This window comes from Tyto alba, unplaced genomic scaffold (genome assembly GCF_018691265.1).
Source record: "Tyto alba isolate M040663 unplaced genomic scaffold, T.alba_DEE_v4.0 Super-Scaffold_20, whole genome shotgun sequence".
Classification (NCBI taxonomy): domain Eukaryota; kingdom Metazoa; phylum Chordata; class Aves; order Strigiformes; family Tytonidae; genus Tyto; species Tyto alba.
Window position 1 is genome coordinate 3942811 of NW_024881283.1, and position 69225 is coordinate 4012035.

Sequence of the window (69225 nt, forward strand, 5' to 3'; positions counted from 1 at the left end):
GAATGTATCAGAGCTGATCCTGCTCACTCCATCCCCATTATGCTCCTGTTTTCCCTTTCAGCCTCATTCTTCCCACCCTGGAGGTGCTGGGCACCTTACTGAAACAGGACATATCTGGGTAAGGGATCCCTTCCCTCCCTCTCCTGAAGTGTGACCTTCACATGATAAACCAAGGTGTTGAGTTGCAGCATCATCATCCAAGAGCAAACTGGTTTCTGTCCTAGAGCCGGGGGGACAGAGGAGCCCCATTTCCCGGTAGCCCCAGGGACATCTTTGCCCCAGATGATGCTGGAAGAGCAGGGAGGTGCACTGGGCAAGGGCCGTGCTGGCTGTGGGAAGGGTGTTGGAAAGGGTTCTGTGCCCAGACCTGGCAGCCCCAACCCCTCCCATCACCCCCTTCCCTGCTGCTGCTGCCGCCCAGCCAGGCTCTGCTCTGCTCTTCCCCCCACCCCCAGACCCACTGTGTTGATACTCACACCAGGCCCTGGAAAAACAGGGCTGGAGGAGCAGGTGAGAGATGTGGGAGGGTTTTGACTAACAAAAATCTCTGAAATCCTAGTGCTTACCTCACAGACTTCCCCCTCCACACACATGCTTCCCCAGGCATGGCTGCACATCTGGGATCGGGCAGCCAGGAGCAGGGTGCACCCCGGGGTGTGGGGGAGAGACGCAGCAGCTCGGTGCCCCCCACCTCTGCTCCCGAGACTGCCTCTTACCATAAAGCAATGGCTGAGCAGCAAGGCCTGCTGCTTAACGGGGATGGTGGCAGCGTGCAGCTGGCTTAATAGAGATGCTCCTGCCTGGTGCCAGGCGGTTAAGTGATAATTAACCAGGTGCTTGGGAAGGTGATGCTGGAAGCCAGCCCTGCACTGCTTCTGGGGGGGCAGAGGGCTGAACACCCACCTCTCCACACCCCAGACCTGTGGGTGCCTTGGCTGGGGCCACACGCACCCAGAAATGTGCTGCTCCACACCCCTGGGGCTGAATGAGGAGGCCAGGGATGAGGTCCTGGGCAAGCCAGGGGTGGGAGTACTGGGCAGGTTTGGTTGCTTTTAGGTGCAAGGAGCCATGAAGCCATCTAACGCCTGCCTGTCACCTTCACCACCGGCAGCCGTCCTTGTCTGCAAGGGTAAATACTGCTCTACAGGTGGGGAAACTGAGGCAGCAGGTGTGCAAGACCAGCATGTTTCTGCAGCAGTAGGTATTGACAAAGCACAGGGGTGACCTGGCAGCACGGGCAGGGAGGTCTGTGCCAGCGCCCGAGGGATAAGGTGGCTCAGGGTGATCGCAGGGAGATGTACCCACTGCAGTGGAGGAGGAGAAATACTGCTGGAGTGGCACTGGGCAGCACAGGGCAGGCTGGGAGCAGCACGGGAAGGGTTGTGCAGGCCAGGACCCTCCCGCTCAGCTGGGCACAGGGGAGCTGAGCCTGGGTTGGAAGAACAAGGCTAGAACAGCAGGTGAGAAATGGGAGAGGGTTTTGACTAATAAAAGCAAGACTGAGGGAAGAAACACTGCCCGGCTCCAAGTGGGCAAAAGGCTGCTGAGAGAGGAGGGAATGATCCTGCCTCTGGGCCCTTGGGGTAGGGGAAGAAGACTGTGGGTGTAAACCATAGCAAGGGAAATTTGGGATAGATCCCAGGAGAAAGCTCCAGGGAGGAGGGTGGCACAGGGAGATGTGGAGGCTGGCTCTGCCCTGGGGTCTGTAGGGTCGAGGGGGGGTTGGGGTCAGGTCCAAGGCTGCTCCCAGCCAGGCTGGCCAGGGCGCATCTGGTGCCAGCCTGGGGCAGCCCGCCCGGACCAGCTGAACCAGTGGATGTGGGTTTGGCCAGCAGGTCCCCGGCGGTGTGGCGGGGGGGGGTTGGGGAATGCAAACACCTCAGCCTCCAGCTAGCTGGGATGTGCCTCCAGGGACGGCTGGGGCATCTGCAGCCACCGCTACCACTTGCAGGTTGTGTGAAACAGAGCACTTGTCGAGTCCCCCTTGTATATTGTATTATTTATATTATATTAATTATATTACATTATACTTTATTATATTATTAGAGATGTCAGGCCAAGCACTTCAAGGCTGGAACCATCAGCTTCATAGTTGCTTGGGTAACCTTAGCCCGTCCCCTTGGACAATAAATGGGACTGCAGGAAAAGTATCGCATGTGGCTGTGGCATTAAAGACCCTGTAACAGGCACAGCTGGTGGCAGCAAGGGTGACAAAGCCCCAGAGACACCCGGGGAGCGCGGTGGCAGTGTCCCCAGGGCCAGCGGTGCATGGGGGGTGTGGAGAGATGGGTCTGAGGTGGGCATGGGGAGAGTGGGCAGCGTGGGGGGGCAGGCGGCAGTCCTGGGGGGAGGCGGGGGAGCCAGCCTGGGTGTGTGGTGGGGAAGGGGAAGGGTGGGACCCAGCCGTCACAGATACCCTTGTCCCCAGTGGGTGAGGGGCAGGTGTGCATCCCCAGTGGGTGCGTGTCCTCGCAGTGAGGTGGGTGAGGACAGGGGTCAGGCGTGCGTCCCCAGTGGGTGTTGGAGCGGGTGCATGTCCCCAGTGGGTGCTGGGTGAGAGGTGCACGTGTGTGCGTGGGGAGACATCTGCACCCTCGTGGGTGTGAGGGGCGGCGTGCATTGCCCCAGGGTGCGGGGGGTGCGTGAAGACGGGCAGGGTGTCTCCCGTGCCCGGAGCTGCCCTCCCACCCGCCTCCTTGCCAGGCCCAGCACGGAGCAAGGAGGGGGCTGCAGGCATCCAGCCCAGCCCCGGGTGGGCTCCGTGGGCCTGACCTCATTGCCATCACCTTACCCCTGTAGTGACATCATCGGGGAGTCCCCGGCCCCGCAGGGAGCCCGGGCCGCTGGGGACGGGGCAGGGAGCGGGGCTGGGAGCCCCGGGCGGGGGCCGGTGGGCTGCGAACGGGCGGGGCGGGGCAGGGCCGCCCCTCCAGGGGCACGGATCGCCCACGGACACGGCCCCCCCGCCACGGATACAGCCCCCTCCACGGACACAGCCCCCACCCCCCAGACACGCCCCCCCTCCCCCCACGGACACAGCCCCCCCTGTGGGCACGGAACCCCCACGGACACGGCCCCCCCACGTGGGCGCAGCCGCCCCGGGGCGTGGGCGGCGGGGCGTGGCTCCGGGCCCTGGGGCGGGGCTTGCGGGAAAAGAGGGGCGTGGCCCCCGGCAGGGGCGGGGCCGAGCCGTTTAGGGGCGGAGCCCGCTCTCCACTGGTCTCCCCCGACAGCGCCGGCGGGGGGGGCGTGGCACGGCGGGCGAGGGGGCGTGACCCGTTGTAAAGGGGCGTGTCCCGCCGCCCGGCCGCGGCGGCCGCGTTGCCCGGGGTGACGCGCGGATGCAACCGGCGCCCCTGACGTCACCCGCGGGGCGGGTCTGCTCCCTCCCCACCCCCCCCCTTCCCTCCAATCCCCCCCCCCCCCCCTCCGCGGAGCGTCCCGCCGGCGCCGCGCCAATAGGCGAGCGGGGGGGGCGTGTCCGCCGGCCACCACCCGCCAATGAGGCGGCGGCGGCGGCTCGGGGCAACAATGGGGGGGGGGGGAGCCCGGGGCGCACGTGGGGCCGCCGCCGCTGCCGGGGGTCGGCGGCCCCGGGGCGTGGGGGGGGGGGGGGGACGGACGGACGCGCGGTACCGGGGCGCTCCGCTCCGCTCCGTCCCGCCCGGCGCTGGGGCACTCCCCTCCCCCGCCCTCCTCCCGCCCCTCCGGGCCCTCCCCCCTGTGTCACGGCGGCGCCCGCAGTCGGCGACGGGCACGGCGGAGGGAGGGAGCGAGCGAACGAGAGCTGAAACGGCGGCCGCCCCCAGCAATGTGGCCCGCCCGCGCCGTGGCGGCGGCGGCGGAGGGGGGGGGGGCAGGTGCGCGGCCGCTGAAACGGAGCGGTGGGGCGTAGGGGCGGGGAGCCGCCCGCCCGGCGCTGTCAGGTGCGTGCCGCCCGCCAGCATGGCTCCGCCGCGCCGCCGGACTTAGCGCCGGGCCGCCCGCCGCGGCCCCGGGAGGGGGGAAGGCATCTTCCCCCCATCACCACCATCACCGCCGCCGCCACCGCCCGCCACCTCCATCCCGCTTCTCCCCGCCCAGGTGCCCCGCCGCCCGGCTCCGGAGTACGCCGGTCCCCGGCCGAGGATGCCGCCCGCCGCCGGTCGCTCCGGTTCATCTGTTGCTGCCTGACCGCGCCGCCAGCCCGGTGCAGCCTCCGCCGATGGATGCGGCAGCCCCCGCGCCCTGCCCGCCCGCAGCCACCCCGCTGGCTATCGTGCCGGGAACGACTCCGGAGCTCCGCGGCTGGTAAAAAAAAACAACAACAACAAAAAAAAAAACCAACAACAACAACAAAAAAAAACCACCCAACAAAACAAAACCAAAACCAAACCAAAAACCAACCCCTCCGTCTCGCCCGGGGCTGGAGAGGCGACCGATGAATATGCAGCGTCCCCCTCGGCTCGTCTCTCCCGTTAGCCTCCCGCTTCCCGGCGCGGAGCCGGGCAGAGCCGCCTGCTAGAGCTCCGCCGGACTTCGGGCTGCGCCCCGCCAGGACCCGGGTGCACGGAGCGGCTCCTCCTCCCCTTCTCCCGCTCCACCCGAGCTCGGAGCCCTTCTTCGCACTCCTCTCGCTCTCGTGTTTTGGTTTTTTTTTTTTTTTTTTTTTTTTTGGTGTTTTTTGGGTGTGTTGGTTATTTTTTTTTTTTTTTTGGTGGAAACCCACCGTAACTCCGGGGAGGGGGTTCTTGGCGGGGTGTGGGGGGGGGGGGGGGGTGGGGGGGGAGGCGGGAGCGACGGGGAGGGGACCATGGAAGAAAAGCTCCAGGCGCATCAGGTGGAGATCGACCCGGATTTCGAGCCGCAGAGCCGGCCCCGGTCCTGCACTTGGCCTCTCCCCCACCCCGACTTCGCGGCGGAGGAGGAGGATGGGGGCGCGGCGGGAGGACCCCCGGCGCTGGCGGCCGGCGGCGGGGAGGGAGGCGAGAACGCGGCGGCCCCGGCGGAGCGCAGAGCCGCCGCCGCCTCCCTGCCGCCCCCCGGCGCGGATGTCGGGCAGCTCCGCAAGGCCAAGACCTCCCGGAGGAACGCCTGGGGCAACCTCTCCTACGCCGACCTCATCACCAAAGCCATCGAGAGCTCGCCGGAGAAGCGCCTCACCCTCTCGCAGATCTACGACTGGATGGTGCGATACGTCCCCTACTTTAAGGATAAAGGAGACAGCAACAGCTCCGCCGGCTGGAAGGTACCTGACCCCCTGCCCCGACCCAAACCCCAGCGCAACTTTCCCCCCTGCTCCCGACGGTGCACCGGGTGCTTCCCCTGGGGCAGCTGGAGCTTGCCCCTGGCTGCGGGGTTTGGAGGATCCCCGCTTTCCTCACGGTTGGGGTGGGGGTTAAGGGCTCGGTCAAGTTTTGGGGAGAGCCGGTGTGTCGTGGCGTTGTATGTTGGAGCCGGGTTGAGCTTGTCCCCGGGTTGAGCTTGTCCCCGGGTCACCCGCTGGCCTCAGGCAGAGTCGCAGGGCAGAGCTGAGCGGGTGCCGCCATCCTCCCCGGGGACGGCGGGGAGCGGGGACGGCAGCGGGCAGGGGGCTCACGGCCGGTTCTCCCGCCGGCGTGCGAGCTCCGGGGCGCAGGGAGTGACAGTCCCGCGGTAACGGCTCTGCCTGTGGGCACCCCAGCCATGCCAGGGCCCTGGGTGCCAGCGGCTGGGGGGGAGGGCTGTCCCCAAACAGGTGTCTCCGGGCTGGCTGTCACCCACCCCGTCCCCCATCTCAGCCCCCACCTTCCTCAGGGCTGCGTCCCCCTCCCTGGGGGCCACGCAGGCAGCATGCAGCCCCGCATGGCTCCACGCTGGCTTTCCCCAGCTCTGCTCCCTGCTGGCACCAGGGACTTGTTAGAAATCCCTGGTGCGGGCAGTAATCCCCTTCTTGCTCGGTGTGAGCTGGGGATGCACCGCACTGACCATCCTGGCACCAAGCGAGGGCACAGAGGGTGCCAGATCCCCGGGGGGGGGTGTCACACTGGCCCATGCCCCCCTGGCTGATGCTCCCCCAGCTTCACGCTGGGAAGGGGGAAAAGATCAGATCGCCTGTGTCCAGATGGTGTCAGTAAAAAGGAGACGGTTTCTCTTAAGCCCTCCCCTAAGCCCTGTCACCTTCAGTGTGATTAGTGTGTAACGAGGCTTCAGGGGGCTCTAATAGCAGCCTGAGGTCCTGGCACAGTGTGCCCTGGCTCTGTCAGAAGTGGCAGGACCCGACCCGCCTTGGGGGTTCTTTCTTGGTTGCAAACAGGGCTCTTTTGGGTCAGGGAGGCCAGACTCTGTCTGTCTGTGGCACCCGTGGCCAGGCTGTGGGAGCTGGTGTTGCGCGGAGGCTGGGTGTCCCCCACTCATGATGGATGGGCAGGGGGCAGCTGGTGTCCCTCCAGTGCAGAGATTCACGGGGGGAGGTGTCGGGGGCTGTGGAGGTGGCAGCAGGTGGCAGTTGCATGGAGGCCTCTCGAATCTCCACCCAGGGTGTGACCTGCATGGCCTTGGGTGCGCCCTGGGGGAGGGGGGGCTCCCCAAGGCTTGCGCCCCTTGGGGACCGCAGGGGGAACGCATTGGTGGGGTCTGGGGACATGTCGGGGAGGTTTCTCGCTGCTCTGGCCCAGTGGCTGGGAGGGTTGGGATGAGGAGCGAAGGGATTCCCAGTCAGCCGTGCCTGTCACTGGGGTGTGAGACGCTTGGGGACCCTCCCAGCTGGGTGTCCCTGAAGGGCAGCCTTGGGGAGTGAGGGCGAGGGGATGGAGCCGTGAACAAGTTTGTGTGCCCAGCTGTGGGCAGGCAGGAGCGGGGAGGGGGGATGCTCATGCCTCCCGGTGCTGGCACGTGAGCCAAAGCCATGGTGCAAAGCCCTCCCTGGGCGGGAAGGACCCTGGCTGAGGATGGCAGGGCCAGCAGCACCCTTGGCACAGGCGGGTGCCGGGGATTAATCCACTCAGATCACCACCCCTCTGGGACAGGAGTGACCCATGTCCTCTCAGGGCGTGCCAGGGCTTGCACAGGGGACGATGGCAATGCGCAGGTGTGTCTGTGTGGGTGTGCAAGGTGGCACAGGCTTCCTGTCCCGCTTACTCTGGCGCTGGCTTTTGGCCCCCGGGCAAGGACAGGCTGTGACAGCAGCGTTGCCTGCACGCATCAGTCCTGGCAGAGGCGACCCTCGAGGCCATCCTCCTGGGAAAGCAGGAGTGGCCTTTCCCTGTGTCAACTGTCACCCGGGGGGTCCCCTAATGTGTCCCAGAACCGTGGGAGGGCCAATACCTTCTCCTGGCAAAGCTTCCACCAGGGAGCGTGTGGGAGCAACATGGGTTGTTCAGCCCTGTCCCCTGCCCCCCACACCCTTCCTGGTGTCCCTTGTCCCTTGGGGTACGAGTGGTGCCTGGCCTGTGTCCCCAAAGTGGCACTGCTCAGGCTGCTCCCAATGGAGCCTTGCCACCCAGCATGGGGTTTGGTGGCTTTCTCGGGGGGGGGGGGGGGGGGGGGGGCTGCGTCCCTGGAGGCTTTGAGGTGCCATGATGAGCGAGGGGGGAGGACAGGCTCAGGGTCCAGCTGCTGTTGGGCACGAAGGGGCATTTGCAGGGACCGCTCGCTCGGGTGGGCTCGCCTGGGTGCACCCCGGGTTGGGATGCTCTTCGCCTTCCTGGCCCATCTCCGTGTCAGGGCGGCTCTGCTGTGGCTCTGCTTATCTTCCCCTGGGCTTCAGGCAGGCAGCTCTGCTGCCCGGGCTGCACCGCTGCTGCGGGCTCCCTCCTGGCAGCCCCCCTTTGCCCCTGCATTGACTCTGTGGCTTAAACCTCCCAGCCCAGCCCAGTGCTTGGCGGGTCGCAGGGCAGATGGGAGGGCTGAGGGCTGCCCAACAAAACGCCCTGCCTGACCTGCCTGCTCACCGGGCAGGGCAGGGTACCCCGGGCTGGGGCTGGTGGTGCGAGGGCTGGCCCAACCCCGGGGCAACAGGTGGTGTGCAGGGATCCCCTTTGCTTGCTGGCCTCGTTGGACACCAGTGGGTCGGGGATTAAACACCTTCTGCACAGCCCCATGTCTCTCCTGACTGTCCCCTGCCCCCAACCCCCTGGGTGCCCCTTCGCATCTCTCCCCTGGGCAGGCTGGCAGCTCGTGGTGCCGAGGGAGCACCCAGAGCACTGGGCAGTCAATTTTGTGGTAACGAGCTGCTGGCGGCTTATTAAAGAGACCCTGGAGATGCCACGTCCCTCCTGCCCCAGGCCTGGGAGAAGCATGGTGGATTTAAAGTATTTCATTACGCAGCACAGCGGTGTCGGAGGGGGGTCTCGGGTAATGGGCTGCTCCTTTAATTAGCTCCTTTGCAGCCTCCCTGCGCCAGGGAGAGCGGAGTAGTGGAGGGCTGGGAGCCTGGCCGAGGGCACAGCATCCCCGCGGGGTGCTGGCTGTGCTGCTGGTGGTCAGGCCAGGCTTCTCCAAACACCCCCGGCCATCCTCCAGCACGCAGAGGGGGGACACAACCTTCCCAGCAGGACCCCTCGCTGCATCCAGCCCGCTGTGGGAATGCTGCACCCGTGCCTGGCCGTGGTGTCCAATGTGTCTGTTGGGGACATGTCTCCCGAGGCTGGTTAGTTATCTCTTGGAGGGGGAGGATGCTGGTATGGGTACATTTTGGGGTCGGGCCTTTCCTTCCCTGTCGAGCTGCGTGTTGCATTGCATGGTTTTATGGCGAGGTAAACTGAGGCACGGTATCTGAACAGCTCGGCCATGCTCAGCATTGGGACCAGGATCCAGTCCTGTCTAACGGGGAGGGGAGGATGCTCTGGACACTGCCCCCCCGGGCCATGCTTCTCCCCGTGCTGCAGCGGGCTGGGTCAACACCTTGGGCTCCTGCACCAGGAGCTGCTGCTGCTGCTTCCCAATGCAGGGCAACAGGCGCCCGTTGACTGACAGTTCTGCTTAATTAGGGAGTTGTTATTTTATCAATTCCAAAGCGCTTGAAGTTTTCTGCTCCAGCTGACGCTTTCCACTTGTTAATGGGAAACCAACACCCTCCGTCAAAAAGGCAGCGGCACTGATGCATTTTAAAGGTTTCTGCTTGCTCCAGTTTGACATCCAAAATATAACAATCAAGCAATCAGCTGGTGGATGCCTGTTTGATGCAGCTCTGACAGCGCTGAAAACCTTAATTTCCCAACTCTCCTCTACACCTCCTCCCCCTTTATATTGCTGGGTTCGTAGTGTGGTGGCTGCTCCCGGCATGGGGGACCGGGGACACGGGGAGCTGCTGGCCCACGGGAGTGGGGAGCGCTTGTGCTCAGGGCTGGGGGCTGCCATGGAGACATGCACCCACGCACACCCGCCAAACGCCACCTTCCCCTTGCAGGGCAGGATGGAAATGAATTGGGGAGAAAAATGGGTGGAAAGGGTGTTTGAGTAGGAGTGTGGTCTGTGTGCTCCTTGCTGCCGAAGGGTTTGGGGTGTATGGGGGTGCTTCAGCTCCCCGCTGGGCATGGGGACCCCTGAGCTATGGCCAAGGGGGGCAGAGCTGTGGCTCTGTCCTGGTGCACAACCCCGCCGAGGACGGCAGGAGCATCCTTTAGGGGAGCTGCTCCCGGCGTGTGTGCTCTGTCGCTGGTGTCACCCCCAGCATGAGCCCCTGCCCTTCGCCTCTTGCGTGGGGGCTCGTGCGTCTGCTTGGGATGTTGCCCAGTGTGGCTGGAAAGGCTCGAAACCAGCACTTGGGACTAATGGGGACGACTCTCCCCTCGCAGAGTGCAGCCCGGGTGCCAGCATGGGAGCGGGGGGCAGCACAGCAGCGAAGGGGGGAGTTGTGGGGAGGATGGGGTGACGCGGCTCTGAGGGTGCGCAGTGGGCTCACTCCCACTTGCACTGGGATTAGTGGCGTGCGTGCCAGCCAGCCCCGGGGGGGCTCGGCTGAGGGCACGGCCCCGGGGTACCGGGCTGAGAGCAGGGGCTGCCAGGTCAGGGCTCCCGTTGGGGCGGTTTGGCTCAGCTCAGCATCCCCATCCTCTCCATATATGGAGATTTTTCCAGCAGCACGGAGAGCCCGATGCTCCCCGGAGAGCTGCCCAGGGCCGGGAGAGCCCGGCTGTCCCGGGGGACCAGCAGGGCTGGGAGCAGCCGCCGGCTCCTTCACCTCGGGGAAACCCCTCTGCTTCATCCCCCCAAACAGGATAAGCTGCCCCAGCTCTCCGCTCCCCCCAGGTGCAATGCCCCTGGGGTCCCCCTGATTTGAGGGGATCCCCCCGACCCTTTTCCTCAGCGCAGGCAGGGTGCTGGGGCTGGAGCAGGGAACTCCTCACCTGTCCCCAGCTCCACACAGGCCTGGTGGAGCCTGCCTGCTTCCCCCCGATTTGCCGTGATGTGCTCTGGTGCTGCTGGCGGCATGGCTGTGAGGAATCCCCCAGGCTCCTCTCTTCCTTCCCACCTCATTTTTCTTTCTCTTTTTGGAGGTTTTCATTTTCCTTCTAATTTTTTTTTTTTTTCCCCCCCTTCTTCTGGAATCACTTTTCATGCAGCGCTAACTGCTGAAGTAACACAAACCTGCTAAATGGTCCGGCTTTATGATAGCATAAAAATGATACTACAGCAGTGAGTGGGGCTTTATTAAACCCAAGGGAAAGGCTCCAAATGAACAGCTTGCTCTGCTCTTAGCTTCCCCCCCACGCTCCCCCCTTTATTTTTAATAACCGCTGGAATATAAACTACAGTTAAGATCCTGCAGACTAGAAGAGCGCTCGCAGCCTGGCATTCTCTCTGCCCGTCCCCGCATGCGAGTCCCTGTGTGCCTCCTTCCCTCCCGCGTGCCCAGTGCTGTGATGGGAGGACCAGCACCTCGGGTTGGGAAACAAATTTTGTGGTGTTTGGCTTTGTACTTAAAAAGCCTCGTAAATATTTTGCAGGGAGGCCATGCCCTGAGCGGGCCTGGCCAGGTGTGATGTGGGAGCGAGCTGGAGCTCTGTGGCGGGGCTTCCCATCCCAGTGGGGTCCTCAGTGGGATGCTGCTGGCAGTGGGAGGTCCCCTGGGCTTAGGGAGCGGGGCTGGACACCCGTCACTGCTGTGTCCTTGCAGAGGCAGCACGCAGGAAGGGGATGAATCCCCCCTCCCCAACGCCACAGTGGGGTCTGGGCACGGTTGGACCCCCAACCCCAGGCAGCCCCCTCCATCCCCAGGGTCCCACCCCAAGCCCCGCTGCTGCCATGCCCTTGGGTCTCCCGTGGGGATGCTCTGGAGCTGGGTATGGGGTCACGCCCTTGCCCTGGCCACCCCACTGCACCCTGGCTCTGCCTGCAGGGGGGCAGCTCCCTTCCCCCCTGCCTTCCCTCACCCACCGGTGGTGGGTTTGCCGCTCCCTGATCGCATTACTTTTAATTAGCCCGACACTTCCCGTCAGCTCCTCTCTCCTGCTGAAGGTGCCTGATTAGAGCCGAGGTGAAAGGCACTTTGGGTTACGGAAGGACACGCGGAGAGGCTCGCCTGTCTGCTGCTGAAGCTCATTTTGGACAGCATCTGTTCATTATTATGTGGTGCCTTGGCCGGGCGCCAGCCAGAACTGAAAGCCCCAGCACAAAGCTTGCTTTCACCCGCTGCGGGGAGGAGGAGGAGGAGGCAGCCGGCACTGGGAGGGGGGCGCGGGGACCCCCAAAGCAGGCTGGTCCCTTCCCTCCCTGCGGGAATGCTCCAGCATCCCAGAGCATCCGGAGCTGTTGCTTGCTGTGGGTCTGCCTATGGGGTGTCCCATCACCCCAGGGCTGCTGCTGTGCTATGGAGTGGGGGGGTAGCCCCAGGGGGGGCTGCCTCGGGGGCTTAGCAGCAGGAGGGGATGATGTTGGGGTCTGCGTGGCCGGTGCCTGCTTTTTCAGGAGGGGGGTCATCCTTCCCCTCCCCAGCACCCTCTTGCCAGCCCATGCACCCAGCTGTGCCAGGCGGGGCTCTGTGCTGTGGGGGGGGCTCAGAAGCTGGGGGGGGGGGGGGGGGCTCTGGGCTTTGCTGCCTGCTGTCCTCCAGGCACGAGCGCTGGGTTGATGGCACTTTGTACCCACCGAGCCAGGGATGCAGCCCGGCTCACGGCTCCCCTGGGGCCTGGAGGGCAGAGGAGGTTTCCCAAATGGTGCCGGCAGTGGGGGCACACGAGGGGAATGGCTCTGGCTGCCCTGGTGCAGGCAAACCCTGGCTTGTGCCTGCCTGCGGGGCCGGGCAGAGCACGGGGAGCTGCGGGCAGCGATGCTGCAGGGTGCACGCATGCCTGGATATGCATGTGCTCCCTCGCACGCCTGTGCACAGGCCACGCACACGCGTGCACAGGCCACGGGTGTGTGAGTGCAGCGCGGGGACGGACCCTCCAACGTGCCCCAGGGCCGCTGCATGGCCCCCCTGGGGACACGGGCTGGTGGCAGCATCCCCCTGTCCTTGGGGAGCAGGGGGGACAGTGTGGCCTTGCTGTGGGGCGGTGGGTACCGCGGGGCTGGGTGCTTTTGAAGACGTGGCTGTGGCTCGGGGGGGGGGGAGGAGCAGGAGCCAAGGCACCCAGCAGCCACCTTTGATTTGCTGGGAAGGGGGTAAAAAAAAAAAACAAAACAAAAAAACCAAACAAAAAAAAAAACCAAACCCAAAGAAAACAAACCCCAAATCTAAAAAACAAAGAAAAAAAAGCCAACCCCAAGAAAGAGAAGAAAGGCGAGGGTTGTTGGGAGCCGCCTGCCACCTGGCGCGGTGCCAGCCCCGGGACGCTCCGGAGCAGACATGCCAAGCTGTAATTGCAGACAGGCTCATTTCAAGAGACGAGACGGTTATTTTTAACTCGCGTTAAGGTAATGCACTGATCTCCTGCCTGCTGGTTCAAAAGTTCAAACCGCCCCCTCCTCAACCCCCCCCTTTATGCTCACCCACCCCATGCTGGCACCCTGCGGCCGGGGTCTGGGTGCCCCCCGGGTAAACCATCCCCTTCCCAGCGGTGCTGCCAGACACCCTCGCCCTCCCCGGGGCAGCCTTTGTGTCTCCCGGGGAGTCTGGCTCCTCTCCTTGTGGGATTGGGAGGAGGCTGCAGCTGGGGTCAGCCCCGGGGTCCAGAGGGGACGGGCATTTGTGGGGCCGCGCCAGCTCGGTGCCCAGCCTGGGCGCTGCCGAGGTCCCCGGGGGATGGTACCGGGGATGGGTGCTGCATGCCAGGGAGCCAGATGCTGCTCAGAGCCCAGCGGGAAAGCCTTGCAGTGCTGTGAGTGGTGGCACTGCTCCCCCCTCCGAGGTCCCCAAGCGCTTTCCCAGTCACGGCTCCATGTGCCGGTGGCCGTGCCGCCCCGGGGGCCGCTGGCATCTCCTCCAGCAGCCCGGCTGGCAGGGACGGCAGGGCAGAGAGGGGACGGTGGGATGGGGGTTCCCCCCTCCTCAGGCTCACTGGGCATCCCCACAGCGGAGGGGCTGAACCTCTGGGCCACCCATCTGGTTGGACCAGTCGCCAAGCCCAGTGCTCCCAGTGCCACTTGTCTAACCCCACCAAGAACCATGCAGCCACCCCCTCCTGTTGGCAGCAGGGGACCCCAAAAGCCAGGTGCAGGGTTATATCACCTTTTTTTTTTTGTTGTTGTTGTTGTTTTTTTTTTTTTTTGTGGGTTTTTTTGTTTGTTTTTTTGTTTCTTTTCCTTAAAACATACTGCAAAATGCCAGGAGGGCTTGGGTGCTCTCCACTTCTCGGAGAGCAGTTTTGGTACCCTGAGATGGGATGTCACCGGTCGCACGGGACCCATGGTGCCAAACTGGGGAGCATGGGGATGAGCCTGGCACCTGCTCCCCGACCCTCAGCCCAAACCATCCAAAGCAAAAGTGGAGCAGAAACTCTCCACAGGTTTGGACCTGTAATAGCTGTAATTAATCCTTTGCCCTCCCCATCAGCCTCCTCCATGAGCTCAGCTGCTGGGAGACAGCAGGAATGAAGCCCCGGGGCACTCCCGATCAGGAGCAGCGTGTCTGTCCCCCTGTCCCCAAATGCCCTCTCGCCCTGGTTTGTGGCGTCAGCAGTTTGCCAGGCGGCCGGGAACTCCCTGTGTGCCTGAGATGTCTTTTGTCCTCGGCCGTCGCATGGCCGAGATCGCCAGCTGCAGGTGCATTGCTGCTCCTCCTTCCTGCTGCCGTGGTTCAGCATTTCCCTCCCCTTGGATGTAGCTGCTTTCGGCAGGAGTGCTAAGGTTTGGGGTTTTGGGGGGCCTGGGGGGGAGCTGAGACCTGCTGGCCACATTTTGTGGCGTTTTGCTGCTCGCCCAGGCTCGTCGCTGGCCCCCATGGCAGCGTATCATCTGCCGGAGGCGATAAATCAGGGGGAATAGCCTGTCTGCGTCAGTGGTGAATTGTGGGGCCATTATCTGTAATGAGTTCAACAAGGATGGCATGGCAGGAGCTGTGGGGGGAGCCTTACTGGCATTGTTCCTGGACTGTGTCCCTGGCAAAGTGGGGGGGCATCTCCTATCCCAGCGGGATGGCTGGCTCCACAGGGACTTTGCTGCTCCGCCTGTGCGGACCGGTGGGATGGGCAGGACTGCCCGCCAGCCCCTCTGCACACCGGGCTGGGGCACGGAGCGGGATGCCGGGGCGCTGGGGGGGTACCGCGGGCTCCATACTCGTGTCTGTTGATGCTGGTGGGAGCGGGCACCGCATCAGTGTGCGCTGAGGGTTCGAGCATCCCTGGAGCCTGCCCAGGGGCGTGTTTGGCAGCAGGAGGTGGGAAGCGCCCAGTGCAACCTCTAAGGATGGGAGAGGTGGGAGACCACGGCTGGGACCGTGCTTGGGACCTTTAGCAGCAGGTCCGCTGGCTCCTTCCCCCTGCCGCTGCGGGGCACTGGGAACCATCCTGTCCCGCTGCAGAGCCGCTCCGAGCTGCTGGAGCCGGCCGGGAGCAGGTTTGAGGAGGATGAGGAAGGGCAAATCCCTGGCTCTGCACCGCTGGCGGGCTCAGCAGCCGGGACGCCCGCTGTCACCTCCCGCCCGCAACTTGCCTGGCCGGCATCGTGCCCTCCCTGCCCCAGGTGGAGGGAGCATGCGGAGATGCGGGGAAGGAATTAACAAGCTTGCAGGGTGACAGGCTCATAAATTTTGGCTTTTTTTTTTTTTTTTTTTTTTTGAGACTGTCAAACCTATGCCTGTCCCAGGGATGTAAGACAGCGTTTTATTGCTGCCTGCTTGATGGTTGTTCCCTTCTCCTCTGCGGCTGTGATTTATCTCTGCACTTTGCGCTGATTGGATTAGAAGTTTAAATGCTAAGGGTGCATAACAATATATTTTTCTTATTAATATTAAAAAATCATTATTGGATTTTTTATAGTTCTGTTTTGAATTGAATCCCCTTGCTTGATTTATTCTCTCTCCCAGAGTAGAATTTAATGCTAATAGGAACAATCATTGCTTTGTTTTGAATCTTTGACTGTTTGGAAAACTTTCCCTGCAAAGGGAAATTACAGCATTGTTAAGAGTCCATTAAAAGAGGGTTTGCCCATTCCTGGCTATTACCTGTGAGCTGGAGAGAAAACAAAAAAGCAAAGACAAAGAGTCTCTTTTGCAGGGCTTTCTGCTTACACCCTTTCCTAAGTGTAATGCAATTATCGTGCCAGTTATAATCAGCTCTATTCTATCGCAGGTATTAATTGCAGGTCCCATCAGTTCAGTTTCTTGTGGGACACCAGGCGGTGAATGTGCGTGTGTGTGGCAGCGGAGCTCACCTGTGCATGGGCGAAAGGCAGGGGCTTGGCTGCCGGTGACAAAGGGCAGTGGGGACTGTGGGACTGCTCCGCTTCCTGCTGGATTTCATATTTTTAAGGCAAATATAAGGAGCACGACAGCAACCCCCGCCTGATGCCTTTCGCAGCGTATCCCTGGGGCTCTGGGTACCAAGGGGTGGGATGGAGGATGCTGGATTTCCTCCCCGTGATGCCCTTCTCCCCGGCGCAGAGGCTGAGCGGTGCCTCTGCCCCTGCGCGGGGACCAGCCGTCGCCCACCCAACACCGTGCCAGCCCTGGGACCCCACCACATCCTTGTAGTTGTGCCCGATGTGCCCCACTCCCAGGCAGCTGCCTGCAGCCCCCCCCCCCCGGCAGCCCTGCAGAGCAGAGGCAGGCGGGTGGGAATGGGGCGGGGGAGGGGGGGGGGGGGGGCACGATGCCAGGCAGCTGGAGACGTGCCTGGGCTCCGTGCACGGCGCTGGGACGGGTGCAGCGGCGACGGGGAGCTGCGCCAGGCTTGGCCCGCGGCCGGCACGGTTGGCAGGGGGGGAGCACAGCCTGCCCGGGCAGGGCTGGGGCAGGCCTGGTCAGCCGCGGCCCCGGGGAGGAGCGGGGAGGTTGGGGTGTGGGGTGGCTGCTGGGCGTAGGTGGGAGCGGCAGGAATGTCAGCCCGAGGGTCCCGCGTCGGCATGAACCTCCCTGCACCGTGCCAGGCCACCACCCTGCACTCTGCACCCCAAAATCCACACCCTGCACTCTGCTCCCCGAAGCCTGCACCCGCCCACCTTCCACTGTGCTCCCCCAAACTCTGCTGCTCCCTGCATCCTGCACCCTAAAACCTGCACCCCACACCCTGCATCGCAAACCCCGCACCTCAAAATCTGTACGCTGCCCCCTGCCCAGGCTCCCACTCAGACGTTGCTTTTTCCAAACCTGTACCCACTCCCACTGTGCACCCCATACCCTCAACCTGCACACCCAGAAACCCACCTGTGCTTGCTGGACACCCCGTACCCACACCCCACCACCTTCCTACCCCCACCCAGCTCACCCCGTACCTGGAGGTCACCTACCCACCGTGCCCCCCCTGCTAACCTGGGGCTGCTGGGGCCGGGCGGAGGTGCAGGCAGGGGGGCTGTGGGCAGGAGGGGCACCATGGGCTCCCCTTCCCCCAGCTCTGTTACCCACCCGCCCCTGCCCCACACATCTTGTCCTCGGTGAGGACAAGCTTGGAGCCACAGCTTGGGCACTGCCACCTGCCCCTCGGTGGGATTCCCAGTTGGTCCAGTGCACCCTGGGCACTGGGAAGCTCCATTTTACTGGGCTGCTGTGCCTGGGTGACAGTCCCCATGAGCCCCAATGTGCTTGGCTCTGCCTCCATGCCTCCGTGCTCTGCGGGTTATCACTGCAAAGTGCTTCAGCTGAGGGGGAACCCCTGTCCCCCCTCGCCTCACGGCACGAGCCGTTGGGATGTGCACCCCCACGGCTCCGGGGGTGCACTGCCATCCCTCTGCTGTGACAGGTTGGGGGGGTCCCCAGCACACCTTTGTGTCCTGACCCGCACTGGTGGGATGGGTGTGTGGACAGCACCCCACTTTCCCTGCTCACCCCACTTTCCCACCACGCACTGCCAAGCCCGCAAAATAGGTTTGTTTTTTTTTTTCCACCGCTGACAATGCTGTGGCAAGCGCATGCAGCGGAACAGCAGCCCTCAGTGTAATGAGAAAATGCCAGACGGGTGCGTCAGATGCTGGGCTGAGGGGAGCTAACCCAGCCACACCGGGGGGTCTGGCTCACCCCGGGGATGGGGTGAGGAGGTGCCGCCTCAGACCCCTCCGGTGCTGCGGGATGGGCCCCTCCTTGCGTTCCATGCCAGGGAGATGCTTGCTCAGAGGTGGTCCAGCCGCCTCCCCACTGCTGCCAGGACAGCACCGCAGGGCACACGCGTGCCCCCCCAGCCCATGTGGGTGGGTGGCACCAGGCACGGCCCGCTGGTACCCGCACAGCATCCTGGTTTTCCAAGCAGCGTGTCCTTAGGTGTCCTCCCACGCACTGGGACCGTCTGGCTGAGGTTTCCCGTGCCCCATTCACGGCCAGGCAGCGCTGGGATCCCGGCAGTAGGATCTTCTTGCTCTCCATGCGTATTTTTTGGCTGACCCCCTCTTGTTTTTCCTCCATCCTGGAGCCTGAGCGCGCCAGCCGAGGAGCGGCTGTACAGGGAGGCTGCCTGCCAGGCCCCCGCGCCGGCTGTGAAGCCGTAGGGTTTATGGCAGCGGCAGCCCCGTGCTGGGCTCACGGTGGTGGTTGCAGGCTTTGAGGTGGGGACCTGGCATGGGGGGTACATGGGGGGTACCCGCGGGATGTGCTTGGGGGTCCTGGCAGGTACCTCTGTGCCTCTCCTGCTGCCCATCCCCAGGGAGACAGGGACACGTCTCCATGCCCGTGTGGGGCTCAGGGGGGTGACCCCACAGCTGGGATTGGGGAAACGAGATGGGGAGATGTGGGGTACAGTGCTGTGGGAATACTGGGGTGCAGTGCTGGGTGATTTGGGGTATGGGACTATGAAACGTGGGGTGCAGAGCTGGCAAGTGTGGGGTGCTGCAGTCACTACAGGGCAGGAAGCAGAGACATGGAGCAGCAAGGGGAGTCGTGGGGTGGGAAGTGCTTGCAGTGGGGCCAGCCTGGCTCCCCAAAGCTCCCAGCTTAACCAGCAAGGCCCCAGCAAGGTACCCAGCTGCAGGGGCCCAGAGCAAGGGACCCATGGCCACCCCCCCCAGACAAGAACCACAGGGACCCGCAGGGTCCCCTCCTGCCTCACTGGGGCTGGGGTGCAGCCCCAGAGAGTTGGGGTCGATGATGGCCTTGTTCCCCAGGACCCTCCTCCTTGTCCCCAGCCCTCTCCACGGCACAAATCCTGCTCCTGCCTGTGCAGAGCGAGCAGAACCAGGGGGCTCCTATAATTATCATCATGCTCTAAATAATTCATAGCAGCATTACTCCAACAAAGCCTCTCCCTGCCCCAGCTCCCCTGGCAAGCACTGGCTGGCTTTGGGGGTGCCATAAGAGGGGGGGGGGGGCAGGCTGGCTGGGGTGGTGGGGTGGGACAGAGGGGTGTCTGTCACCTGCCACCTGCTGCCAGGGGTTGAGGGCAAGTTGGTGTGTGTGCCCGTGGGAGCACTGCCACGATCCCCACTGCTCCCCCATGCTGTGTGCCTCAGTTTCCTCCTTGTCACAGTGCCGGGGATGCTGGGGTGAGCAGCACCAGCAAGAAGGTTTCACCGCCTGGCTCAGAACACCCCATCTTTTACGGGGGGTGTCTCTGCACAAGCACACAGCACCCCGATCCCTCCAGCCGTTCCTGCAGGGCTGGATTTGCCTCCAGGGAGTCGAGACTCCATCCAGCCGGGATCCGGCTGTGGGGCTGAGCGCTTGCAAGGCCGGGAGCAGCGAGGGGTTAAATGCAATAAAGCCTGTGTGAAACTTTTGGCTGGGGAGCTGCAGGCAGAAAGTGCATTTGTAGCCGCAAGTGGCCGCCTTGAAGACGATCCAGATCTGTCTGGGAGCCGTCTGCTGCTAAAACCCTTTGATCCACTTACTTCTCCCCGGGGAGCTCCCTGCAGCTCTGGTGCTAATGCCCCCGTGGCGACAGGGGCTTAGCTGCCAGACGGATGCAGGAAAGACCCCCCCTCCGGCTGCCAGGGAGCAAAGCAGCCGCAAAAAAAAAAAAAAAAAAAAAAAAAAGAGGGGGGGCAAAAAAAAAAAAGAAAAAAAAAAAAAAAGAGGGGCTTTGGGACACAGGAGTGATATTACCAGGCTTAATCCATGGGGTGCTGGGGGTGCCTGGGGGTGGGAGCAGGTTTGGCTGTGGGTGGGGGGGATGTGAGGGATGGAGGGAGCATCCCTGGGTGATTGCCGGGGCGTGGGGGGGATGGTGGTGCTGTCACGGGGAGGGGTTTGCATTGTTGATGGCTCCCCAGGACTGCAGATCTGGGGGCTCCCGGCCCTGTAGCCGACTGTCCCCGTGCGGGGCCACGTGCACGGCTCGGCGTGAGGACGTACCGCTCGGCAGCCAGACCCGCCGGTGATTTTGGGGGTGATGAGGGGCAGAGTGGCTCTTCTGCTTGGGTGAGCACGCCCCTTCTGCCTCGCTGCCAAGCCCTGGGAGCAGGATGCACCTTCCCAGGGCGGGGAAGGTGTCGGTGGCACGTGTGGCTGTAGGGATGCTCTTGGGGACGTGGTTCCTATTCACCCTCACCCTGTACGGCCCCACAGCCCGGGTTTGTGGGGCCAGAGCTCTGGCTTTGTGCCCAGCTGCACCCGAGCATTTGGGGATTTATCCCGATGTGTCTTTGTACCCGTTCCCAGCGTGCGAGGCACTGGGATCCCCATGCCAGCCGTGCAGTGCCGAGCCAGTGGGCATGAGGATGTCTCTTGGGGTCAGTGAAGGTTTGGGATGTGGGGAGCTGGGTTTCGAGTCAGCTGGGCAATGTTTGCTAGTGGGGAGGTTTTTCCCACAAAGAAAAAGCAAATTTGGGTCAACTGGCCCAGATAGCAAATTGTCTGAAAGGGGAAGGCAGAAAAAGCGGCAACACTGGTCAGCCAGGAGCCAGCTCCTGTGGGGTTAAACGACATATCGACAGTTTTGGTTTGCAGGGAATATTTTGCTTTTACTATAGGCAATGTTTAAAGATGGAGAAGCTGAAATAAGCTGTTGTACTGGACCTCAAATACACATTTTCCAGTGGGTGTAAGGACTTGAAGGATGTGCTGGCCTGTGCCCTGTCCTCCCCCCCATCATGGATGGGTTTCACCCCTGCAGCAACGGGGACGGGTGTCCTCGAGGGGTCCCAGGAGGGGACCAGTGCTGGACAGCATAGGGAGTGATGGGACCAGTGTGGTGCTGGACCCTGCGAGGGGAGACATTCGTGTGGGCTGTATCCTGTGCCCCACAGAGTGCACACGGGTGAGTTGTGGATGGACCCACCAACCACAAGCTGCAGGACGGGGCTGGGGGCAGGAGAAGGGGCACAGTGTCCCCCTCCCTCCTGGGGGATGGTGTTTGGGAGCTGGTGCTCTGGCAGGTGCCCGACGCTGCCTGTGGTTTCGGAGATGCCGGGCTGCCCTGCCAGCAGGACGGCATTGCCTCCGCCACTGCCAGCAGCCCTGGCTGCACTCGCGGGGAAGGAAAAAGCCATTGAGGCGTCAGCAGAGCCAAGGCAGAGGCCAAGGGACGGTCACGGCCGGGGACAGTCGCGGCTGGGTCTGGAGGGCTCACGGAGGGGCCAGAGGGGTGGGATGGAGGTGTGAAGGGAGGCGAGCGGGGAGCGAACAAAAGCTGCATTGAGTGACAGCGCCCGGCCGCCCCGCCGCCAGCGGAGCAGGAGCCTGGCCAGGAAAAACAGGGCCTGGAGCGGGGAGCACATCGTGTCCCTGGCTGGGGCCGCCGGGGCCCTCGGTACATTCTGTAGCGGAGGAAGCTGGCGTGGGGACGGGCTGGCTCGCCGGCTGCCGCGGCGCAGCTGACCCCGGCGGGGAGAGGCGCGGGGGGCTCCCCTCGGGTGCTGCACCCGCCGACCTCATCGCTCACCAGGGCTAATTGTCCGCGTAACGAGCCCCGCTGAGACGGGCCAGATCCCCCCCCCTTCTCCCACCCACTTGCTCCAGGGGTTCGGAGGCTCCTTGCTTCTGGGTCAGCGCTGGGGGGAGGCAGTGCTGGGGTGGGGGGGGGACGGGGGACGGGGACCGGCTTGCAGACAGCGAGTGGGCGCCGTGCCCAGGAATTCGAGGATGGTTTGCAGGCTGCGCTGCCCAGGCAGCAGCGTCTAATTCAATTAAAGCTCAGTGTCACGAAGCTGGGAGGCCGGCAGCGTGTGGGAGCCGGGTGGGGGCCCCCGTGGGGAAGGCGGCTGTCTGAAGGGCTGCCAGGACCCCTGGGAAACAGCCTGGACTTCAGTGGGCTGGGGGTGTCCCGACCCCCCCAACCTCTGCTGGGAGAGCTGGCATGCCAGGTGTGGGATCGTACCCAGGCTGGCACTGCTGGCAGGTGCCCACAGCCCGGGGACCCCGTGGGGCTGCTGGAGGTGTCACCCCCCCGTTCGGAGGTATGGAGGGGACCCCGGTTGCTCAGACCCCTCAGGATGAGCTTCCAGGTGACAGGAGCTGAGAGCAGTGACGTGTGGCTTCCCATTGCTTCCACACCTCCTTCCTCTGCCCCCGGCATCCTCTGTCCCCCTCCCCGGCGCTCCACCCCAGCCCTGCTGCAGTGCCCACCCCCTCACACCCCCCAGGAAAAAAATAAAATTAACGACCAGGAGGGCTGATGGGGTTCAAGCCCCTGCGGTTCAGGGCATGGTCTCCCTGCAGTCTAGAGACAATTTGTTCCTGGTGGTCTGGGCACTGGTTCCTCCTGCCCTTTTTTGGACATTTTGTGAGCACCTCCCCAGACACCTTTTTTTGTTGGCTTTGTTTCTATGTGTCTGACTCCTCCAACTGAAAGACAAGACCCCGCTGGCAGCGTGGACCCAAGGAGGGTCCTGGGGCCACGAGTGCCTGCAGCAGCGAGCAGCTGAGCCCGGCAGCCTGTGCCATCGCTGCCAGTTTGCAGGCAGGGCAGCTTTTCAGGGTGTCTTGCCCCAGAGAGACTCATCAGCACTAAAAAAACAGCCCCGAGGGTGCTGCATGACCTGACCTGGAGCATCTCCACCCTCTCCCGGTCCCGCTGGCAGGAGGGGAACCGGTCCCCTCGCAGCACCCATCGCTGGGGGTCACAGTGGCCCCGTGGGGCTGTGGCAGCGCTGGGCTGGAACCGGCTCCTCCCTTGAGCGGCACTGGGACCGGCTGCTCCAGCTGATGTAATTTTTGCCATTACAGGTAAAACTGCTCTGCCTCGGGTGGCGAACTCCTCTGAGACGGGCAGGAGGGGGATTGTTGTGATCCTGTTGCTTTGCAGCATCCTACAGGGAACTGCAGCCTCCCCGGGTGTCTCTGCCTCCTGCTCCGGCAGCGGCTGGTTGCCAGTTCATTTTCAGAGAGGTGCTGGGGGGCCGGAGGTTACACCATGCATTTCCCCACCCCAGCAGCCCCCCATTGTACCTCTACTGACTCATTTTACCCCTGGTCCTGCTGGTTTTATACCCGGTCTGGAAGCATCCCTGCAGCCTGCCCATTGCCTACAGCCAGTGTGTGTGCAAGCACAGCCCAGAGACCACCATGGTGGGCTGCAACTGTGGCTTTCCTGCCACTCCATGTGATCAGATAGGGCTCGGAGAAGGAGGACACCTTGCCTGGGGTAATGGTTTACCCCTGGTGGGGGCAAACAGCTGGGATTTCCAGCTGGGGAAGTTTGGGGCAGCACAGGAAATTTTGGGGCATCCCCCGTGCTTGTGAGCACTTGGAGGGAAGAGCAGAGACTGTGCTTAATCCAAAGGCAACCCGGGGGTGCCCTGGGGGGGGATCGCTGCCAGCCCCCCGGCAGAGCACTGAAGGATGTGCTGATGTTGGGGAGGCTGCAGGCAGGGGAACGTGTCCCTGGGCATCACTGCGGGGAGACAAAGCGAGCAGGCAGCAGCGGGGGGGAGCGGGCAGCGGAGCCTCGGATGGGGCTGGAGGGCGGCCGATCCTCTCTCCCTGCTGCCACCAGCCCAGCAGAGCAGCCCCGGGGGGGGGTGGCAATGTCCCCAGGGGGAAAACCCCCACCAGTGCCCCAGAGAGTGGCAAGGTGGGGGGCTGACCCTATTGGGGCCCCGAGGGCACATGCCCATCTGGCACAGGGCAGGGACCCCGTTTGCAGGAGGCAGAGGAAGCCAGGGTGCATCGCTGGGCCCCCCCACCCCCCCGCCTTTGCCACCCCCCCCTTACCTGCGGGATGTCTCCTGCCGTTTCCCTGGCAACGGCGATGGCATCCCGAACACCTCGGGCAGAGTTTCCCTGCCTCCCCTGCGATGTCATCCACCGTTTCCCGGGTAACCCAGCATCCGGGAGCCGGCTCTGGCAGGCAGGTAGAGGAGAACCTCAGCCCCCCCCCACCGCCTTCAGCTGTGCCCAGCCGTTCCCCACCCGAAAGCAGAGCACGGGTGGAAGGTCTGTGCCCGTGTGGTGGCCCGTGCTGGCCTCGGGGGGCCTGTGGCCGAGCAGTGGGGCAGAGTTGCTTTTTCTAGACACGGGGATAAGGCAAATGGCCCGGCAGTGCTGGAGGAGCAGGCAGCCCATCCCACACAGAGCCCTGTCCGTGCTCTGCTGCCTGAAGGGGCCTTGAGGGTCTGCCTGGCAGTGGAGAGCCCGGTGAATGGGCAGCTTGGGAGGAGAGGCACAGCTTGGGGACACGATGCCCACACTGTGTCTCACCCCATCCCTGCACAAAGGGCTGGGGACTGTGGCTGGGCTTGTGGGGAATCGGTGTTCCCAAGGGGAGAGTAACCAAGGGAGGTTGGCAAGTGTCCAGGACAACTGATAATTCCCTTTCCTGGTCACCTTTGAGCAACTGGTCTTGGCAGGAGGCGTTACCCTCCAGGAGGGAACTGATGAGGCATGTTAAGCATCCCACTCTGTGCTGGTCCTGGGGCCGTTTTCCTCCAGGCGATGCCCTTCATGCCATGAGCCTGTCCTGGGATGAACGCACTGAGCAAAAAGTGTCCTGGCAGCTGGCATTGTCCCCTTGCTCTATAAACAGCTTTTCTGCTCATCCCCAACAGCTTTGCTCCATTCCAAGCCCTAGTGTCAACCCCTCCTGCTCCCAAAGCAAGTCTTTGAGAGACCAGAAGCCCCACTAAATTCCCCTGCAGCAGAGTTAAGCACTGGGTCCTGGGACAGGGACGAGACGGTGGCAGCCCCAGGTGCTTTTCCCACCAGTGGATCAGGAGCCTGGAAGGTCCCTTGATGATGTGGGGGCCCCAGCCCAGGTGCTGAAGTGGGTGGGTGGGGATTGTATTTGGATGAAATCAGAGCCTGTGGCGTGGCAGTCACCAGAATTTACTCATGGATCCAGGGAGGTGAGCTGGCTGGGGTTTTTGGGGGGAGCCATGGCCCTGCTGGCAGCCAGCCCCTCTCCTGCGTGGCCCCTGCTTGGGTGCATTGCCTCGGGCAGGGGCTGGCTTGCTGTGCCCTTGCCTGTGCTGCCTGCATCCCTCTCCTTGAGCCCCCAAGGCAGGGAGCTGGCCCAGGGAGGGTCCCCCCTTTCTGAGCCCACACACGGGCTGCAAGCACGTGGGTGCAACCCTGCGTGCGCGAGCGAATGTGTCGGTGGGGGGGTGACCCTGGGAGTCCATAGGCTGCCCAGTGCCTTGCTCTGCGGGTGGCAGGACTCAGGGGCAGGGCTGTGCAGGAAGCCCAGCGACCCAAAAAAGACTCAGCAGGTGCCTGGAGGCTGCAGGGTGCTGGATGTGCCTGTGAACCCCGTAAGTGGGAAGCATCGGGGTTCAGGAGCCTCCTGCTCCGAAGGGTTTTACCCTGCCCTGCAGTGAATGGCACGAGCCCCCATGCTGGCCAGGGCACGGATCGGGGCTTGCAAGCCCACCCGGCCGGGCAGCTGATGTGTGAGGGGGAGGCCTCCCCTCCTCCCGGCTCCCTGCGCTGTGAGTAAGCACCGGCTGGCAAGACCCCGGCGCGAGGAGCTGTGGGGGCGGCGGGGGGGGTGCCCATAATTAGCAGGTGCAAAGCAAGCTGCTGCTGGTTGGGGCAGCTGAGTCACTGTGTGTGTGCCTGTGGGGCACGGGGGGGCTGCAGGGGGGTGGGGTATGGGGGGGGGGTGTGTGTTATGGGCTTGTGTGTGGCTGGGGGGGGGGTGCACGTGTGCAGGGTGGGTGCATGCTTGTGTGTGGCTGGGAGAGGTGTGTGACACCCCGCTGCAGGCTGGTGACATCCTGGGGAGGGCTGTGCGACCGACCCAGCTCCGGCTCAGGCTCCTCCAGCCCTGGGCCAGTGGCTGCTTCCTCAACTCCCCCCCCCTGGGAAAATGGGGCTTTTTCCAGAGTGCGTTTGCTTTTGGCTCCTGTCCACCATCAAGTGGGGGCTGGGAGCCCCCGAGCAGCTCGCCAGCTGCCCCCATGGGGCACTGCTATGGGTGCTTTTTGGGGCTAAGCGAGGCAGAGCAAGGATGGACCCCCCATCCCTCTTCTCCAGGACCCTCTCCCACTCACGAGCCACTGCCAGCTGTGAGCCTCTGACCCTGCATGCCGTGCAAGTGACCCCTGAAAGCATCCCCCCTCGGAAAGACCCACAGGACGCCCTGGGGTGCCATCACACCCCCACACACACCCTGCTCCCCCTCTCCACGGGTCCTGCAAGCTGTGAGCAGGGTCAGGACACGATGCCTGGGGAGGGCTGGGGCTCCGGGACGCGGCAGATGGGTGGGGCAGGGCTGACTCCTGGAGCAGTGACTGTCGAGCAGCTCTGCCAGCGACCCCCTCTGCCACAGCCCCCTCCGTGCCTCAGTTTCCCTTGACCACAGGCAGCCTCAGGCTGTGTGGGTGGGAGCAGCATCCCTCCTTCCCACAGCTGATGGGGCTGAAGCTGCGGAAATGTCCCTGGGGCCCTGCGGTGACCTTGCTCTGCTTGCGTGACTGCGGTTCGCCAAGCGTGTGCTGGGGGGGGGGGCGCTTCAGGATTCGATGAGCACGTCAAGCGGGATGCTCAGGGCAAGGGGGCTCCAGCTGGCCCCCCCAGCGTTCTCGCCGTCTCTCCCAACGGGGTCTGCGTGTGGCTGGGGCCCGCGTGGTGCAGCCCCGGGCACAGACTGAGACTTTTCGGCTGCCTGAGCAACATGAAAGGCACGGCGGGCTCAGCCCCGCTGGCAGCTCCTGTCCCGGCGCGTCTCGCCCTGGGGTCTGCGTGTTCGTGCGTGAGTGGGAGCACAGAGCGGGGGCAGGCAGCTGAGCCTCCCCGCCTGCCTGGGACGAGCAGGCAGCAATTCGCCTGCTGTTGTCACCGGCGCCTGCTTGCTCCGCGTCACCGGGGGGGGGGGACAGGGCTGCTTCCCAGGGGCTGTTTCGGAGGTGCTTGATGTCCCGGGGGTCCCCGGAGCAGAGGGGACCACACTCGGTGGCAACTCAGCTGTGCCAGCATCTTCAGGTTGCCTTTCCCTCAGGCAGGGAGCTGGTGCGTGGATCAGGACCCGGTGCCTTCGGGCTTGCCTGAGCCAGGGAGGGACACCAGTGCAAGGCCATTTCCCGCTGTGTTTCTGGCTGTGCAGGGACGTGGTGACAGCTGTGACAGTGGCACAGGCCACTGCTTCCCTTGTCCCCATCCTTGCAGGATGCCAGCTTCAGGCGTGGTGCATTCACCCCCCGCCGATGGGCAACCGCGGGGGTCTCTGCTTCCTGCAGTTCCTGCCTGTCCCAGGTGGGCTGTGCCGCCGACACGGGCCTTTGTGCCCTCCGTCTCCCATGCACACAGGGGGAAAAAAAAAGGAAGTTGGAAGTGGAAAAAAGGATGTTGTGTGTGTTTTGGGGGGGTTTCTGTGCTGCAGCGTGTGCCGGTGTGGGGTGCTCTGTCTGGAAGGGCTGGTGTGGGGCCAGCTGGCACTGGTGGAGGGGACGGGGCTGGACCCAGCGCCCAGCCAGCCCGGGTGGTGCTGGGGGATGCCCCATCTCACAAGGCTGAGCGGGGAGGAGGGGCTGGATCTGGCCCCCGGCCGGCATTGCTGGGGTGTGGAGCAGTGTCCTGCGAGAGGGACTGCACTGTGGGGACAGCAGAGATAGCGTGGGAGCCTGCCAGGACAGGCAGGGGTGCCGTGGGCTTGACTGGAGCAGGTGGACCTGACATTGCTTTTGGCTGGAAACGGCTCATTATTTTCACAGACATTTTTAAAATAGTGCTTCTTGCAACATTTCTGCACTGTACAGCAGGTCCCCACGACAAATATTCTCTTCTCACTCCCGTGCCCCACCTTTGGGGCCTAAAACCTGCAAACTAGTAACAAATATTTGTTTTCTTGACCAACTGAGAATTTTTTATTGGAATAAAACTTTCATGAAACATCTTTCAGCCAAGAGCATTTGGTGACAGGGATGCCCCCACTGTCCTGGCAGCTCATCTGGTCTCCGTCCACCTCGGGGCTGAGAGCCCCAGTGCTACCAAGCCTTTGCCTTCTGTGCTTGCTGGCGGCAGGATGAAATCTCTTGCAGGTATTTGCGAAGCAAAAGGCACCTTTCCATGCATGGCCAGACCAGCCCCTCATCTCCAAGCCCCACATCCCCATGCGTCTGCCCAGTGTCTGCTGCCTTTGCCAGGGAGTTTGCGGAGCACAGGGAGCCTGTCCCTGCTCTAGCAGCCAGCACAAACCTGCTGGGGTCCTGGGTGGGACACACAATATCAGGAAGGGTTTGGCTTTGCTCCGTGGGCCCCTTGAGAGACCTGTGGCTGGAGCTGGGGGACACAGCACAGAGGGACTCACTGCTCCTCTGAGCATCCCTGTCTGGATGGGCCCCAGGGGTGGTGTGGGGCCATGGGGCAGGTGGGGAATACCTGGAGCAGAGCGAGTCCTTGGGGGACATGTGTGCCCCAGTGCATGGCCCTGTGTCCAGCACTCTGTGCTTTTTTGGGTACAGTCCAGCTCTGATGTAGATCTCAGGCTGAAAAACAGGGCAGCCTTGGCCGAACAGACACGGAGGAAGGATGGGGCTGGATGCAAAACCCTCTGGGGTTTGGGTTTGCTGCTGCTGCTCGGGTCAGGGTGGTGCTGCACACGGTGGGTGCGTTCGGGCAGGTCAGTGGTACCAGGGTGACACGTGGCTGGGACCCGCGTCTCTCCCAGGTGGCCAAGTGACCCAGAGGTGGGGTGTCACGGCACCCCACAGGGCAGTCGTCTCCCACAGCTCTCCGAGCATCCCAGTGTAAAGCGGGAAGGTGCAGGCTGAGCCGTGCTGCTGCCCTCGTTTTCCTCCTGCGGGCTGCAGGCACTGGAGAGGAGGCGGGTGGTTTCTCTCCCGGGAGCAGCCAGCTCCCCTGCCCAGTGGGGTTTCGACCCCCACCGTGGTGGCTCAGCACCCTGCTTGGGGTGCCTTGTGCATCCCTCATGGGTGCTGTGTCTCCCCGAGGTCTCAGCGTGGTTTGATCTGCCTTGCCTTTGGATCTGGAGCAGTTCTTTCTTCCTCTGGGTGTGCTCAGTGTGGGTGCAGGCTGCCTGTGGGTGCTGGGGCACACGTCGTCCCCAGCCAGCCACAGCCCCGGGCAGCGGGGGGGCAGCCAGCAGGGAGTTAAAACGGTACAAGAGGAAAAAGGAGTGCAGCTGCTTTAATTATTTGGCTGCGGTGAGAACTTGGTGTGGAGGAAATTGAACCCAGGGGAAAAAATACTGTAATTTCATGCAAAAATTACATGGCAGGTCTGAGTGATTTACTGCAGCTATTTTGGTGGCCAACTCTGGGGTGTAATTAGAGTATTACTGGATAAGTGGCTGATGGTGGAGAGGGTCTTTCCAAGGTGTCTCACCTGGTCTCATATGTTGGAGAGGAGTCCAGGCAGGCTGGGACCGGGATGCTGGGAGGGGGCTGGTTTGTCCCCAAAGGCAGGGGAGCTTGATGTCTCCAGCTGGACATAGGCACCTTGCAGAGCATCCCTGGCTGTCAGGGCACCCTGTGGCTTTCCAGCACCCTTGGGACCCTTGAGGGAGGCTATTGGTCTTATCCAGCTCTGGGGTGGCTTATGCAGGGGGACAGCATGGCCGTGCTTGTGTGGGTCCCTCGGGGAAGAGGATGTGCAGGCTGAGCCTTGCCAGGGAACTGTGCTGGGGGGGATTTCTCAGCATGTGCCTTGATGTCACGGTGTTTTCCGGGGAGCTGGGAGAGGAGGTGGGAGAGCATCAGGGTGCTGTGAACAGGGAGGCTGGGGCTGGCTGGGCACTGTGCTGGCCTGGGAGGGCAGGGGCTGCCAGGGGCTCTCATAGTGTGCTGCAAAGGGGGCAGAGTCTGGCCCCGTTCTTACCCCGTGCGCAGCAATCCCCTGCTGCTGCCAGCCCCCCAGCCCATCACCGCGGGGCTGGGTATGAGCAGGGCGAGCGGCAGGGGCTGGCACACGGCCCCCAGGCAGCGCCGTGCCCGGCAGCACCGCGAGGTCCCCTTGCCATCTGGCCAGGGCAGGTGGCCCAGCAGCCTCTGGCTCTGCCGCATCCGGAAGGCGAGCGGGTGGCTGCGCCAGGGCCGGCCGGCTCGGGGGATGTACGACACACGGGCACAGCTTGTCTGGTCCATAACCCCCCTTCCCTCTTGGCATCGCGTTACAGGGCAGGGATACGGGACATGTGTGGGGCTGGGGGCAGGCAGGAGGTGGGCAGAGGCTCCCGGCTGTCCCCTGCCTCCTGCCAGCCCCGCGCTGGCACCAGTGTGCAGCCTGCAGGCAGGGGCCCCATAGCCAGGGAGTGCGTGGGGCCAGCCCATCGCCTTGGCGTCGGGGCAGGCTGCAGCACCAGCCCAGCTCTGCCTGGGCTGCGTCTCTCGGTGGCACCCAGTGCCGAGGCGAGCCTGCAGCCACCGTGCACCCACCGCTGCGTCCCTGCACCCATGCAACGCCTGCCTGCTTGCAGGGTGCTGGCAAAGGCCGGGCTCACCCAAGACATCCCTTGCTGGGCTTGGGCCTGGGCTCTGCACCCCAAAAGTGCAGCCCGTGCCTTTAGCAAAGGGAGACTGTAGGGACAGAGACACCGTATGAGGGCCAGGCTCCCATAGGAGGGTCCCCAAGCTCCCCAGCTCTCTGCCTGCTCTCTGCCCGCTTCCCCGGGAGGTGAGCGTGCCTGCTCATTATCTGCAGCTGCCCTGGTGTGATCTAATGAGTCCTTTGGGGAGCACATAGGGCAGGATGGGAGGTGCTTGGGGGGATTCATGGAGGTGGAGGTTCTGCTGGGGATGCGGAGGGATTACTGCATTACATATGGTCCCCAGGGCTCCTCCTCTGCCCCTGTGGCCCTGCTGGTCCTTCCAGCAAAGCCCAGTAGCAGCACCAAGGATGGACAGTCCTGGCTGGGAAGGCAGCATGGTCCCCTTGGGGTGATGGTTGGGGCTGCTTGGCAGGATAGGACTTGGGGCAGACACCTCTCTCACTCCAGCCACACTGGGGACTGGTTCTTCTGGCCCCTCCTGTCCTGAACCAGCTCCATGGCTGGAGGAGGAGGTGTGCTGTGGTTTGAGCTACCAAAAAAACCCACCACTCACTGCAACCCACGACAAGGTGTCACACAGAACCCCAGCAAAGTCACAGCAGGTTTGGTGGCTGTTCTGGCCCCATCAGGAGAAGCCCAAGGCTTTGGCCAAGGAGGGGAGCAAACCAGAGAGGGGAGTGTCCTTGAGCAGGATGTGGGAGCTGAATTTACCATCCAGGTGTCCCTCCAGCACCGAAATCACCCGATGCTGGTCCTGATGCTGTCCCTGTGCATCCATCCCCCTCCCCTTGGGCTGGGGGGACCTGTCCCCCGAGCCACCTCACTGGAACCCAGTGGCCAAGCTGGTGTGAGCCCCACTGGCCATAGTGGGAAGCGGGGAAGAGGCTGTCCCACAGGGGACGGGCACTGTGGGTGCTCCCCGGGATCTCAGTGAGGTGCCTGGGGGATGGGGACAAGGCAGGACCCACCAGGACAGGGAGGATGCTCCTGCTTTTGAAGGGGACACGGAGTGATGGCAGCTGGCTAAAATAAACTGGCTGCCATGGCAACGGCAACACTCCCATTGCAGAACTGGGTAGCAAGCAGCTGTTTGGCAGCAGCCGTAATCAGGGCCGGGAGAGGGATGCTCGGCTGCGCCTGCCGCCTCTGCTTCGGTGGCAGCCCTGTCACCCCCGGGGTGGCTCCAGCCTGGGCATGGGGTGCCTGATGTGCCCAGTCTGCCCCCTGCCAGCTCCATCCTGGCTGTGAGGTGTGCGAGGGCTCTCTGTGCAGCAGGGGCTGAGCCAAGCACCCACCCATGGCTTGGCACCCACCTGGGGCTCCCCGTGCTGATCCAGGGTGCGTGGGGGCTGCAGAGTGGGGATGTCCCCGTGGGCATCCCTGGCCAAGGGCTGTGGGGCAAGTGCTGGGCATGGGAGGCTGCCTGGGGGGCATGGGGAGCAGCGTGTGGTTTGATTTGTGTCAGTTGCTTCTCGGGTGGGTTTGGGAACCACTTGCAGAGCTCGTGGTCAGGAGGGGAAGGGAGGCACCGAGCCAACTGCGAAACACAAACTCAAATGCCAAGTCCACAGGGGCAGCGAGGGGGAGTGCCGTGCCAGGGTGTGCAGCCAGGGCTGCTCCCGGGGGGGCTGTGACAGGGGTCAGACCCGCTGTGAGCCACGGGGTGTATGGCAAAGGTGGGCCAGGACCGGCATGGGATGGGCTTCACCTTGGGGACCCATCCGGCCGCCACAGCACCCATCTCTGTCCTGAAACCTGCCCCAGAGCTCAGGCAGCCACAGCCAGGCTTGGGATGGGGCTGGTGAGTCCTGGCAGTGGGCTGGGGTCACGGTGGCAGTTTCCACCCGGACCTTTTCCTTCAGGAGAGGTTGGTCTGGGGCGCGCCAACACCCAGCCCCAGGGAATGGCAGAGGGGCATGGGCAGGGGGCCGGGCACCTGGCACAGCCTGGCCCCATGGTGCGGCTTCCCAGCACCACTTCCACACCCCAGAGCACGGGGGTTTGCCTGGAGGCATCCTTTAACCCCACGGCAGGGTGGATCTGTGGGGCAGGGCAAGGCTGGAGCACCCTGCCCAGTCCCTGCCAGGCTCTGCCCCACTCTGCATGGAGAGGGGGTGGGGGGCTCTGCAGGGAGGGGGGGCTGCAGCATGGGGTTCCCAGCTGCCTCTCTCCCCCCACCCTAGCGCATGCCTAGGGGGTGATTAGCGGCTCCTAATGAGATGCCGGCTGCGCTCCGAGCTGGCTGTGATGCATGAGGAGGTGGGAGATGCTCTGGCCATGCTGAACAGCCTTCGGGCTCCTTGCGTGTCAGCCACCTGCGACGGCGGCCTGGGATGGACACGGCCCGTCACGCCTCTAATGGGCATTTGGTTCAATTAGCAGCACGTCAGACCTGCTCTGCTCCGGCAGCGCACTGACCCGAACACACTCGCCTCCGCTCGGCAGCCGCCGGCGAGACCCCCGCGGCGGGGAGAGGCGGGTGCCCTCCCTCTGCCCCCGCCGTGCCCTTTCGGGGGGCACTAGGCAGCTCGTGCCGCCCCCCCTGCCCAGCTCCAGCAGCGGTACCCCAGGGAAGGACATGCTGGAGGGGGGGCACAGCCCCAGCTCCCCGAGGGCAGGGCACCAGCTGGGGGGGGGGGGGGGGCAGCAAGGGGGCCGCGGGTGCCCAAGACAGTGTGAGGGGCTGGGGGGCGGGGGGGGGTTATGGGGCATCGCAGGGGGGTCTGGCTGTAGGGTGGGCGCTGCGGAGAGCTGGTGGAGCAGTGCAGTGGGTTTGCTGTGGGGTGCTGCAGAGAGACGTCTGTGGGACACTACGGGGCACAGCATGGGGTGCTGTGGGGCATTGCAGGGAGCTGGTTTGGGGGCCCTGCGTGGGGTGGTGCGGAGGGCTGGCTGCGGGGCGGCTGCGGGGCTCTGCAGAGGGCTGCCTGCGGGGGGAGAGGGCAGAGCAGGGGGGGTGGTGGAGAGTGCTATGGGGCAGGAACAGTGAGGCGTGCTATGGGGCAGCGCCGAGCGTGGGCTGCGGTTCTGGAGCAGAGGAGAGCCCGTGTACATGGCAGCTGCTCCAAACTGCCTCGCCGAGCCCTGCGCCAGGAGCTGCTCCTTCCCGGCAAGCTGGTGTGTGCTGCCCCAGCCCTGGGGGCAGCGGGGAGGTGGGGAGATAACGGGGGGCTGCCCACAGCAGAGAGGCTGGCGGGGACCCACAGCCCTCCTGAGCCCAGCGTGCGGCTGGTGCCGGGCTGCAGCCTGTCCTTGGGGAGAAATGCCAGAGGAACCTCGTCACGCCTTCGGTTGGATTTACAGCCGCCCGGCTGCCCTCGCCCCTGGCTTTCTCCTCCGTGCTGCCTCCCCCCCACCTGGAGCCTGTGCTGGGTTCACCCACCCGTGCTCGAGGGACTGCCGTGGGGCGGGATGGCGTGCCTGCAGCCACGGGAAGCGACGGGGAGTCTCCCCGTGCTCCCTGCCTCGGGCACGGCGCAGGGACCTGGCTGTTGTCAGCGTGGGGCGTCCATCCCGGTCATGCCAAGCTGCCATCCCCCAGGGGATGGTGCCAGGAGGCCACGGTGATGGCCATCGTGCACTTAGCTGCCAGTGCCCATGGGCAGTCCCATTTCTTGGGTTAATACGATGTCTTTGGGGGTCTCACAGGTGACTGTCCCATGCCACCGCCACCCCTGCATGGCATCCCCTGGGATAAGGCACCACTGGGGCTGTTGGCAGCCTCTGCCCCCTGGAATATTTCTTCCAATGCTGGCAATTTTTATGTACGAGAAGTAAATAAGCATCAATTAACCCCTGGAGCCATGCTCATGCTGCTGGAGAGCAGCTGGCAGAGTGCTCGTTAGTGGCCCTGTCGCTGCTTCCTCCTGGTAACCAGCGTGCGAATCTCTGCCAGGTAACGGGCTCATTAGCTGGACGGACCAGCCGCCTGGACAGACACACAGACAGACCCCTGGCTGCAGGGCTGGGGCTCGCTGGGGGCATGCGGGATCTCTGCGAGCATGGCTGGGCTGTGCTGCCGTTGGGAGGGGTAGGATGTGTGGGGCGGAGACTGGGGTTTGGGGTGGTTTTGCTCAGAAAAAAACAGGTGACGTGGGGACAGCAGGGAGGGGTGGCAGCCCGGGGACAGTGATGGGGACAGCAGACTGGTGCAGGAGATGTGAAAGGGACAGGGGCAGCTCAGCAGGGCTCCCTCATTGCTCTCCTCAACTCTGGCCAGGACCAGGGCTTGTGCAATCCTGCTCTCACCTCAATTGCATTTGTTTCCCCACTCCACGCTCTGCTTGGGGCATGCAGGAGGATGTCCAGCCCCTCCTTGCACCTCAAGACCCATGGGTACCCCAAGGCTGGAGGAGTGACCTCCAGGATGTGCTGCTAGGGTGCTGCTGGCAGTGGGGATCAGCAAAGTGCTTGGGATCCTGCAAAGGGCACCTTTGTGCCCGGCTTCAGTGCCCATCCCGGGGCTCCACCAGCACCGGGCACAGCCTGGCCCAGCAGCTTCTGCCTGGTCAAAAGGACCCGGGGGGGGGTGGGGTGGGGGGTGGTCTGGGGAGGGGAAGCGCTCCCAGCAGCCGAAGCATCATCACTGCCAGATGCAAATTGATAGTCAAGTCACTCATCCAAACAATAGGGTCCGGCTAATCCTTTTACAATGGGACTAATTGCTAATCAGACCGATTTCACACTGGCTGTTCCCCTGACAATGAGGCTCCTTGGAGAAGGGCTCCTGCGGGGGGTGAGAAGGCTCTGTGGTTGCCCTCGGCTCCCACCAACCCCCCATCCCTGTGCCAGGCCCTGCGGCAGGGTCCGTCTGTGCCAGGTCCCGGCAGACGGGCACCGGCATGGCACCGGGGCCTTCCAGGTTGGCAAAACATCCATCAGCCGGTGGCCAGGGCTGGCACAGGCTCCAGCCTCATCCTCCCTCGGTGTCAACCATCTCTGAGCAAGGCTTGGGTCCACCTACATCACCCAGCAGCCCTGGTGCCACCTCCAGCCTTCACCTCCGCTACCCAGAGCATCCCCTGCCCCTCCGCAGAGCTACGGGGATGAGGGCTGGTGCCTGAAATGGTGGATGTCATCCCCTGGCACGGGCTGGGTGTGCGCTGGGGACTGCTGCTCCTTGCCGTGTGTTGTTTGGGTACCGGGGGGCTGTGGTGCTGTGGGGGACCAGGATGCTGGGAGGGTTTCAGTGCTTTGGTGAGGGGCCTGGGTCATTGGAGCGGGGTGGTCAAGGAAAGGATGCAATGGGGACAGACAGATGAGGAGGGAGACACAGCAAGGGTGCAGGGCATGGCCAGCCCTGCAAAGGTGCAGATTGCTGCAAGAAGTGGTGCAGGGCTTGGGGTTGCAGGCCAGAGCAGTGTCGGCAGCGTTGTGGGGACCCTGAGACTGGCACCAGCCTTCGCCTGCTCCCCCTGCACCCTGACAAAATTTGCCAGCCCCTGGTGCACACCCCTGCCAAGGCAGCTGCTGTCGGGGAGGCTTTGCCAACCCTGATATCCCCCTGCACATCCCTGCGCTGGCCGGGAGCTGAGCCCCACAGTTTGGGCCATGCAACCACATGCTGCTCCCTGCCAGCCCGGGGCTGGGTGCTGCGGGGTGCCGGGCGCTCGGGGGGCTGCCTGGGGGGCTGCTGGGGCGGTGATGGGTGAAGCAGGTCCCTGACTGCGTGCTGTTAATAAGCTCCTGCCCCGCCCCCCTGCCCCGCTGCCCTGTGCTGTGCACCCCGAGCCGCGGCCGGCCGAGCACGTCGGGGTGCTAATGAGGAGAGAGCCCGGCTCGCTGCGCCTTGCATTTAATTGCCTCTGTCTTTTGGCTCTTAATGAAGCTCCACTGCGAAAGAGGCAGCAGCCTCCTCTCCCCTCCTCTCCCTTGGGCAGCCTGACCCCGCCAGCTTCCCCCCCCACCGCCCCCCAGCCCTGTCCCCTGCCCGACACCAGCCCGGCCCTGGGTCTGTGGGTGATGCTGGGTGCCTGGGTGCCCTGGGCTGGAGCTGCGAAGCGGGAGGGAGGCAGTAGCAGAGGAGGAGGTTAGCACCATGCTGAACGTCACCCTCCATCTAGCTGTGGCGTTCCCAAACCCACCCAAACACCGGCCCCTCTCTCCGTGCTCTGCATGGCAGTTTGGTCCCAGCCGCAGAGCGCTGCCGCATCTCCTGCCCCCGGGGCTGAGCAGACCCGGGGAGCGCTGGCACGGGGGGAGCAGGGCTATATAGGAGGTCCCCAGTCCTGCGGGGGGGCCCAGCAGCAGCCGGGCATCACCCCAGCGAGCCCTGCTCGGGTGTTCCCCAGCCCCCCGGGTGATGTGTGTGGGTGCAAGGTGACACCACGGGGCTGAGCTGGCTGGTGGCTCCGGCTCTGCAAACGTGATGGCCACATGCTCTGGTCCCTGCCGCTTGCCCCGTGGCTCAGTGGCACAGAGGGGAGCCTGGATCATCCTGGGGCTCAAGGGAGAGGTGTTTGGGGGGTCAGGGAGAGCTCTTCCTGCCAGGCAGGCTGGCCCAGGGCTTGGCTTGCTCCAGCTGAAGGCGATGAGCGGCGGCGTGAGCAGCAACTGCCACGGAGGGCAGCGCGTGTTCCAGCCTGTTCCCTGGTCTGTGCCAGCCATGGCCTGTCCCCTCCCCAGCTGTGCATGGGGCCGTGCAGGAAGGGGTTAACGGCTAGCCCATACCTGCAGTTGCATTTTAAAGATGTGAAATTAAAGCCCGTAATTTATTCTCCCCACACACGAAGGAGCAATTAGTTCTAAACACGGCTTAATCAGTCAGCGCGAGATTGATTTCTGTAGACTTGGATTTGGTGGCTGCTGGCGAGGAGCCAGCCTGGGAGCAATCTCCAAATAAATGAAGTGCAGAGAAGTAAGCCATTACATAATATGATAGATGAGGCTGGAGCTCACTCGCCTCTTCATTAGTATTCCACTGTACACTGGCAATGGCACCAAACTTTCTCCCCAGCACCTTGGTTTCTTCCCTTTCCTTATCCCTCTACCCCTCCTGCAGCTCGGCAGGGGCAGGAGGAGCTGCTGCCGAAGCCTGAGCCCGTGGGCTGTGCTGGAGCAAGGGTCTCGACACTGTGGACTGATGCTATTCCCCGGGTTCTGCATCTTGCCTTTCCCCTCAGGACCCTGGGGGAACTGAGGCACAGGGAGCTGGAGCTGCAGATCAGCAGCAAGAGGCAGATGTCCTCACCCCCTCTCTTCCCTTGGCCAGAGCTTTGAAGGCATCTCCCCAGGGTCATCTCAGCCTGTCCCCTCATGGGTTTGGGGATGTTTGCGCTGGGGCACGGCCCCTGGTGCAAGCTCCCTGCCTCCTGCAAGGGCATCCCCGCTCCAGCCAGCGAGCTGCTCAGAGCTGCAGCAGCAGGCAAGAGCCAAGAGAACCAGAGTATTGCTCTCGGTAGGAAACTCCCTTGAGATGCTGGATGGGGATACAGGGAGCCAGAGGTGTCTGGGGAGAAATCAGTCCCCAGGCAGCCCTTGTCTGGGCAGCGGGGGTTGGAGCTGGGTTTCCAAACCCACTGTGCGGAGGTGCCCGGGCCTCTCGGTGCCATTCGTCCCTGCAGACAGGCAGAGAACCAGATCCTCTCTGCCTCTGGCCCCTGGCCCTGCTCTCAGGGTGTGACAGGCATTTTGGGGACAAGATCTTGCTTCCCTGGTGCTGACACGTTGCTTGGGGCTGCGGTGGTGCCGACACACACTGCACAACGCGTGCTTCTCCCTCCCCAGGAGGGGAGCACATCGCAAAACGATGCCGGGCAGGGAAAGCAGTTTGGAGCCAGCTCCAGAGGGCTGGTGCTGGGGGGTGCGTGGGCACTGGGGGTCCCTCTCCCCGTGGAACTGGTTGGGTGCCTGGCAGCGGGGAGAGTGGGCTGGGACCTTTTCAGAGGTGCGTGTGGGCAAGGCTGCGCTGGGAGCATCCTGGGGGGCTCTGCTTGGAACATGGGTGGCCAGGGCTGGGAGGGATGGAGAGGACCTGGACCTCTGCATGGACATGATGCAGAGCCTGGCTCGGCCCCTGCTTTTGTTGTCTCCTCACCTTGTCCCTCCCCAGGCTCCTGACAAGGAAGAAGAGCCCCCTGAGACCCGGCCCTGCCTGGTGCAGGGCTGGTGCAGGTCCCAGGGGCACATGCTAAAGACACCCCATCACACTCCCTGCCATGACAGTAATTGTGCTAACGACAGATAGCTGATTGATGTAGCAAAGGGCCATGACCCCTGGGCTCCCAGGGGTGAAATGCCTGGTAGTGAAATGGGAGACCCCACCAGCTGAGCCCTCTGAGCCCCCTTTGGCTCAGATAGCTGAGGGGTCCCAGGGGATGGAGCCTGGGTGCTCCATCCACCCCCCCAGACCCGTGGGCATCCCCCCTCCTGCCTTGGGGTGCTGGAGCCGCTGCTGATCATCCCCTCTGTCCTTGGTGTCTTTGCAGAACTCCATCCGGCACAACCTCTCCCTGCACACCCGCTTCATCCGCGTGCAGAACGAGGGCACCGGCAAGAGCTCCTGGTGGATGCTGAACCCCGAGGGCGGCAAGACGGGGAAGACGCCCCGCCGGCGGGCGGTCTCGATGGACAACAACAGCAAGTTCCTGCGCATCAAGGGGAAGGCCAGCAAGAAGAAGCAGCTGCAGGTGACGCAGGAGCGCGGGGAGGACAGCCCTTCCTCCCAGCAAGCCAAGTGGTCGGAGAGCCCTGCGTCCCACGCCAGCGACGAGTACGACGCCTGGGCGGACTTCAGGACGCGGGCCAACTCCACAGCCAGCACGCTGAGCGGGCGCCTCTCGCCCATCATGTCCAACCACGAGCCAGACGAGCTGGAGGAGGATGACGGTACCCCCTCCTCCCCGCTGATGTACCCCAGCCCCTCCAGCACCATGTCTCCTTCCCTCAACGCCCGCTGCTCTGTGGAGCTGCCCCGGCTGACCGACCTGACTGGCACCATCAGCCTGAACGAGAGCCTCGGGGAGAGCATGCTGGAGGACCTGCAGGACGGTTACACCATGAGCCCTTCGCAGCAGCTCCCCCCGGCCGCCCTGCGGCAGCGGAGCTCCAGTTTCACCTTCAACTCCAAGTGCTCCACCATGGGGGCTGCCACCAACACCTACTGCGGGACTATCTACAGCCAGCCGGCCATGAGCCTCATGCGCCGCCTGCCCATGCAGACCATCCAGGAGAACAAGCAAGCCACCTTCTCGCCCGTCAGCTCCTACAGGAACGCCTCGCTGCAGGACCTGCTCTCCTCCATCTCCTACGCGCACAAGGAGAGCATGGTCCCGGGGGACCTGCCCCTGCCGCAGGCCAGCCCCATGGTGCCGGCCCGTGGCCACAGACACAACCCGCTGCTCTGCGGGAGTGGGGAGCAGGGTTTGTCCTCCTACCCGTCCCACTCGGGCTCTCTGATGAAGAGCAACGCTTTGTACCACCCGTCACCAGCCGGTCACCACCCTGCGGTCAACACCAGTGCCTTAGCTAATCCTGTCAGCCTTATGAGCTTGCCCAGTGACACGTGCAGCATGACAGCCATGCCGCACCATGGGCATCTGCATTCCTACGCTAATAACCAAGGGGCACACATGAGCTTGCTGGATTCGCTGCAGGGCCCCTACCCGGGGGCTGTCCACCCCCCCGTGTTGGGCCAAGACAGGTTCCCAGCAGACCTGGACCTGGACATGTTCAATGGGAGCCTGGAGTGCGACGTGGAGTCCATCATCCTGAATGACTTTATGGACAGCGACGAGATGGACTTCAACTTCGACTCGGCTCTCCCGCCGCAGAACGGGCTCAACGTGCCCGCGCTGCCCGGGGGCCCGCAGCCCACGAACCAGAGCTGGGTGCCTGGGTGACGCCCGCCCCGGGGTGGGGGGGCTTGCCACCGAGAAGCCACGAGGGGAACATTGAGACTAACTTTTTTTTTTCCTTTCTCTTCTGCCTTTGTTTGTTAAGATGGGCTAGAGCCATCGGTCTGAGCTTGAGGTCGAACACAAAACACAAACCGTAGGGTCAAATATTGAGTCGGTGTAGGGCCCCCAGCCCCCACGTGTGCCCGGTCTGCTGGGTCCTCCCACGAGCATCCTCCGGAGGATGCAGGGCAGGCGGGTGGGAGAAGCAGCTGGAGCCAGGCGGGTCGGGAGGGGGAACGGGAAGGGAAAGCCTTTCCAGATGGTCCCAGTGCCCCACTGCGACGGTGCCAGTTTGATTTGTCCTTGGCCTGGGTGACGGAGCAATGATGGTTGGTGGTGCGGGACCCCCTCTGCATGGGCATCTCTCTCTGGAAAGGATCCCTTTTCTCTGAGCCACCTCGGGAAACGAGTCCTCTGAGTAGAAGTGTCAGGAGCGGGGACCCTGGCCCAGGGCAAGGAGGGGCTCGTCACCCCTAAATCCTGGTGGAGATCTGCACTCTGCCAAGCCCGCGTGCCCAGGCCACCTCCACTGGAGGTCTCCTTGCGTGGCTTCAGGCAGGATTCCTCACCGAGCGGTGATAAGGCAGGGTTGGAGGGAAGGGCGTGCAATCTGCATCCCTGGGGACAGCATCTTGGCAGCCCCTGCACCCACCGGTGGCTGGGGGGTGCCACGGTCACACCTGCCCACAGGAAAGCTGCGGTACCCTGCCTGGAGCAGGCGTGGGCACGCTCCTGCGTGTGGTGCACAGCCCTGCACGGGGGGGGTGGTCCTGCTGGGAGGGACATGCTGCTGGCCTGGGTCCCCCGTGCTGGAGGCTCAGGGGGAGCTCACAGGGTCGGGGAGGGGGGCATATTTATTTGATTTCATGCACTCTTTTGCCATTGAGTTTTTGCATTTGGAAGGAAAAAAGGGTCAAGCTTAGGGAGAGGAGGAAAGAGGCCGTGGGCAGTGCTGATGGCTGCGCCCCATCGCACATCTTGTCTTGGCTTTGGATGCTGGATGATGGGGTGGAAGCTGGGGGTTGTGATGTGGGTCATCCTCGAGAAGGGGGTGTGTGCGTGTGAGGAGGGGAGGAATGCGGTGGCCAGGCCTCCAGAGGCAGCGTGGGGTCCCCCCTGCCCCAAACCTGGGTGACCCACACTGCCTCCCCTGCGTGCAAAGCTCAGGGAGGTGCCGCTGGGCTCACAGCTGGGACTGTGGGGCTCCTGGGGGGTTGCTCCTGGTTTCAGGAGTGACTCCAGCCAGCAGCATGTCTGTCCCGGAGGGCTCTGTCCCCATCCCTGGGACACCAGGAGAGCTGGTCTGGGGGGGCTGTCAGCCAGAGCAGACAGCCCTGTTGCACCCGTCTGCCAAAGGCCAGTGCCCCATGGGGGTGGGGGTCACGATTCACACATGGTCCTGGTGTGTGTCGGGAGCCCAAACCAGCCCCACTGCTCTGCGGGGCAGGAGTTGGGCCAGGGTCCCACTGCCATCCTGCACGGCAGGGCCCAGGGCTCCCCGCTGCGGGGTTTTTGAGGGGGGGGGAAGCTGGAGAAGCTGGTCCAGAGGAGATGGGGGGACTGGGAGGAGAGGCGATGGGAGCTGCTGCTCTGCCCCACGGGGTCTCCGCACAACCCATCTTCCTCCTGGTCACCACAGGCTTCCTCTAAACCTCCTACCCCTGGGTTGCAGCCAGGGTTAGTCCACTGAACCAGCATGTTTTCCCAGCCCAGCTCTTCTCTTCTCGCTCCAGCACCACCTCCTCTACCACGGTGCAAGCGCTGGGTCCCGCCAAGCCACGGGGGAAGCGTGGGAGCCGGGGCAGCGTGGGACCCGGGGGTGGGCACCTCCCGCTCCAATCCTGACCCACGCGTCTGTGGCAAAGCGTGACAGAGGAGCCCCGTGTGCCACCGCTCACCTTCGCCCTGGGCACACGGCAGACACAGTCTCTAAAGACATTCTTACAAGTTAATTAATTATGTTTACATTATTTGATCATGTACAGAATTTAATATATTCTATTATATATAATCTTTCTTGAATGCTTTTTTAAAAAGGATTATTCTTTGGTCAGGATCATTACCGCATTCGTTTTATACACCACCTCTTGTTTCAGGCATCTTTAAAATCATTGGGAACCGATTGCAAATTTAATACCCAGCACCCCAGCTCTGCACATGGGGTGTGAAGGACTGCTAGCGAGGAGAGGCAGGGAGGGCAGCTGGGGCTGCCATGGGAGAAGAGGGGGGCTCTGCCCCCCAAGCATGGGAGAAAGGGAAGGGGTCCTGGCTCTTCCAGGCATCCCATCTCCAGGCACACGTCCCGCAGCACACCAGCACGCCGGGCAGCGCGGGCTGGCTGGGGCTCGCCGCGGCAGCCGGGCGTTTGCAGATGGGATGCTCAGGCACAGGGACCCCCCCCCCCAAAAACCCCTTCGGTGTCACAGCTACGGGCCAACCATCATCGCCGAGGGGAAGCCGCACCAGCAGTAGGAGAAAACCCCCTCCTTGTCCTGCGCCTGCCCCGCTCCTCCTGCCTTGCTCGCCTCCCCCTGCCCCCGCTGCGTGGTGCCCCCGGGCATCCACCCCCCCCCGGGGAACGTCCCATTGCAAAGCTGTCTTTGTGGTTCGTGACCGTGGGGTTGTTGTGTGTGCGGTGGAGTCGTGTTGGTAAGCGTCATGTGTACAGTCGTCGTGCGGTGCGAGGGACGGCGGGCAGTGGGAGGCAGGCACAGGGACACCACACCCCACACCCCCCCCCCCCGCCCCCCAAAGTGGCTGGGACCCCGGGGAAGCGGGGGTGGGTAGAGGGGGGGAGGCGAGACGGGCTGGCCCCGCCGCGGCGGAGGGGAGCAGAGTGGAGGGACGCGGGGATGCCAGGGCCACGGGTGGTGGTGATGGCACGGGGGTGTCGGGGCTTCGTGCCCGTGGGGCGGGCGGGTCCTGGGGGTGGCCGGTGCGTCCGTGCCCCCTGCAGCTCCCACCGCCCCGCTGCCAGTGCTGCTGCCAGCGCGGGGATGGGGAAACCAGGGCTTTATTTCACTGTCCAGCAGTGGCCGAGGCTCCAGGTTCCCTCTCTGGAAACAGCTCCCTGAGCACAGGCCACCTCACATCCCACTTCGCTCGGCTTCAGCCTCCCCACTCCATCACCCCCCCCTCCCTCCCGGCCCCCCTCGCCCCACAGGACAGCCTCTGGGGACAAGGAGCATCCTCTGCTCCCAGCCCTGCTCCTGCCCAGCCCGAGCCCGGCCTGGAGCGAGGAGCTGGCGTTGAGGGGACGCCGAAGGGGCCCCACCAGTTTGCTTCATACGGCGGTTTTCAGTCCGTCCTTTCCCTCGTATTTATAACTGTACAGACTGGGGGGGAGGGTCTCTGACAGGCGTCATCTCTCACCACACATCTATCGTAGGCAATGGTAACTTTCTTGATCGTGCTATTAGAGTTTGTGTATGTGGCAATGTAAAGAACTGTGTATAGTGCATTGTACAGCATATTTTCATGAATAAAATTGTTTTAAATATTACAAGACAGGAGTGATGCCTTCAATGCTTATGTGTGTCTGGGCTGAGACAGGAGGGACAGTGCTGGACCAGTGAAGCTGGGGGGACATGTGGGGAGAGCCACCAAGGAGAAGATGTGAGGTTTGTTGAAACTGAGCTTGCACCCAGCATGGGGATGGTTGGGTCATGGAGGTGTCCGTGCCATCCCACCCGGACACAGACCTCTGGACATCATCCTGGGCAGTCTATAAATACATGTATTTGCTGACTTTTACCAGTATTTCCTGAGACTGACAGCCTGCCTCAGTGTCACGTCTTCCCGGGGCAGTGCTGGGTGACCTTGTCCAGCTCGTGGGGGTCTTCATGCCCTGCACCCGCTGCCCCAGACCCCTTTGCTCCCCAGCGAGGCTCTCTGGGTGCAGCCCCCAGCCACTGGCCTGGAAATCCCCCTTTTGAGCAGCTGTTGAAGTTGGTTGGACTGAAACTTCCCCTTGAGGGTTCATTTATTTCCTGCCCTGGAAAAAATTGCTGAAGTGACTGGAGGCCATGGCTCCTATTTTGGGTGATGATTTAGGGTCTTGGGGCAGAGTGGGTTGGGAAAACACCTCTGTGTTTCAGTGCTCAGGTTCAGGGATGGGTCTAAGATCCCTCATTCAGCTCTGAAAAGTGGACTTGACCACCCCAGGGGTTCATCAGAGCAGGCTGGAGAAGCTGAAACCCCTCTGAGATGCTCTCAGGCACAGAAAGCTGAATATTGCCCCGCTGTCAGGCACCGAACGGGCCCACACCAAAACCCCTGTGTCCACGCCAGCGGCGCAGCTAGCCAGTCTGTCCTCCTCATCCTGCCTCTCCTTGGGGAGATATTCAGATGGCTTCTCCTAAGGCTCTGCAGGGTGGGCAGGACTCATCCCAGGCCACTCAGGGAGGACCTTAATTCAACTTCTCCCTCGATAAACAGCTGAAATAAAGGTGGGGAAACTGAGGCAGCCGCCAAAATCTATTTCAAAATACCACCCCCCTCTCCCCGGGGTGCTCAGAAGGGGCTGCTGGTGGCGGTTTGCAGGAGTCCGTGCACACCACGCACAGCATCTGAACTATATGCCTCCGTCATATTGCACTTGTGGTCAAGCACCCCGGTGTCACCAGTTCAGCCGTCTCCCACTTGCTGGTGCTGCAGGTGGAGCATCTTTCCACTCTTGTGGATCTGGCATTGTCACTCCATGTCTCCCTGTAGCAAAGTGCAGACACGAGGAGTCCTGGCGGGGAGGCTCGAGGCACCCGGTTCTTGTCCCACTGATGGTCTTCTGGTAACTTGGAGAAAAAAATCATTAGCGAGGCAGCGTGGTCACGTCTCAGAGGTGCTCCCAAAGGCCTGGCATGTCCCTGTAAGCTGGTCCCTATAGGTCAGTCCTGGACAAAATGATGAAGAAGAGGAGGGATTTCAACTACTAAAGACTTTCCTATCAGAGAATTCAATTAGTGCAGAATTTAATTGCTGTGGCTCAAGGGAGGGGGGTGTTTCAGCCCCTGGCCCAGCAGCAAACACGTCTGGGTGTGGGAGGGCACAGCTGTTGGTGCCGTGCCGGCACGGGGCACACGGGAGCTGGCACGGCCCTGCTGTGCTGTGTGGTGTGTGCCAGGAGTCACTTCAGAGCCAACAAAGCTCACAGCGAGTGGGGAGTGTGGGATCTGTGGGGCTGGAGGAGGGGTGCTGCAGAGGGGCCCCTCTTTGGTGGCTGAGCTCCCTGGGACAGGAGGGTGTCTGGGGCGGGATGTGGCATTTATGTCCTGAGTGGGCAAGAGGTGGGAGCAGCCCCAATGTTCCACGGGCGAGCTGCAAGAGCCCAACGGGACGTCACCCCCGTTGTCACATCTCATGGGGCTCAAGGGTCAGGGGCAGAGGGGCACAACCAGGGTGTTTATCTGCGGGAGGACAACAGGATCCAGGTGGTTCTTGCGGGTTTCCACAGGGATTTGTGCTTGACATGAAGCCACTCACCTCGCTGCAGGGAAACCTGCAACGTAACACAGGATCCCCGCTGACAGGTTCTGCAGAGGTTACAGGGCTGGCAAAGCCGTGGTGATCTCAGGAAGCCAGCAGGTGCAGGTCTCGCCTCCGGAGTGGGTTTAGCTCAGCATTTCGTAGGAGCACGGACCAGAACTGAGGCCACTGCGATCGGGGCTGGAGCAAAAGTGACAGCAGGAAGAGTTCGGGGGCTTGAACACCTCACACATTGCGTGAGCTACAACTGCGAGGCAGCAGCTGCAAAAGGGCCCAGAGGAACAAGGACCCCCTCAGCACACAGCACGGGGGTGGACAGATGATACAGGTCCCCCAGACAGCGGCACCGGGAGGCAAGCGGGGCCACGCAGCCTCTCACTCCTCAGTGTTGTTAGTGCCGTGCAGGATCCTGTTGCACCAGAGGCATGAAGCCAGGATGGGTTTTTACCAAGAGAAGGTGCTTCACTCTTTGGTGTATCCTCCAGGGTCCCTGGCCAGCTTTTACAGCATCCAGCACCAGACACGGGCACTGGAGACGCAACTCCAGAGAGCACCAACAGAAGAAACATTACTTTTATTCACGTTATCCCTTTTCACTGGCATTATTAGTCCGTTCCACGGCAGTCTGCTGCCCAGTGCTCCCCACTCTACAAATCACCCCCACTGTCCCCCCCAGCCCCACCAGTGACTTCCCAGCAGGACCTCCCTCCTCACAATCAGCACTGCTGGGACACAGAGAGCCCAGCGCATCCTCCCCATCGCTGGTGGGACCAGCTGGGGAGAAGAATCCCCTGCAGAGCCCTGCAATGGCAGTTTGTGCCTGCTGCTTGGCCAGACAAGACCATGACCTCCTAAATGTGGTCTTAAACCACCCCAAGTGGTAGTTTGGGTTTTCCTATTTTTGTGAGAAAACATCACACAGCACCCAGGTAATCCGTTGCTGCTCTCCATATCCTCAGCAAACCCCACTACTTTGATGGAGAAACTTGTAATCCTGGTTTTAAAGAAAAAAGAAAAAAAAAAAAAAAAAACAACAGGAAGAAAGACATCAAGTTGGTTTGACAGGAACTATTTTCCATAAATCCCTGTTGATTGGCATTAATTATATCACCCTTTCTGATTCTTTATTCATTGCATTCCATATCAGCCGTTCTATTATTTTGCCTGGGATCAATGTCAGGCTGACAGACTTGTAATTATCCACGTCGCCCTGTTTCCCCTTTTAAAATATTAGGCCAACCTCCACCCTTCTCCCAGGGCCCCCCAAATTCCCATGTGCTCTGCACCATACCAAAACCCAACAGCAGTGGTCCAGGACATGCTTCAGCCAAGTCTGCTGGCTGGTGGTTTTCCTCCCTGGAAGACTGCAAGCTCCTGAAGCCAGGCATCTCCCATCAGCTCCTGAGCAGAGCCCGTTTTTTGCTCCTCATGGTTGTCCTCCTTCCAGATGCTCAGCAGAGCTGGGTGCTGACAGCTTTTGCCCACTCTGCACACACTGACCTTCTCCCACTGCCACCTCCGAATGCCACCACCGTCACCAGGAGCCCGGCAGGCTCAGCCTTCGTACAGCGCTCGGTGCAGCCCTCATGCGAGCAGAACTTGCAGCCTGTTGAGAAGGTAGGATTTGCTGTTGTGCCAAGAGGTTGGACAGGATGGGTCAGTGGCTGTTCTGGTCTGAAATGCGGTGGCAACGCAGCCTGGCTGGCTTCCCACCCAAGCTCACTCCTGCTCCGGTGACATCCTCACCCCCCCCCAGCAGCAGCACCCTCCCCAAGGAGTGGGCTGCTCTCCTGAAGTCATTTCAGCCCAAACTTCAGCTTCCCTTGACCCTGTGCTCAGCCCCGCTCTTCTCCTCGACTCCATCTGCTCCCTGTGCTCTCAATCTCCCAGGGCTGCCCAGAGCCGGCCTCCACCTCCAGCTCTCTGTGCCCTGGCAGCTCTCATGCCCTCCTGCTCCTCCCTGCAGTCCTCCCTTCTGCCACTTTCTCAGCCTCATTGCACCACCAGATGGGAAGACGAGCATCCCATCAGGGTAAAGAACTGGATCCCACCAGTACTTTGGTCGTGGTACGTGGATACCCTGGATGCGACCAGCCCATCATGCAGATTTAGGAAGCCAGGGTGTCGGTGTTGCCCTGGCACCCTGGGCTGTGGATGTGCCTTCCCAGCCCCGAGCCCAAAGCCACCCTGCAAATGGACAAGCCATCAACCAGACATGCTCCCCAGTGTGACTCTCAGACTATGGATGATTTCCATCTGACTGTAAAGAGGGACTGCTCTGCACATGTCCCACCCTCTGTCCTGCTCTAGGGAGTGGGAGGAAATGGAGCAGGGCCACGCAGCGGCTGCACGGCCCCGAGCCAGGACCAGCTACATGCAAAGTGCTGGCAGCTCCTGCAGCCATTGCAACAGAGATGCTCCACTTGCAGTGCTGGTGACTGCTGCTCTGTCAGCTCTCCTCATGTCCCAGTCTGCGAGGATCCAAGGATCCAGTCTGCGAGGATCCAAGGATCCACTGTGGAGGTCCTCAGGCAGGACAGAATCAGCTGGAGGTAAAGGGGATAGCAGATGGCAGTGAGCTCGGCTCAAATTCAGCTTGGGTCTCAAAGAAGAAAGCTCTGGGGTTGCAGAACAAGGCTGAGAGATCAAGAGCTGATTTGTCCAGTTCACACAGGACTGCCCTGACTGGCAGGGACCCCTTTGAGAAGCTGTACAAAGCCCATGGTCCATGAGAGCTTCTCCTTCCCATCCTACCCATCAAAGTGAGCTGGATGAAGTCAGCAGGGCTGCGGAAGGCGGCTGGCTTGGCCCATGCCTGTGCAGCCTGGGACAGATTGATATCATTGGGAAGGGGATGCTCTTTATAGACTGTTATCCAAGACCTTGTCCTTCAAAGGATGCCCAAAACATCTTAACGAGGAGGCCTTCCAAAAGAGCAGGAGATACGTGTAGAACCCTGAGCATCCATGCAGAGCTGAGGGAAGGTGTGCAGGAAGGTGGGCAGGGTTCAGGGGGAGCAGGATAGGGAATGGACCAGGTAGGGGCAGAAGGGGTTTGGTAGAGTCCCTGGTGACGTCCTCAAGAGATAAATGTTCTGACATGGGGAGCTCTGGGATGTGAGGAGCCAGGGGGCCCAGAGCAGCCCAGGCAAGGATGTCCTGGTTCCCATTGACCCCAAAGTCCTGATCCTGCCCACAAAATGTTTTCACTGGGGCTGCAGTAGGTGTTCTAGGTGAAGGGCAAGGAAAGTCATGCACCCACCATCTTCATGCCCATCTGCAAGCCACTGTTGCCCTGTCTCATTCCCACAGGCAGCACTGGCCCATCCCGGCAGCACAAGGGAAGAAAGAGGATTTTGGAGCCGAGGAAGGCTGAGACTTTTCAAGCAAAGCATCGTTGGGGATCTGTGTGCTGGTGGGAGGCAGGGAGTGAGGCAGCCCCATGGGGAGCAGTGCCTGACTGAAAAGTCCTGCTGCGGAGCAGGAGGAGAAATGGGCTCATCCTGCCAGCCCTGCAGCAAAGCTGGGCCACCCCAGGCACTGCTCATGTCCCTTCCCACCCCCCAGAGTGTGCAGGAGGAGGAAAGAGAGACATTAGCATCCCCACCAAGACCCAGGGAACAGGGAGAGGGGGAAACCCAGCTTCCCTCCTGCTGTCCCCACTCTCCTGCACCATGCCAGCTCTGCTCTGCCCGCTGCCTTCGCCTGCCTGGGAGGCAGGGATGTCACTGTGGGGCGAAGGGGCATATCTGGAGCTTTGCAGAGATTTGTCTTCATTTACAGGATTTGGCTGGGAGGGCAGGAGGGTCTCCAGCAGTTGGGGCTCTGCCTCTGACCCTTCCCACCCCATCCCGCCTCGACAGAGCCCGTGTTGGCCTCATCTTGCTGATGCTGGCTGCAGGCTTGTCCTGAGAGGATACTTTGACATATTTTACTATAATATGAGATAACTGGCACTTGAGAGGCTTAATTGGAGAGCTGCAAAAGTGTGCTGCTTTCTACTGCTTTGAAGACAGCAGTCCCTGTGTGGACATGAATACTCTCTCTGCTGCACCAGTGGCCTCCCCATTGCCCCCTGGGTTTCGTTAACTCGGTTCCTCAAAGCTCCTGGATGAGCTGGAGAGATCCAGCCCACGGGCTCATTTCTGGGTTATCCCTGGAGCTGAAGGTCAGGTCCTGGGGAGGGCACAGGGGTTCCCGTGGGTGCCGGTGGGACAGGAGCCAAGCCCGGGCACAGCATCCCCCTCCCCGCGATCCCACGGGCAGATGTATCCACAGATGCCCTTGGAGCGTGCGGAAGAGGATGAGGACAGAAGGCTATAGACAAATAAGGAGGAAAGCCTTCAGGAGCATGTGTCTGTCATAAGATATTCCCTTGCAGAAATCTTGGAAACCTTAGAAAGAGTTTTTGCTCAATGTTATTAATTAAGGCAAAAGAATCCCCATATGGAAAGAGAAACAGTCAAGTTATATTTTTGCTAAATACGCAGCACCATATGGTAACATACAGAAAATTGGCCACATAGGCAGCCTAGAATATATGTTACCATATGTTCATATGTACTTTATAATTTCTTTGTTTTTGAAAGAGGGCATTGTCTTATGGGGCGAAAATGAGCAGCCCACCCCAGGGAGAAGGAGAAACATCACAAGCTGCTTTTGCTGAATTAAGCCCAAGGAAGCAACCCAACCACCTGGTCTGGGGGGCTGCCTGTGCAGGCAGGACAGATAAGACAGCACGAGGGCAGTGTGAGCTTCTTCCCTGCTCCGTGTCCTCCACCATACCCCCTCAGCATGGCTGCACTGCTCATAACCTGCGAGCGCAGGCTGGGGAGACCTGGAGGAGGAGGAGCAGCAGAGAGTCTCCCTTCTGTGTTGTCCCCAGGGAACCTTAATTTCCGTGCAGCAAAAGCAAGCAAAGCGGGGGAAGGATCTTCTGGGAAAGCAGTGGAGACCTTGGGAAAATGCAGACAGCCTCTGTCCACAGCTGGCGAGCGCAGCGCAGGACCCCGGGGTGCTGCTGGGGTGTGCGAGGCGCGTTGCGGGAGCACGGCTCGGGCAAACGCCTTTCCCTGGGGAGGTGGCTGCGGGAGGAGGGGTGTGCATTTTGCACGGGGTGTGGGTGAGCTTGCACCCACACGTCCACACCCTGGCCGCTTTCACATCTGCGGCGTTGCATCTCACAGCCCCCTGAGGAGTTTTGCTGAGCAGCCAGACCAGGAGGCGGCTCAAAGTGACTGAGGCTCAGGCTGGAGCCTTCTGGCACCCAGGTGCTGGTGACTGCGTGTGCCAGGGACACAGCAGTGTGCACAGGGGTGCCTCTGGGGCTGTGCCCATGTGTGCTGAGCTTGTCCCCCAAAATAACTGGACAGAGGATCAATGAGCAGTGTGCGCGTGCACTTGTATGGGTGCAGGCATGTGAATGCACAGGGAGCTGTCATTTACCCCGCTGGGAGGTTGTCACAGTGGGAGACAGCCCACGGCATGCCACAGTGTCCCCAGAGACCAGGTCCTCAGAGAGCAGAGACTCAGGTGGGCCCCTGGGAGGGCGAGATGGCAGTGCTGCTGTTCCTCCAAGGCGACCGGCCAGCCGTGCCCCCGGCAGCAGAGCTCTGGCACAGAGATTTGCTCTGCAAAGGTGCCTCAGCATTCGACCTGGCTCACTACAGCCCTAATAATTTCTAACTGTTTTTTTTCAGCTCCATTTTCCCCTCCATCGACCCTTAATCCTCCTCCAAGGACAGGCTGGAGTTTTGCCTTCCCAGGCTGCTGCAGCCAGCATTGCACAGCGCTGACCTCCAGGCCCCGAGCACAACCCCAGCCCCAGCAGCACCAGATCAGTTTTGGAGAGCCTGTGCTCTGCTGCTCCTCACAAAGCCATAATTTAATCCACAGCCCTGGGAGCAAGGTTTCAGGGTTTATGGCTGGTTGATTAATAATCAGTGAGTCTGCGGGCTCCTGGCCTTCCTGACTGCCCTGCGTTGCTGCCGCTGCAGAGGATTTAATGCAGGGCTGCAGAGAGCAGTGCCTGGCTGGGACTGCGGAGAGCAGCGCGGGTGATGCTTGCTGAGCGGTGGCAATGCATCCTCATTCCCAAACCCCTCAGCACCCTGGGCTGCACCCTCAAAAATCACGCCTGGGGTGGGGAACTGTGGGGCCACAACCAGGTGGGCAAGGCAGAGGTCTCTGCTGGCAGACACCTTCGTTCTTCTCACCACTGGATGTTTGGTCCCAGGTTTGTTTGCAACTCTGGTGCACAACCCGTGGCTTAGCTCTCTGCTACAAATACACCCTGCAGCTGCCTAACACTTGCTATGAATACAAAGCCCCTCTCCACCATGAGCACTGGCCCCCTTCTTGCTGGAGGCTGCTTGCTTTTTCTTGAGTTGCCTGCCCTGCTCTGTGCATGGAAAGGACTCGACTGCAAATATGTCCCGTGGTCCCAGGAAAGTGAAGACCACCGTAAAACGGTGTGTCCCAATGGGGAATAAGAGCTGCTCCTGTCTGAGGGTGAGGTGTGGGGGGGTAAAACCTGGAGTCCCTGTCACATCCAGCATCCTGGGGGCTGTAATCACTCCCCGGTGTGTTGCTTTCCTCTGGCCACAGGGCAGGACCAGTGCCAGGGAGTCCCTCTCTCCAGGAGCATGTCATGAGCTGTACGGTCTCTGGCACCTGGAGCCGTGACTCAGGAGCTGATGGGGAGGGGTGGGAGGCCTGGAGGATGTCTACCCAGCCCGAAAGTGCTCCAGGCATTATGACAGGCTTGATTTGTGCAGCAGAGCATGCTGCTTGGGGGCAGAGACCCTGGACCTTGTCTGCAACCCCCATCGCGCAGGAGATCCACGAGGTATCTGGGGTGGACATGAATCCCACCCTCCTTGCATGATACAGGAGGAGGAGGGGAAGGGGCTCCTATGCCTGCACCCACATGGGAAGTGCTTTTACGGGGATGAGCTTTTCCTCAGTGGCTGCCCACAAACAGGAGCGTGGGCTGTTCACGGAGGAGGGACGCTGTGGCTGGCAAAGCCCCGGGGCTGGGATGGGGTGCAGGGCGCTGTGCACGGGTGGGGGGGGTGTCAGACCCGGTGATGCTTGGAGCACGCGTGCCCTGCAAGGCAGGCTCCAGATCTGCCGCCGTGCCGTGAGGCAGTCCCTCTGGGGGGCCGGAGCTGGGCATCTCCAGGCGGAGCGGGGAGCTGGGAAGGCCCCTTTGCAAGGGGGCTGGTTGGGTGTCCAGAGAGGAGGAAGCCTTCGGGGTGGTGGTGGGGGGAAAGCGGGCTGCGGAAGCAGCCAGGGCTGAGCAGGGGCCCTGTACCCCCAGCGAACCCTCATCTCAAGACCTCCCTCCTGCCTTCACGCCTGCCTCGAAGGCCAGCGGGACCTCCCTCTCTGCCGGGCAGCCTCTCCCCGGCACGCAGCGCAGCTGTGAGCCCTTTGTGCCGAGGTCTGGGTGGCTACTGCCGCCCAGCCCGCGCTCCCCGCCGCCCACGGCGCGTTGGACTCCACACACGCAAAGGCAGGGCTTGCTTCCAGCCCCACTTCTAAGCCCCCCCTCGGCTTTGGAGGAGCTTCATTAAAAGGAAACACAAACCAGAAGCAGAAGGAAGCACTTTTAAGTCGCTGGCAGCTTTGCCTGTCTATGAGTTATGAGGTCTTGCTTTATTCATGGGGCAGAAAAAAAATGCTTATCTCCTCAGAGTCCATTATGTTTCATTTGGAGCCCGGGTGCAATCGGTGCTTTGGCAGAAATATCCCCCTGCCCCGCTCACCCTCCCGAAACTTTATCTCCCTATTTCATTACTGGGAGTTGCGCTTACCCCGGTTTATCAGCGGTGATGGAGTGGATTGCTGACTTCTCTGCTGTCCTAGCAAAAATGAGGATGGAGACATTCTGCTCCAGGTTCCTGCTATTTTCAGAGACCTTGGCTGCATGATTTATTCATAAAAAAGCCATTATTTATGCCAAAGAAAGAAGACAGAATGGGTTAGCTTTTTAAGTGCTTATAATGCATTATATGGTACCTTAGCCTGCCAGACATCATTTATAATTGTAGAATCCCTTAACCTCCTTTTTCTCTTTTTCCTACCCTTCACATCAGTGCAGAGGGTGATAGCAAACTCGGTAATTAGTAGAAGTTGACAGATGTGGCAAGGAGAGGTAAGGTGAAATATCATCGAAGGAGACGTTTCTCCAGTACCTAAGCGAAGAAAGACCCTCCCTCCTCCCAGCCTTGATCTCCCAGCACAGGCAACGCAGGGAATTGAACGCTGCCACGAAGGCATTAGCTCACGGGGTCTGACGCTGGTAGCCGTCCAAGCCAGCAGCTCCCCAGCCTCTGTCTTTTCCGATGGCCTGCAGATATCCCAGCTGGTTCCTATCTTGAAAGGGGTCTTGAGAAATCCATCCCTGCTCTCACTGAGATCCAGCATCTTCAGGTGCTCCAGGTCCCCGCTGCTGCCATGAGCACCCCGGGCACTGGGGCTCCCGTGGAGGTTGGCCCAGCCCTGGGACACCCCGGGAACTTGCTGTGCCACAGCCACTGTGGAGCCCCATCAACTGCTCACCCTCACCGCAGTCCTGGGGGGACTTCAGGTCCCAAGCTGCCCTTCTTTAGCTCTCACACAATGAAAGCAAATGTCAGGATAGCATAAGCCAAAAAAAAAAAAAAAAAGAACAAAACCTGTAAAACGTGATGGAGTTAAAGAGGAGTAAGAAGCTGAGGTTGGGCAGAGCCTGGGGCTGGTGCAGCAGCAGGAGCTCAGCCATCTTCTGCTAACACCACAGCAGCTGCTGGGGCCACAATTTATCACCAAAGTAAGTTCTGGAGGTTTTACTCCTGCAGCTGAGAGCACGTTGGACCCTGTTGCCTGAGCTCAGTTGGACGGGTCCCTTCCAGCCAAAGTGCTTCTTCACTCTTTGTACCATCAGCCCTGGCCATGCACTGGGAGACACCGGCCTGGGCAGCACCAGCACAACCTTCTGTCTCCGGAGCTGAGTCATCTCATGGAAAACACAGCATTAAGGAGGATTTTAAACATCTCTGTATTTCCTGGGTCCCCACATCAAGGCTGAAAGCCGTAGGAGAGGGGATTATATCCTGGGTCTTGGAGGAGACCACAGCATTCCCAGTAAAAACCATGCTAGGGTGAGTACAGAGATGTTTTAAGAAGCAGCCTTAATTCACAGGTACTGAATCTACTTTGTGTTTGGGACCAGCCTGAGTAGCCACTCTGTGCCTGGGTCCAGCCTTTGCAAGGACAAAAGGAGGGGAGAGGGTTGTCCCACGGTGTGGGCAGTGCTGGGGAGGGAAGGGGCTGTTTCTCAGGGCTGTGGAGGGAGGGAGGGCTGCCCAGCACATTCCCCAAAGGGTGCAAGGGGACAGAGCCCCCACCAGGTCACCCCAGATTGCAGGGGAGGCATGCTGTGCACGTTCCCACCTGGCACAAGGTGCTGATATTCTGGACTGTGAGACGAAATGCAAGAAAAACAATTAGCTACTTGGAGGTGAGAGGCAGCCTTCCCCTCTGGCTTCTTGTCTAAGCTGGTTTCAAGTAGGAGAAAATCCCCATTAAAAGGCAGTGCCATTTCCAAGATCCTTGAGTTCAAAAGCAGAGACAGAAATCTCAGCTCTGATTTTGCTTTTTAAGCCTAAGATAAATAAAAATGTAAGAGACGGGAAATAATGTAATGTAATCATCAAGGAGAAGAGAAACCAAAGGCTCAACTCACACACACACACGCAAATATAAACACACACGCCGAACACATTTTAAAACCAATTAAAATCCCTTTGCAGAGAAAGCTCTTTCACCCACTCTCCGGGATACAGGCTATCTGCTTCCTTGGCGCGCTATATATGAATAATTAAAAGCTAAACATATGTTAAAAAATGCAAACAGTACATGATCCTGGAAACTTCCTCTCCTTATTATTATTTCCACAAGAAAGCTGTTAAATGGTTATAAAACTTGTGAAATATGCCAACCTTGGCATCTCATGCAATTCCCTGCTTCGGCTAGGAAGGAGTTAAAACCATTTGGCAGAGACTAACCCATTAGGCCTAATAATTATGAAATTATAGAGGTACTCAGGTGACTGTTAATTTCACACATACTGTTCAGCTCTGTGGCTAATGAGAGCCTGAAGAACTCAAGTGCCTCATCTTTCTTGTTGAATGGTGACCTGCAATTAATGAGCTTCTGCAAGAAAAGGCAGCATTTTGCACTTGGGGCTAATAAGATGGCTTTTGTGCAGCAGCATTGTGATACCAGGAGCTTTCGAATGAAGATTAAGAACTTTTCCCCTTATTTATTTATGAGCGCTATGCAGTCCAAGAGACCACACATGCAGAGAAGCGGCCCTGGTGTGAGTCTTGGAAGGAACTTAAGAGCACAGTTGCTCTGAGGCAACGGCAAAAATCACACATCTCCTGTGCTGGGTAGTAGTAAGACGGAGATAGCAGGGAGACATCTGCAGAGCAATCACCCATGATGGGGAGTAACAGGGCAGCTGTGGTTCCAGGAAAAAGAAATGGCCCGAGACCCTCTTTTACCCCCATCAGTGCACACACAAGCACACACACGTTCACCCTTCCCTGCAACGAAGAGCCCAAAATAAGCCCCTGGCAGCCAGGAGTGACAGAGCACAACTCCTGCCTTCACGGTGATCTCCAGCTCAGGACCTGCACTGAGACCCTGAAATCAATCCCAGGGCTTTCCAGAGATGCCAACACAGTTTCTGCCTGTTTCCAGCCTTGCATAAGCGCTGTGAAAATTGGATGGCTGTGGTGTGTGTGTGCACGAATCCCCACAGCAGCAGCAGCAGCAGCAGCCCAGTTACCCAGCCAGACGGTCCCAGCCTAAACCCATCGGCCAGCTGCAGCATTCCAAGTACATGCATTTGTTAGAAATGGGGATCTCCCTGCCCTCGCTCTGTCAGTGTTTGTATAGTTATTCTTGGTGGCAGCATTATCATAATCATTATTATTAACACCAATTTTATCTTTAAATGCCTGCTTGCATTGACATTTGCTTTATACACACACATATGAAGTAATAAACCCATACCAGCTGAAGCCAATGAGCTTCCTCAGGGTGTTCACACAATCACCCATTTTTGAGCTGCTCTGAAATACCACCTCCAATAGTCCTGACCATTTCCCCCTCCTTCAGGTGACCATCTGAGCTCGGGTGTTAGCAGAAAGAGGAAAAGCTGGCCCAGGACAGGGATGTGGAGCAACAAGCTGGGGTGCAGGAGACTGGGACCTTCCCTGGTCCTTGTTCACTGACCATGCAGGGGTTGGGACCTCATCCTGAGGAGGTCCAGTGGGGCCTGGCTCTCATTTGTGCTGCCACAGTTTCTTGCCATTAAATCCTGTGGCCTCTCCAACCTTCTGGAGACTCTGCTGGATCTGCCAAGAGTTTCCCAGATAAAAGTCTTGTGGAGGAGATTGCTGAACACCTTCCTCAGCAAGATCTGTGCTCTCTTTTTGGGTAGGTTCTGGTTCTCCATGGGTACATTCTTCTCATGCTATTTTGCCAGGGGGAAGTGAAGATGGTGGGTCTCAACTGCTTCTCAGTCCTTGACTATGCACAGAAGGCTGTGAAAGCTCTTGGCCCTGGGCACTGTGTTATTTGAGGTGAGTGCTCCTTGCTCTGGCAGCTCTCTGAAAATGATGTCTGCTTCCTCTGTGCCTTCAGAGGGTGATTACTGCACCTCAGGGTCCCTTCAAGATAGTCACCTCCTGCTTAGCACCCCCATGCCATGGCTGATGTGGGAGCAGAAAAAAGAATAGTTTATGGAGAAGCTGCTGACCCTGCTCCAGCACATCCAAACTTCTTTAAAACCTCTGTGAATAGCTGCTCTTTCACTCACCCCAGTTTCTTTGAGGCTGCAAACAGGGCACACAGGTCTCTGCTTGGTGGGTGCCTGGTAGGTGTCTCTACATAGTAATTGCTCTGCCATTATTTCTACAGTCTAATCTGCAAGTGCTTGAGACATGAATGAACCTCTGCCCATGGCACAGAAGACCCCATGGAGCCCCATACTGGCCAGACCTATGGGATGGCAGGCATGGTGACCCACAAGAACTGCAGCCAAAGACAGACCTCCTCTCTGCAGAAAGGAGGCACAGGTCCTCCCTCTTCCTGCAGAAGCTTCTCCCCACCCAGCAATATTTCCCATGTCCTGCTTTGGTTGGATACTGGATGCTCATCCTGACCTGGGTGAGAACCCAGGAACTCAGTTGCTCCAAATCCACCCCACAGGCTCCAGTTGCTCCAGCAAACTGCAAGGAGAAGGGCGGTTTGGGGAGGCCAGGGATGTCCCTGGGGCAAAAGCCCTGCTGCTGTGTTCAGCACGCCTGCCTGAGTCCTCCAGGTCCAGCGGGTGAGGTGACCAGCCAGGCAGAGGCACTTTGCTGTCCAGGGACTGTTGGTATCAGCAGGTGTAGGTTCAGAGATGCCCATCAGCTCCTGTTCCTCTGTTCTCTGTGGAAACCGTCACACCCGTGCCCAGTGGGGACACCTGCGTGCAGGCAGTACAACACCGCACAGGCACGCTCTCGTGATGACTACCTGGCCCTGTGGCTCTCCTGTGACTGTGACCTTGGTCTTACTGGCAACCAGTCACGCAACCACAGCTGTGCCACTGCAGCCCAGGGGCAGAGTTAGGGTCACCCCATGGGTTGGAAGGAAGCGATCTTCCTTTCCAGGAGCAGTGGATTTCACTCTGTCAAAACATCCTGACTTTTTACTGCTTCTCTGTCCTCATGCTTCAACCTCCAGTATCACCAAACCTAAAAATCCCTGCAAGATCCCCTCCCAGCGTGTTGCCCTCTCTGCATTTCTTCCTGGCAGGCTGCAGCGCCTGGGATGCTCATACAGGAGATACCCACACTCCCTCGTCTCGCATCCTTCCTTCTCTGCCCTGCGTGACAGCAGCACACGCTCTCATGTCTCCCTTAGAGGTGGCACATCCCCAGCCGCCCATCAGGTGCTGAGATGCGGGTGCACGCTCTCCTCGGGGGCACCCTCTGCTGCGGTTGGGCAGCGGCCAGCCCGATCCAGCGAGATGCTCATCTGTGAAGCTGCAACCTGGGGTGGCACAAACTCGTTTGCATCCTGGTCCCCCTCCCCATCGGAGACCTCGGTGAGACAACATCCGCCAGCCGACAGAGAAAGAGAAGTGTCATGTCGGGGGAGCTGTGCCATGCTGATGAGCTGGGAAGAGGACGTGCGTGCTGTCAGGAGCTGGCACGTGGCTTTCTGTGGGTGGCCTTTGGTTGTTTTGCCTTCTTACATTTAAAGTCAATCACATGGCTGTGTGCAAGGCACCCTTCGCTGGAACAGGGAGGAAGAGAGGCACTGAAATGTAGCTGACAGGGTGGGTGATGGCTGCCCTCCCGCAGAGCCTTGGACAAGCTGGGGGAGGGCAGGAGCTGTGGAGGAGGTCTGTTCCCTTAGCCCTGTTGGGATGGGGAGGGATGAGGGGAGGCTGCCTGCTCCCAGCCCTCTCCAGCATCTGCTGCTCTCTTCCCAGGCCCCACCAGCATCCCCTCCTTCAGCCACAGGCAACCTCTGTCATTGCCTGTCCCTCTTCCTGGGCTTGCAGCTGGCAGAGACAGATGCTTCCTGGCTGGTGAGTCTCTCCCACCTCCAAGAAAACCGTATTGAAACGTTTTACTCACTGGTGCAATGACAATATAAGAATATGCACTTGAGTCTCTAAAAACATCTTGTTTTCTCTGTGGAAGAGCTGGAAGCCCAAAGCTCATAACACTATGATGGGGTAGGGATGGGCTCCTTTCTGCCTCATGTACCCACATCTTAAAAATGAAGGTGTTCAGGTGGAGAAAAATGCTATTTTTAGAGTGTCTGGAAGTCTGCATGGGAGCCTTGCTTTAGCCCAGCAGCCTCTGCATGAGTGCTTACTCTCATGCTGTTGTGCAGGGGTAAATCTTGCTTCTCCCTGCCTGGAGAAGAAATAGCCACCAGTGACCAGGCTCAGGCATCCAGCAGACCTGGAGGCAGGTCTGACGAGGGATCCTGGGTGCAGAGTGACCAGAGGTGATCCCGAAGTGCCTGTTTGAGTGTGCTGTCTCAGGAGGCTGGGCTGAGCTCCCCTTGTCCATCCGCTGCCCACAACGTCAGCATCTTCCCCTTCTTCTTTGGGCTCAGTCCATTTAGGCCACTGTTTTCCTAACATGTGGCACCCCCAAAGGCGATGGCTTCCACAGCAGAGCCCTGGGCTGAGCTGGTGCATCTCGCAGGCTGTGCTCCTGCATGCACATCCCAGGAAATGCTTGGCCATGCCGACCTGTAGGATTGCTTCAGCTCAATTGGGTTTTCCTTCATGTGGCCGCTTCCCTATCTCATTCCCAGACTGCTAATGAAGAGAAAATCGTACCAGAGTCAGTCCCCTGGGCAGCCCAGACCTGCTGCCAGGTAAAGAGCTAATGCATCTCTTGCAGAGCTTCCCAAACACCTCGTATCACCTCATGTCTGATTTCTCTCCCATCCATGTTTCCGGAACTTACCTGGGAGAATATCTTGAGAAATCCTGTCAAAAGCCTGGCGTGTCTCTGGCTACATGACACCTCCTGCTTCCCCCTCTGCCAGGCCTGCTGCTCTGCTGTACAAGGAAATTAGATTGTGCGACACACTTTGCTCCTGACAAACCCAGGCTGCTTGTTACTCATTTCCTTGTTATCTACTACAGGCTTGCAATAGCTTGTTTGATTAATTGTTCCAGTGCTTTGCAGGGAATAGGAGTTAAGCTGACTGGTAGGGAAGTCCCAGCTCTCCTTTCCCGAGTTTGTCCTTTCCCAGCCCCAGGAGCTCCTTGTCACAGACGGTTGCAGCCCCAGGATGACCCTGTTCCAGCTCTGAGCCCCCCCAGGCACCACTGGGTTACTTGCTGCTCCTCTGTTAGCCTGAGAGCTTTCCCCACTGACACCCATCCTGTCTGGACAATGAATGATGGAGATGCTAGAAATATCTTTTCCCTCCTCCAGCCACCCCTGCCCTGCCTTGCAGAGGAACTCTCTGGTGCTGATGTACCTGAGCACCCCAAGACGTCTGTTCAGAGCTGCAGTGTGTTGTGGGGGGATACGAATGGCTCCTGTCCTCCTGTGCCTTCTCCCATCTTCTGGGACCTCGGCACACCCAGGGAAGAGCAGGTTTCTGCTGAGCCACTATCAAGACAAGCCCCCGTACTCCCCTTGTAAAGTCCAAAGGCCCTTGATCAAGTGTGTGGTGCCCCTGAAACCATGGTGTGGAGTACAGAGCATCTCTGCAAAGGCAGGTGTCTCCTGCAGCACACACAAAGAGCTTCATGAGACCTGGGCAGGAGAGATGAAGGCTGAACCTGTCCAGCAGCAAACATATCTCTTGTCAACGACGATGATGCAGCTCGTGCAGGGCAGAGAGCAAACAGGGCAGTAGGAGGTAAGCTTGTGACATGCTGGACAATGAGCTGACAGGGTGGCATTATGGCTCTCATCATCCTCAGCTGGGGCAAGAAAGCACCAGAGGCCAGGGAGACTTGCAGGGAGCTGGGGGTGGAGCAGATTCTGCAAGGAGGTGGGTGAGGTGGCTGCACCAAGCAGGGGTAGAGGGGGCTTTGGGAGGTTCAGCAGAGGAGGCAGAGAGGCTGGACCCCGGCTGGGGCTCAGCACCCTGCTCTCCTCTTCCCATGGTGGGGCGGCAGGGAAGGAGGAGGGCAGGGGGGTGGCACTGCCTGGCCAGACCTCCGCAGCAGTCCTGCACCAGGCAGCACAGGAGGGTGAGCTGGGGACCACATCTGGGGATCCTACAGCCTGCTCTGAGATCCCTTCCCCATGAGAGAGGGGCTTGGTGCCTCTGTGGGGACAGAAGGCTGGTCCAAACCCAGCATGCGTGTGAATACTGCACTTCAGGTAGGTCCTTCTCCCCCTTCATTCACCGCCCTTGATGAATTTTTTTTGTTCTCATCTGGGTATTCACCCATGCCATTTGGACATGCAATTTGCCCGGTCCTGGGTCATTACCAGGAGGCAGCCTGGCCCCAGCAGCACTGCAGTCCCTCTGTGCTCAGAGCTGGGGAGATGCTCCCTGCCAGGATGTCCTTGGGGCTTTGATGCAGGACTCGTGTGGGGTGACCCCCTCTGCCACCTCAGCAGACTCCGAAGATGTGGCAAGAGCAGCTTACCCTGACTCTGCAAAAGAGCTGGGGCACCAGGAGCTCTTCTCGTCTTTGCAATAAACTTATTTGCTATCCTTTGGCCTCCCCGTGCCTCAGTTTCCCCATCTGCATAATGTGGGCAGTGAACTGTCCTAAGGGAATAGGGATGGTACCTTTACCTGCAAAGTCCTTGTACCAGCAAGAGCTGCAGTGTGCATTTTTATGTGACCAGGGAACTGAGTGCTGAAGAAGCAGAGGCAAGGCAGGGAGGTCTGTTAGCTGCACAGAAATGCACACGGCAAGGGAGTCATCACCCCAGAGCATGGGCAAATCCATCACTGGGACTGACCCAAGTGACTGAAGGAAGCCCTGAGATGAGCCCCATGTGCAGTTGGAGGGCAGGACAAATCCTTGCAAGACACGCAGCACCCAGTCTGCTCACCTTATGAGAGGCAACCGAGAAGTGTTTTGATTACAGCCTGTAAGTGCCTTCATGGGGATAAAATCCCATATACTAAAGGGCTTTTTAATCTAGCTGTGAAAGACAGACCAAAACCCAGCAGCTGGAAGCAGAAGCCACAGGAGTTATATTTAGAAAAGAGGCACGTTGTTAATGGAGGCAGAGAGAGGAGATGGAGTGCTCAGGGGTGACTCAGACCAAGGCTGGACACCCTGGCAGCGGAGCTGAACTGAGCGTGGGGCAGGGGAGGGCAGAGGGGCTGGAAGGCGAGGACTGGCTTTCCGTATAGGGGTGGCCAGACCAATGATGACAAGGCAGTGTGGCCCCATAACACAGGTGGGAAAACTGTGGCACGGAGGGGCAGATGTCTGAAACACATGCACACGGGTTTGGGAGGGCTCGGTATATGCACATATGTATCAGGTATCTATGTTTTTAGGTGTGTCCCTTAGCGTCACGCTGCTGACACCCAGCACCATCTGAGACACCCTGGGGTAGCTCACCTGGCCACCATCTGTCACACCAGAAGGGCACAGGTTCCCTGCAGATCCTGTGTCACATCTGCTGGCCCCGTGGAGATACCTCAGGTCCCCTGGAGCTTCTTGAATTGCACCAGGCAACTCTGCTGAGTGGCTGAGTTGCACCCCTCATTTGAAAACCTCGCTACCGGCAGCGCAATTACTCTGCATCGACACTCCCAGCACCGCTCAGATGAACTACACAGTGTTTCATGTACCTGTCCCCAGGCACTTCATTATAACAGCCCGACACAAGGACTGCTCTGATCCAGAGCCCCCTGGCAGGCTCCCTCTTGCCTCCGGAGAGCTGGTGCAATGTGGTGCATGTATCACAAGTGTGGCCACTCCGCGTTGAAGCACAGATGTTCAGGTAGTACATCTGATACTGAAGGATTAGTTCAGTCATGTAATGAGGTGCTTAAGTACTCAGGTAGTCCTATCCCCTGTGAGTTACTCAGGGGTCTGAGCCCTGCAGGGTCCCCGAGGATCAGGCACTGCTGTGAAAATGAGGTTGGTGAGGTGAACATCCAGATCCATTAATGCCTGAAGCACCTTTGCATCAGCAGAGATTAGAGGGAAAAGGCAACCTCAGCCCTGGTGTCTGATGTCCTGCCAACATCCCGGGCAGCTGAGCGGGATGCTGGCTTTCCTGATTAGCAGGACCAGGCTTGGGAAGGTGCCCCAGAGCCATTGGTCTGTGTGAGGGGGGTGGGCATCCCAAAACAGCCCCTTGTACTGCTCATCCAAGCACCATGTCCCCAAGGACCCTGGGACCTGGCTGCTCCTGTCCTCTCCAGTGCTGGAGCAGCGCAGGGAGCTGAAGGCAGAGGCCACGAGTGCTGCCTGCCCTTGTTGAACTCAGCCTTCAACACAGCCACGGCTTCATCTCCTCTGAAGGCAATGTACTGCTGCCTAAAAGGTGCAAACGAGGGTACTGGCCTCTGTGGAGGGCACATGGGAGGCGAGCCAAGCTGGCTGTGCTTTAGGGCTCTGTTAATTTTAGGGGACAGAGCAACAGGCCAGTCCCACTTCAATTCATGCCACGGGAGACCCAGCTGATACAAAAGGGCTCATGCGAGTCGTGGGACTGTGCTGTCTATTTGAAGAAGCCAAGCTCTGGGAAGGCTTTAGCTTTCTCTACTAAGGGAAGATTTGTGTACTTAGCAGCCAGAATGGAGCCAGGGAAGCAGCAGGAGCTGAACAAAAGGCTGTGCAGTGGAAAATGTGCACTCATAGATACCAATTCACACCTGTTAACTGCTGCGAGAGGCTGCCGGCAGCACCAGGAGTGCCATTTAAATGAACTTTGCACAAGCAGGTGTGCCATTTATCCATTGTCTGGAGTCACCGAAACGCATGCACGACGTCTCTGCCCTGGCAGGCTTCCCATGAAAGCAGCTGCATCAAGTCTCAGCTGGCTGCGGAGGGGAGCTGGGAGATGCCCTCGGGAAGGGCTGCTGTGCCCAGGAACGAGAGCTGCTGGGTGGCCACGTTGGCCAGAGGACCAGGCTCTGTGGCAAGCCCAGTGAAGAGAGCACATCCTGCTCCTGCGATGTCTTGCCGCAGAAAAATGGGGATGAAGCTGTAAAACCCCAGGTAATCCCTCAATCACCCAGCTTGCAGGGGGCTGGGGAGGAACAGCAGGGCCACAAGCTTGCAGGAGACTTTCCAAAACTGTGTCAGGGCTCTGCGTGTCTCACCAGCTACATCTCTGGCCATGGAGCTGGGAAGCCACCTGCCAGCCTGCCTGGGAGGTTTGGGGGATGCCGTTTGCTGGCAGGTCTCCATCTGCACAACCTATGGTGTTGACAAGCCCCACTGAGCACTGGGAGGGAGCCAGCGTCTGGCCGCCGACCATATCTCTCCTCCTTGGCTCCAGCAACACAAAGGGCTGCAAATCGGCACTAAAAAATACTTGGTGTGTGCACGTGTGTCCTCTGGGGACACCCTGTCACCTCATCACTGCAGTATGGTCATAGGTTGCTGCTCTGTAGAGCTTCCTGTGCCAAGCATATGCCTGTCACACAGCGATGCCAAAGAGATGCTTGGTTTTGGCTGCCACCCTCATAAACCTCCTCTGGGAATCCTTGGCTTCTACCCCAAGGAAAAAGCCCCTGTGACCAGGCTGGAAGACAACACTTCTAGGCTTAACTCAACAGCCCTGCCAGAGACCTCTAAACCCACAGCTTGAAGACTTCACCCTAGGGGAAGTTCTGGCAACCAGCAGTGAGTTACAGCTGGGAAAGGTAACTTTTCTTAAAAAAAAAAAGCAAGGCATTTGTTAGATGGGGGGAACAGATAGATGTTTGCAGAATAGCATCAAAGCAAAGCCCTGGTGTGATCCTGCCTGTCCAGCCTCCTCCGGTCAGGTCTGCCCCTGCCTTCTCCTCTCTCAGGTGGTTGCTTTGATCTCCTCGCTGGGGAGGGGCACTGGGTCATTGACAAGGGCTCCTGACCAGCACATGTTGCTGCCATCCCCTCCAAAAAGTCACTGGGTCTCTCCCACTCCAGACACGAGCCCCCTGGTACGTCCCCAGGCTCAGGAGCCCAGCTGGGGTGGCAGCTCCTGCAGCCACCCATAGTTAAGTCACTGGCGCTTCGAGACCCCGCAGAGCAGCTCAGAACGGGAGCTTTGCTCTGCTCAAAGCTGGGACTCAGGGCAGGCAGCTGGCATGGTGACAGCCACAGGGGAGGGGGGGCATGACAGAGCATCGCCCTTGGGACGGCGGGCAGAGGTGAGGAGCGGGATTGCAAAAGCAGGGCCAGAGCGAAGGAGCCCAGGCTGGAGGGAGCAGGGCCCTGGGGAGGGGCTGGCTCGCAGCACTCTCCTAACGACAACCATCTCATGTGGCTTTTCCCCATGGGCACCGCAGTGACTCCGACCTGCTGGCTGGAGGGGGGCTGATGAGCTGCAGATCGCACCAGCTGCAGATGCAGCCCGCGTTGTTCGGTGACCAGGGTGCAAGGAAAGGGGAACAGCACGCCCAGGAGCCCTGCTCCCTCCTTCCCAAAGCCATCCTCAGCAGGTCTGGGGGGTCGAAGGGGATCACTGCCCTTTCCATGGCAGCATCCCCTTCTCGAGCTTGGAAAATTTCACTTAATAGCCCAGAAAGGTCTGGGGAGACTGGGATTCACAGGAAAGCTCACTGGCCTTCCTCCAGCCTCATCAGCATGACAATTGCTCTCTCGCCTGCTCTGTTTTAGATCCTACCCTTAACATTTAACCACTCCCCATTAATTTCCGAATTGCCACACACATCGCAGAGTCATTTCTTCCCTGCACCACTCTGAGTGCCGGGGCCGGGCTATTCCCAGGGAGGCCGGTGCCGGGGGTGCTGCGGGGCAGACCTGGCTGTGGACCCCCAGTCCCGGGAGGGAGTATGGGAACAGGAGGAGAAGGGAGCTGGGGACCCGCCACTTGGCTTTGTCCTGTGGCAGACACATGGAGCACATTAGCAGCCTTTCACTGGAAGTTTGATCGATGGGGAAGGCTTTCTAACTGACTATCAAAGCACGCATGGTATGTGAGAAGCAGACACCAATTAGTGATGTCTTTTTAAAGGCTGCCTTGTTAAGAGGGGAATAAGGGGAAAGAATGAAATTGGCCAGAAAACATGGAGCTATTTAACCTTAATTAGAAGAAAGGTGTGGGCTTTGTGAAAAGGCCATTTCTGAAAGGGGTTTTTCTCCCTGGGTATAAAGAGATCCTGCCTACTTGTTAGAGACTTGTTAGAGTTTATAAGACTGGGCAGGAGGCTAACTTGTAGAAATGCCTTTTATGCCACTTGAATGTGTGGCTTGCTTATTATAGTCTGCCATCCTGCCAGGGTGGCTGGTGGAGAGGAGAGGAGAGAGCTGCACTGCCAACTGGCTATAAATTTCATGAACATCATAAATGTAAGTGCTTTCTGGAGAGCTGTACAGATTGCACATAAAAGTCCCCCTTCTGTCCCTGTAAACTAAAAAGAGGGCTTTTTTGGCAAATTAAAAATTGTAGAGTGTCTTCCATGCTGAGCTAGGAAGCAGCCAGGCTACAAATCCACAGCTACAAAGTCACAGCCACACAGGGAGGTCTCCCGCACATGCTGGCATCGCGGCTCCCCAGCACCCCCGTGACTCGAAGGAGAGCAGGACCGAACGCTGAGGGGGTGCAGCCAGCTCCGAGGTCCTCAGCACCAGGGCCGGGGGGGAGGCTGTGTCTGTGCCCCCCTGCAAGGGCTCCTGGAGGGAGGTGGACTGTGCCACCTCGGTGCTTGTGCTGCCGCCAGCAGAGAAGGCACGGCAGACCGCGTTGCTAGATTGCATGCGGCTGTAAGAGACAGGAGAGGGATTTTTCTAAGAGCCGTGGGACTGAGTATCGCTCCTGGCTCTTCCCCAGTCCCCCCTGTGACCTCGGGGAGTCACAGCACCTTTGGGACTCAGTGTCCTGGCCCTCGGCTGCTCTGGAGTCAGCAGTGCCCAGACACGAGACATGTTGCACGCAGGGCTCGTACGCACCAGCCCCTCCGGCAGCTCAGGGGCTGTGTGGCACCGAATCAAGAAGAGCCCTTTGAGACGGGAACACGTGCTCTTCTCCTGCTGTGGACCCCGACACCGGACGTGGTAAATAAGCACAGAAAGAGGCATTTTCTCCGTCAGCTAAACAAGACCGTGCTTTATCCCCGTCACTGCTCCGCTGCACGCTGCTGGGCCGTGCAGCCCTGCCAGGAACATTCCCAGCCTGCTCCCGCCAACGTCCTGCGCGGCCGTTAAAGACACAGAGCTCGCCCCTCGCGGGGCTGCTGCGGGCGTCGAGGATCCCTGTTCAGATGGCGCCTGCTGTCTGCATATCCAAGTGAGTTCAAGTTCTCACTGCACATATCGGATTTTTTTTTTTTTTTTTTTTTCCTCTTGCTGTTTAATAAGGACCATAAATATCGTCTAATGACTGCATAGAGCAGGCATTTAAAGCAGTCAGGACACACACACACACAGTGCCGATGCCCCCATCGGCCATCTGAGAACTGGGGCAACATGTTCCTGCGCAGAGAGCAGAAGAAAGTGCTTCCAGCTCAGGCGAACAGCCATATCCAGGCTAGCAGCTCCCCATGCCTGGGAGGGCCGGTGGAGGGGGCACAGATCCTCTTTGGTCTTGTTGGTTGGTGTCAGCCTTCCCTGCAGAGCTGTGTTGATTGCAGTGCTTGATCAGCGTCAAAATTGCTTTTGTGAGGCACGGCTTAGCAGCACTGGCCAGGCGTGCCCTGTGCAGGCACGGAATGATGGAGCCCTGCCATCACCCAGCTCCAGTGAAACAAGCCGCATGAGGCTGAGGCTCCTTTTTAGGCTGCCGGCTGTGGACCATCAGCATCTGCTGGGATGCCGAGCTGGGCCTCCGCTCTGCTTGGGTGCAGTGGACCAGGACCACAGCCAGTGGGCCCACGCCAATGAGCTCCATCGGCTCGGTTGCATGCCCAGCCTGCAGCTGGGGGGATGCCACATGCTTGACACCAGAAAGAGCATCAGGCTCACTCCCTCCAGCATGTCTCTGGAGGCTGCTGTGCCCTCCCTGGCTCCCAGTTGCCCCCAGGCTCCTTATTCCCCGGGGCGGGTGCTGAGGGACTCGCTTATCTTTGGTCCCAGGTTTCCTGGGGTTTTAGAGAAGAGCTGAGCAAAATGCAGTACAGGCACATGGGCGGCATTACCCCTGGGCTCTGTGGTCATTAAGGTGGGAGGGATGTGGTGCTGTTAAACTGAATCGCCCTGGGAATCCCCTCAGTAAAACAGATCTATCTTCAGCCAGTTGTTGGTGATCTTCTGTTGCCAGTCCTGGGCCCTTGGAGGATTACACAGGGACATTTCTGTCCTCTCACACAGCTTCAGCCTTTACTTCCTATGGGCTGTCCCCACTCAACATCAGCTCCTGCCTGGAGGCTTGCAGATGTGGGTGCAATTTTACTTTGCAGGAGACAGCAGCGTGCACAACTCCCGGATGTTTTGCAGCTTAATTCCGGATGTGATAGCATTGCTATTGCTCCTTCCCTCAGCCTTGCGACTTGTCCTCCCATTGCACCTCCTCAAGGGTCTCCCTGAGCCAAATGGGGAGTGTGGGTGCCAAGCCCTGGTGGCTCCTTTCCTTTTTCCGCAGAACACACGTGCCTGAGATCCCAGGATTGGCAGAGAAGTGTGGCTTCAGCTAAATACAAACCAGGGCTCAGCAAGGCTTCCTGCTCCAACGCAACAACATGACAGCGTGCAAAGGAAGCACCCTCATGCTCTAATCCAATGGAAAAGTGTGTTTCTTGGGGCTGAGCGCTGATTCCCTTGCAGCCAGACAGTTTTCCAGCAGCGGCACATCACACTCGGGATCCTTCGGTCACTGTGCTGTGGATTGGGGCAGCCCCACTCTCTGCCTGGCTCAGATGCTTCCCCAG

The 69225-nt window shown here is 60.4% G+C and overlaps 1 protein-coding gene across 1 annotated transcript; it reads left to right on the forward strand.

Moving 5' to 3' along the window:
- Positions 1–4779: 4779 nt before the first annotated feature.
- FOXO6 (forkhead box O6) lies at positions 4780–43697 on the forward strand. Its single transcript, XM_042793861.1, has 2 exons — positions 4780–5227; positions 38726–43697. Exons 1-2 carry the CDS (start codon positions 4793–4795, stop codon positions 40136–40138), a joined length of 1848 nt encoding a protein of 615 aa, XP_042649795.1. The 5' UTR covers positions 4780–4792; the 3' UTR covers positions 40139–43697.
- Positions 43698–69225: the final 25528 nt, after the last annotated feature.

Excerpts from the sequence above, each read along its gene's own strand:
- FOXO6 (XM_042793861.1), top strand. The coding sequence starts at position 4,793 with ATGGAAGAAAAGCTCCAGGCGCATCAGGTGGAGATCGACCCGGATTTC. Across the intron at positions 5,228-38,725 it reads ACAGCTCCGCCGGCTGGAAG|AACTCCATCCGGCACAACCT; the intron begins GTACCTGACCCC and ends GTGTCTTTGCAG.